This window comes from Lactuca sativa, chromosome 7, assembly GCF_002870075.4.
Source record: "Lactuca sativa cultivar Salinas chromosome 7, Lsat_Salinas_v11, whole genome shotgun sequence".
Lineage (NCBI taxonomy): Eukaryota > Viridiplantae > Streptophyta > Magnoliopsida > Asterales > Asteraceae > Lactuca > Lactuca sativa.
In genome coordinates, this window is record NC_056629.2 from 206,189,926 (window position 1) to 206,262,014 (window position 72,089).

The window sequence follows — 72,089 nt, forward strand, 5'->3', positions numbered from 1 at the left end:
GGTATGACGTTTGCACCCGCAGACCTGGAGGTCTAGCTGTAGCTAGCAGCAAGGCGTAGGATAGTCAATCCATTATAGAATCTATACGCAAACTCAATGCTCCCCCTTCAAGAGACTCTGGCCGCAACTCAAGTCATGAGGTTTTAAGTGATGTTCCGATTTAAATCACACTATCGACGTATTCTCGTATATGTAAATGTAATGTACTGTTCTAGCTATAATGTAATGGACTGTTCTACCAAGTATAGCAACGTAATGAGCTGTAATGTTCTATGTGTGCTAGCTGTAATGTGTGTTCTCTCTATCTAGCAAGTATAGTAGTGTAAGCGTTCTAGTATAATTGTATATGTTCTCGTCCTAGTATAGATGTATAAGTAATGTACAGTAATGTTCTAGAAAGTATTGACTCATGAATGAACTGACTCATTGTATGATATCGCGTTCTAGTAATGGTTCTAGAAAGTATTGACTCATGAATGAACTGACTCATTGTATGATATCGCGTTCTAGTAATGGTTCTAGTATCTTCCTGAACTACCCATATGGTAGCTTACTAGTAATCTAAGTGGTACGTATGGACGTGGATGTATACCCTTGCTGCCCAAGGGCATAGGATGAATTGGAAGGACCTTTTATGACTTTATATGTACACATGATATATAAATAATATTTAAACGACCTTCGGACGAGTATCCGATATCCCACGAGACCACATCTCAAGCGCGAAAAGGAAATAGGGTGGATAGCCTTCCTAAGTCTTTTAAACATTTCTTATATAACTATACATATAGAGGCATGCAATTTATAATATCAAAGCATAAATAAGTTTAGCAACATTTGAAATATAAATATTAGTCTAAGGAAAGATCGACTTGATGTCAATCTATAAAACAATTTGAAGGCATAAGTCTGATAAAACGATATAAGTACAAGGAACATTTGTTTGAAAACACAGTATAAGTACAAGGACCATTTGTTTGAAAACACAGTTGTAAATAAGTTTGAAATATGATGACAGTGTATGAAGTACAGTGTAATAAGTAGTTTAAATCATATAAAATGTTTATAAAAACCATTTGAAGGAAAACTATTTGTTAAAACGGCTAGTGAGTAGCCAAATCTTTTGAATGCTGTATATTAATCACATGTGATTGATGTAATAGGTAATATAATCCTACTTACTATTCACATGTGATTGACATAATAAGTAGCATGATTCTACTTGTATCCCCCCCATAAAACATTTAAATAGTTTAAAAGATTAGTTAAGGGGTATGAACTCACCTGCAGTATGAGACTGGAAATGAACGGGCTGTTACCGTACGGAAGGATCGGACATGTGCTTGGTGTCAAGTGATGACTTAGACACACACAATGATCCTAATTACATATGAAGACATATGTATATAAATAATTAGAGATTTAATCACTAACTATACAAGTATAAACATTTACGCGCGAGGTCAACACTTTTGGTCAAGTGCTAGGAGGCTAATGGGTTGCAACAAAGGAGTGCAATGCCCCTAATGGAAGTTTAAGGTCAAAAGACCATATTCATTAGAGTTTACGGCCCAGGGGAGTAAGCTCCTGGCCGTAAACTCTCAAACAAGCCATGAAATGGAGTTGAGAATTACTACAACTTTAGAGGGGAATTGCTTCAAGGCTAGAAAAGAGTTTAAGGTACCATATTGACTCCTAAGGGGAGTTTACGGCCCAAAGACCCTTTTCCCTTGGAGTTTATGGCCGTAAACTCCCTTGGGAGGGTTCTTATTGTCCTTTCAAGTCTCTAATATTTCTAGGAACAAGTCTAGGCTTCAATACTTGGATTAAGGAAGGTTTAAGGCACTAAATGGGACCATTTGATGGAGTTTACGGCCATAGAACTCTTTGGGACGTAAACTCCCTCACACATGAGGTCCTAAGAATTTTAACTAGTCCATATCACATCTAGGTACTTGCCCTAAACGTTTCTTGGCCTAAGGAAGTGTCAAGGGTGCCCTTTGACCCCATTAAAAGAGTTTACGGCCCAAGAAATACTCTTGGCCGTAAACTCTCCAACACTTAAGCTTTTCATGTGTTATCTAGGTCCTAAACACATTAAGGTACATGCCAAAAATGAATACTAAGCCTTAGGAAGAGTTTGAAGGCATTTTGGAACCTAAAACTTGGAGTTTACGGCCCAAGGAGTTTCTTGGCCGTAAACTCCCTTATAGAAATGATTTCTAAGGGTTTTGATGGCATAAATCATGAGTTTAAAGCTTCTAGGTTTTTGTTCTAAGGCTAGGGATCACAAGGCACTCATTTGTGCCCTTTACTTGGAGTTTACGGCCCAAGAGGTGGTTCCTTGGCCGTAAACTCCTCAAACTACTTGCTTTTGATTTGTTTCTAGCCTCTAATGATCATACACTAAGTCCTTAGTTAGATGCCTAACACGGAAATGGGACTATGTGGCCTTTAGGCTTCATTTTGGAGTTTACTCCCCAAGAACGTTCTTGGGCGGTAAACTCCCAGATCTTGTGTTTTGGACATATAAACAATGTTATAAAGCATATAACAAGTATTAAAACACATTTAGGGAAGTAGACTCACAATCTGGGATGAAAACCCGAAGATCCGTGAGAGAGTATTTGGCTTTTCTCTAATTGGAAATCAAATAATGAACCAATTTGGTTCAGAATTCTATTTATAGTCCAGAGATTTTCGGCAGAAAATATTTCTATTCTCGGAATGGATTCTAATGGCCTAGAGTAATGGAATTTCAATGTTGCACAAAATCCTAGTGCACCCACTCTCCTAATAACTCCTTAGGTGTAAAACCCTAAAACTGCCAAACTTATTCCAAAAGTTTGAATTTTCACTGAAACTGTTCTACTTCCATTGGATTGATGTGGTTTGATTTGAATGGAAAATTTCGTGTTGTCACATGGTATCAAGTCCACCCGTTGTATTGGGCAGCTTGGTTATGAAGTCCATAGTAATCCGCTCCCATTTCCACTCTGGTATCTCCGGTTGTTGAAGTAAGCCCGATGGTTTGTGGTATTCGATCTTAACCTTTGCATAAGTAAGGCATTTACTCACGAAGGTAGTAATCTCTGCTTTCATGTTAGGCCACCAATAAAGCTTTTTAAGATCCATATACATCTTATCTGAACCCGGGTGGACAGAATATCTAGTGTTGTGCACCTCGGTCATGACCAAGTCTCTGAAGCCACCGTGTTTCAGTGTCCAGATTTGGTCCATGAGGAATAAGGCTCTGCCACCCTTGACTACCAGATTCTTCTCCATCCCTCGCAGGGATTCACCTGCCACATTTTCCGGTTTCAAGGCCTTGAGTTGAGCCTCTTTGATTTGTGCGGACAGGTGTGAATGGATAGTCATAGTCATTGATTTGATTCTCCGACCAGAATATTCCTTCCGACTTAGGGCGTCTGCTACTACATTGGCTTTACCTGGATGATAATGAATTTCGCATTCGTAGTCATTGAGTAGCTCGACCCATCATCGTTATCTCATATTGAGTTCCTTCTGGTTGAAGATGTGTTGCAGGCTTTTGTGATCTGTAAATATCATACTTTTTGTACCATAAAGGTAGTGCCTGCAAATCTTCAGAGCAAACACAACTGCTCCTAGCTCAAGATCGTGTGTGGTGTAGTTCACCTCATGTGTCTTCAGCTATCTTGAAGCGTAGGCAATGACCTTACCTCGTTGCATAAGAACACATCCGAGCCCTTGATTTGACGTATCGTAGTAGACTACGAAGTCTTCTATTCCTTCAGGAAGGGATAGTATCGGTGCGGTGCACAAGGCTCGTTTCAACATTTGGAATGCTTTCTCTTGTTTCTCTTCCCAGTCAAACGCCACGCCCTTCTAGGTCAACGTTGTAGGAGGTTTCACAATTCGGGAGAAGTTCTGTATGAATCTACGGTAGTAGCCAGCAAGGCCTAGAAATTGACAAATTTCGGTAGGCGTCTTCGGTGTTGACCAATTCTCAATGGCCTTAATTTTGGAAGGGTTCACGTGGATTCCTTCTTGACTAACCACGTGTCCTAAGAATTAGACCCTTCGGATCCAAAATTCGCATTTAGAGAACTTCACATAGAGCTTCTCTGTTCGTAGGGTTCCTAGGACTTGCCACAGATGATCACTATGTTCCTCCTCACTTTGAGAGTAGATAAGTATGTCATCGATGAAGACCATGACAAACTGATCCAAGTAAGGACGGCACACTCTATTCATTAGATCCATGAATACCGCGGGCGCATTTGTTAATCCGAACAGCATCACTACAAACTCGTAGTGTCCGTAACGAGTTCGGAAGGCTGTCTTCGGAACATCCTCCTCCAATACTCGCAACTGGTGATACCCGGATCTCAAATCGATCTTCGAAAAGAAATTCGCCCCTTGCAGTTGGTCGAACAAATCGTCTATGCTAGGTAGAGGGTAACGATTTTTAACCGTTAACTTGTTGAGCTCTCTGTAGTCGACGCACATATGGAAAGATCTATCTTTCTTCTTTAAGAACAAGACCGATGCTCCCCATGGTGAGAAGCTTGGTCTAATAAAGCCCTTGCTGAGCAGTTCGCTAAGTTGACGAGATAGTTCCTGCATCTCAAATGGTGTTAGACGATAGGGCGACTTGGTTACTGGGGTAGCTCTTGGAACTAAGTCGATTCGGAACTCGACTTGTCGTTGCAGGGGTAACCTAGTAGTTCTTTTGGAAAGATGTCGGGAAAGTCGCGTACTACGGGGATGTTTTTCAGATCTTTAGTTTTTTGGCTCGTATCGACAACGTGCGCAAGGAATGCACGATATTCCTTATATAGGTACTTTTTAGCTTGAATACTTGAGATGATGTTAAGGCTTGTATCGGGTTTGTCGTCGTAGATAATAAGAGTTTCGTTTGACGGAAGATTAAGGCGAACAACCTTCTCATAGCACATGATGTCGGCATGATGCAGACTCAACCAATCCATATCGATAATGACGTTGAAACTTTTAATTGATACCGGCTTGAGGTCGATTGTAAATGAATGATTAATTAGAGTTAAAGTACACCCTATGTATATACTGATAGTGATCTCAGTTTTTCCGTTAGCCATTTCTACAGTGAATTGTTCCTTAAGTGCTCGTGATTTTTGCTTAATTAATTGAGCAAATATTCGGTTCACGAAACTCCTCTCCGCTCCACTATCAAATAGAATGCATGCATAAGAGTTACCGAGGAGAAACGTACCAGTGACCACTGTGGGGTCGGCAACTGCTTCCTCGTGGCCTATGGCCAAAACTATGCCTACTCCACCCGTATTCCCTGCCTTTGAGCAGTTCCTCTTGTAGTGGCCCACCTCGCCACAACCGTAGCAAGCCTGGTCCTCAACAGCGCCGGGGACTTGGTTAGTTGGCTTTGTCGGGGATCTACAAAAGCGGACAGTGTGTCCCTTTTTGTTGCAGTTGGAGCACTGCAAATCCCGGTAGGGTCCATTGTGGTGGAAGTTGCATTTGTTGCAATTTGGCAAGCTTCCAGAGTATGGCTTTATCGGAGCAGCAGCTACAGGTGCTATCGTGGCATGAACCGCCACAACCTTCTGCTTTTTGGCAGATTTCTGCTTCTGTTTGTCATCCCAAAACTTCTGCTTGTTCTCAGCGGATTTGGAAGGTTCGGAGATGGCTAGGGGTGTTGTTGACGATGGGGTACGGACCCCATGGTCAATGAGCCGTTGTGCCAATCGCTTGGCACTATCGAAGGTAGAGGGATTTGAAGATAAGACATTTCCCTGAAATGGAGGCACCAGCCGCCATATGTACCTCTCTATTTTCTTTCCCTCCGTGGGAACCATGTTGGGACAGAGGGCCACCAGTTCACTGAATCTGGCAGTATAGGAAACTATGTCGGAGCCCTTCATGGATAGGCCCCATAGTTCTTGTTCTAACTTTTGGATCTCGCCCCTCGGGCAGTATTCCTCAATCATGAGGTCTTTCAGAGTTTCCCAGTCCATATCATTTGCCATTATCAGGGTTAGTGACTTGACATGGCTATTCCACCATGTCAGGGCTTTTTCTTCGAAGGTGCAAGCAGCGAACTTGACCTTGCTCCCTGCTGGGCAGCAGCATATCTCGAAGACCGACTCCGTCTTTTCGAACCACTGCGAGAAGGCAATGACTCCATTGGTCCCTTTAAAGGACTTTGTCTTGCAATTGGTAAAGTCCTTGTAGGAGCACTCTCTCGAGCGCACTAGGAGTTCACCTTGAGTAGAATTAACAGGTGTTCCACCTCTGCTGGCACCGGTAGAATGATATTGAGCCATGGATGTTGCCACAACCACAACAAGTGCATCATTTAGAGCTGTCGTATCGATTTGTGGAGGAGTTGGTGGTATTGGAGTTGGAATAATCGAAGGATTACGTCTCGCCGACGTGCGAGGAGGCATCTTTCAACTATAAGTTTATAAATATGAACATGATAGTAAGAATCAATTATAAGCATAGTGAGAGTGATCCATGGGCTAAATCGTCATAATCCAACAGTTGAATGAGTATATGTTTTGAAATAGCGACACAATAGGAGAGTAGAGAGACATAAGAGTACAACTTTTCCAATAGGTTAGATATCTATCAATATTACTGGTATTACTGATGTAACAAGTTCAGAAAAAATGACCTAAAAGTAGGTCTTACATCAAACCAAGATGGGAAAATTTTGACAGAAGTACGGCCTAATCAATACTTGACAGATCCAAAGTCTTTACAAAATAGGAAAATTAAACTAGAGTTTCTACATAACTAAGTTATATCCAAAAGAGAGAGTTGAGTAGGATCTATCTACGACGAGAAGCACTAGAATGAGCCCTTGACTCTGACAGGCGCTATACCATGTCTCTCATGCGCCTTTAAGTCATTTCCTGATGAGCTCGAAGTTCTCTGACTTTAGCTTGGGATGCAGCTAGATGTTGCTATAGAGCTTCATTGGTTCTCCTAGATCTTTCCATATCTATTTCGAGATGGAGAATGCATACTTTTTAACGCCCAAATTGGCATCAATTTCCATGACTCGGTCGATGGTTGCACGATCTTGCTCGACGTTCTGAGCAATCCTACGGACTATGATGGGCAGGGCTCGGTCAGCTGAACCACCCTCACTTAGGTTGTAAAAGTTTCGGTCCCCATTGTAGGGTAAGGGCTGACCCTACTCATCACTCCATCGGTTCAAGTTTGTCACCCACAAGGATGTGGGACCTTGAAATGCGGGTCGTGGGTTGAGATTTGGGGCTTGACCCTCTTGGGGTAGGTTGTTGACTTCAGGCTCGGAGTCGGAACCCTCAGAAAAGCCTTCTGCGAGGTGATCATTCAAAGGGATTGGTTGGTCATCTTCCAACTCATAATCAAGCCATCCAACATTGCCTTGATTTAGGAATTATGGGTCGCCAAGAGGATGGAATCCAGCCATGATATCTATGCAAGAAAAGGGATATAAGAATCTTATATAAATGGACGCACTACTTAAGATAACTATAATATGATCTTTATCAGCTACTTCGATACTTGCATAACGCATACCAGTTATGTGTGTTTAAAACAGGATAGACTTTCGAATAACAGACCCTAACTCTAAACCCACAACCAAACAAGGAACATGGAGTAAATCAAATATCACAGACTCTAAGTCTATGACATCCTAGTTACACATAACCTTAGCGTATCCACTTAGCAGTTATTGACCTACCAATAAAGACCTTTTTAGTTCTCAGACAAGTAATTATAGTAACACAAAATACTCCTATAGTATTTTAAGTTTATGTTCTGTTCTAATGTTTTCATTGTAGTAGTGTTGGTAAGTTTTTAGACTTGTTGTCATATCACAACCATTCATGGGCATATGCTAATCACTTCTCGGACCAGCATAGTTGATCAGGCTATGCCACTCCCAGAACTGACCATACATCCCCAAGCCTACTTGTGATATTCAACAATCGTAATACTTTTGTTCTGTCCTAGTGACACTGATTTTAGTATGAATGCAGGTATGTGTACTTAGTTAAATATTTTATTATTTAAAAGTACAAACTCTTGGTCAAAGTATTTTAATCCAATTGTGTTTATAGTTAGTATATATTTTATGGGTTGATATACTCAATTCACTATAAACAATGCTCTGATACCAATCTGTCACACCCCAAAACCGGAACGGCGGAAACGTTCGGGGGCGGAGGACGTCATGTACAGTATCACAACACAGAATAATAGTAAACAAGTAAACAACATCATCCATTGCATTAATAATATATTTTAATACAAGTGTGTTCTGTACAGTTTATAAGACACCAAAAATAATGAATCAAAATAAAAGATGAGGCTTGAAAGTTCTCCATCTTCTCAAAAGCTGGCCTCAGTACCTGTCTACTGACGATCTGAGAATACAAGTTATTTTGAAAGAGTTTATCAGCTTTAAAGCTGGTGAGTTCATAAGTATTTTAGTGTCATTGTTTGTATGAACATGTTTGTAAGTGTTTGAATGTATGAGTTCGTATACGTTTGTAGTAATTGTGCGTATCTCCCAGAAAATCCTATATTTTCTACTAAAAGTAGCCTTCTACCAAGGCATCGAATGTACTATATGTTTGTTCATTGTAAAAGTGAGTATTCCTCCCAAATGTGACTATCATTAATAAAATATAGTTTGTACATTACTGTTTATGTGAAGATCACAAAGTAAATGTAATGGGGAAAAATAATGAAGTAATGTAGTATTTTTTTAATAGTAACTACTGTTGTACTAACTACCTTAAACCAGTTGTTAATTAAGGTATAATGTGATATAATTGTAACCATAACTGATTAACCTAGTAAAACATGACGCTCGAAGACGTCGAGATGGTATGACATTCATCTCCCGAAGACCTGCGGGTCCCACTGTAGCTAGCAGCAAGGTGTAGGACGATCATTCCAGTATAGATCTATACACAAATTCACGCTCTCCCTTCAGAAGACTCTGGTTACAAGACGATCCATGACAAAGAGGTCATGCCCCAAAGTAGTGCCTCACATTTATGTTATAGTGTGTATGTATTGTATGTGCTAGTGTAGTGAATGTCCTCTCTGATTCTCCTCATAGTATGTTCTTTTGCATAGTATATAGTGTGTATGAATTGTATGTACTAGTGTATGTTCTCTCCATATAGTGTATAGTATGTATCGAATCATGTATGAACTGACTCTTTGTATGTTTCATTGTACTAGAAATTAGTAAGTAGTATATCCCTAAACTATACCTATTATAGTTTACTAGAACTGTTGTTTGAATGACTTAGAAAGCTTATACACCTTTGCTACCCAAAGGTGTTGGACTGAAGTAAAAGATTTATATCCACACATATATACATAAAATATAACTAAGGATCAAATGACATTCGGACAAACAACCAAGTACTCTAAGTCCACAACCAAACAAGGAACAAGAATTAAAGCGAGTTATCTGTCCTAAGTCCTTCAAACCTTACTTATATAACTATATATGTACTGAACATGGTTTTGACAATATATAAGTTAAAAGAATTGAAAGTAATGGTTTGGTAATTAAGAGCAAGTTTTATAATAAGTTTAACATGTAAAAGGGTTTGATAATCATTTTGAAGTAGTTTTGTTGACAAAACAGTTAGAAGTTTAGCAAATCCGTTTGTTTGATAGTTATAAATCACATGTGATTGATATTATAACTATAGTGATTCATCTAGTATTTCCCCCCATATAAGCATTTAAAAACATTTAAAAGGTTGATTAAGGGGTATGAACTAACCTGTAGTGAGTGATGCGATTGTAAGATCTGTTTAGGAAGTTGCGTGTCAATTGCGGAATTAAGAACAAACGAATCCTATCAACCATATAATGACATATGTATGTATACAATTAGTGTTGGTAACAACTAATTATTGAATTGGGACCACCTTAGGGACTAGTAAACACTTATATTGAAGTGTTACAACCATATATGATTGTATATAAGGGGTATATGCCTATACAAGGGAGTGTATGGTCAAAATACACCATTTGTGTGTGTGCGGCCGCACACTCCCCATGAAGTGTGTCAAAATGTATTATAAGGCCTTAGGACTCATCTAGGAAGGTTTCTTTCTTCATGCTCTAGCCTTATATGGAGTTTATTGCCATTTTAGGACCTAAAAATGGTTTGTATGGTTGCACATGGTTTGTGCGGCCGTACACATGGTGTGTGCGGCCGTACACTCCTGGAGATTATGAGAAATGGCATTTTTCCTACATATCTTCAAGTGTTATTGGCATATAACAAGCTATGATAAGGGTAGGCATGATTTACATGCTTTGAAGTATGGTTAAACTCCAAAAATTTTAGTATGTGTTCTTGGTGTTTTTGAAGATCTAACACCAAAAATGTGTTTTTCATGGATCAAAGTAGGGAAGAAGGCTAGATAAGTTCAAGTATCAACTAATCAAAGGAAGGATTACTTACTTTTATGAAGATCAAGATGAAGATTTGGATGTTACTTGAGAGAGAAACGTGTTCCATCTTTGAAGGAGTGGGAAAAGTGTTCAAAAATGACTAAGGGTAGCATTTATAGGTGTGAGTGTGTGGCTGGAATGGGTGTGTAGCCACATACACCTGTGTGTGGCCGTACACTCAAGTGTGCGGCCGCACACTCCATGTGTTGGAGTGTTTGGCCTGAGTGTGCTTGATATGCATCGTGTTATTCCATTTCTAGGCTCCTACCTTGATTATACTTATTTTAGAACACTCAAATAGACCCTAAACAGTGTTACAAGATAGTAAAACGAGTCTAAATTTAATTGAATTGATCTATTGTTCGAGATAGATATTTCGGGTTGTCACAGGTAACCAGGCAGGATCCGGTATTTTTAGATAGCCGACAGAGTAGTTGGGACCAGGGTGGTCTCGGTTCATCCGGAAAGCATATAAGAGATAGTGGGTTTTTCAGATAGAGGTAGCGATAAGGGAATTATTGTATGGAGCAGTTAGTTGACCGAGTGGTACCGACAGGATTGTCGATTGGGTAAGGGCGATGTTGTTGGATTAGATGTCTAAGCCCATAACTATTATTGGTATGTACTTGACCCGAGAGTAGCATGGTCCGTCTGGGTTGCATATCATCAGGACAATTTGTTAGGATGGACTTTTGAGAGAAGTTTATTTATGTTTTATTAATATATTATAAGTTATAATATATTAATATGAAATCATATGTTTTAATTAGTATCGATCAAGAATTAATTTAGTGATCAAAAGAGACTAATTAAATATATGGGGACTAATTATGATAATTAGTTATATTTATATGTGTTGGGCTTATGACCCATGTTGGACCAAGTTTATGTATGGATACATAAAGAGTTGGGCCACATGAACCATGGATCATAAAACCCATGGGTATGGATTATGGGTTATACCCATGACCCTTGGAATCCTACATATAAATAGGCTACTCCATAGCCAAAATCACCACTTCTTTTCATAGAGAAATATGGAGGTGTTTTGGTGCATGGAATTCTCTCTCAAGAGCCACCTTTGTCCTAGGTGTGTTGTGATTCCATTTGAGGCATTTCATACTATTGGTGCTAAGCTCTTAAGGCCAAATACATCAAGACTTCAAGCTACATAAAAGGTATGTTTCCCTAACTAGTATATTATATGGTTTATGTCAAATGCATGCTAGTTATAGGTTTAATGCCTTGGAAACCATTTGCATGTATAATTAGTGAAAACATAGATCCAAGGTATTTAGGGTTGTATGTGCACCACAAGATGTTGTATTATACCAAAACCCAACAGTGGTATACAAGCCATGGGTTGTTTTCTACTATATTTGATGCAAATGTATTTTTTTTTCAAGTTGATGGAAAAAAAAAGAAAAAAAAAACATGAAGTTTGTCAAATTTTATGATAATTACTTGATTTTATGAAAAACTAATTATTTGTAAAATTTGAGTCACTTTACTACAAGAGTTGAACTAGGTCAATTTATTAAAAGATAGAATGATATGATTATTTTATTTGTTTTAAAATTTTTATCTAAGTGGTTTTAAGGGGTTACAAATTTTGTCATAAAATTTTGGAACTCAAAAGTTTTTTTTAAAGTTATGATCTTAAGAGTTTTGAAACTTCCATAAGTTATGGATGTGAAATGTCTCATTTATTAACTCTTTAGGTTATGAAGTCCAAGAGTCTTCAAAGGATAATTGTCAAAGTTTCAAGATTTGTATTAGTTTATATGATTATCTAATTTCTTGAAAATTGTTGATGTGAATTATCTTTACTTATGAGTTTAATCTAGATCATAGAAAAATTATTTGATTATTGTGTTAATTGGAATATTTTATCTTAATGGTTCTTATGAACTCCATAACTTGTCCTCAAGTTATGGAAAGTGAAGAGTTTTTCTTTTTAAAGTGTCATTAAGTCTCATAGGTTATGAAAATAGAAGAGTCTCTATTTTTAATGTCATCATTAAATGATTTAATGTCTTCCATTACTTGTCCTCAAGTTATGGACCTTGAATTTTTTTTTCATTAAACCTTAATTAAACTCATAAGTTATGAAAAAGCCAAGAGTTTTGAAAGGTTTCAAAATTGTCCTCAAGTTTTGGAATTTGTAAAGTTACCCCCCATGTATACTTTAATTCCAAACTAGACCTTAGAATTTTAAAAGTTAAAATTCAACCCTTATACTTTATAATATAATAAGATAATAATATTTATATATATATATATATATATATATATATATATATATATATATATATATATATATGTATAAGAGTAAAGTCAGTCTTACCGTTAGTAGGCCTCATTCACAAAGCCGGTCTATAAGGAGGGTATAAGGTTACTGCCTATAAAATGGCAGTTTAATGGGTGTCCACTCTCACCCACCGCTTCCTTGACCGGTGGAGGGTCGTTAGCCGAACGGGTAGGACAAGGACTATAATTCTCCCTTCATTAAAAGTATTAATGATAAATACTAAGTAAGTAAACCTTTTATAAATACCCAATCTTAGTTACTTAGGAAAATGTGAATAAGGTGCTAATCCATGAAATTACACTTTGCACTTTGTTTAAGTCGGTTAGTGGAGCGTGTGTGGTTAACCGGTACACTAACTCGTGTTTAACAAGGTAGGCAAAGGATAACTTAGTGTTTATCATAGTATCGATGGAGCATGTGTGGTTAACCGGCACATCGATTGAGGGGTAAACACTTAAGGGTGCCAAGTAATTTGCATGGTTACTTCACACCTTGTTTTGTGATCCTCGGCATCCTAGTCACAAAACCTGAAGGGCACACTCGAGATTGAAACATGCCATTGAAAAGTTCAATGAATCTCAAAAGATCTAGGAGTTTCAAATCCAATTAAAACCTAATAAATTATTTCGTTTTTCATGGTGGAAATTGGTGAATCGTCATTCACCTACCTTCAAATATTCTATAGCTTGGATTACGGCATCCCTCTTCCAAGTTATAAAATAGTTTGTTGGGTCCTAGCCTTAATATTTCATATTGGGTGTTATATTAAGGACTTTAAATCAACTATCTTAAATATCTCCCAAAAGATGTCTAGTTCAGACATCTATGATCTTCCCAAATATCTTGGAACTTCACTTCCTCCACCTCCTCCAATTATTCTCCCTAACCCACAAGTTCAAGGTCACTCAAGTCCTATTGGCAAGGCAAGCTCTAGGTGTGATCACATCTTGGAGATGAAGTCACATACTGACAAGCCGAGAGAGTTGGGTGTCAAAGTCTTAAGAAAGTTAGTGGTTCAATCACTTTCTAAGTCACATAGTGAGTTCCTTGGGACTCCTATGAAACAGACTATGACAAGACCCTTAATGATCTTATCTATTTGCTTTGTGCTGCTAAATCAGACATGATTTAGTGTACTAGTAAAGCAAATTTGATTAGGAGATCAACTTCCCAAAACTTTATGGACAGGGACAATAGTGACATAGGAAATCCAGAAAAGCATTCTCTTCCCAATGGAATGGGATCGGCCGTAGTCAACTTGGTTGACCAAATGGTAAAGAGAAAGGCTAAGTCTGAGATAGTCCCATGTACTATTACCTAAGGGTCCATATGGTCCTATTGCCAAAAGGAAAGAGCATTGGTTGCGAAGCTGTCAATTTTACCTGAAAGATCATAAGGCTAGTAAAGTCAATAAGTTTGACTCTATTTCAGGTAAGGTCCACTATCTAACTCGGTTAAGTTTCTATTCTGAGATTCTTATTACAAGATGTGACTGGTTCACATGTTGATGTTTAAGAATCAAAGGAAAAGTGAAGGAAACTTAAAGAAAGAGTATGTTGAATCTGATCGCGAAGATGGATTTCTATCGCTTGATTGAAGATTGGATTCTTGAGCTACTCTTAGGAGTTATGGCAGATTGCTAGGAAACAAGTAATAACATAGTTTTCATTTAAGGTTACATTGTAAGGAAAAAGTTTTTTCCGCATTTTTAAATAAATAAAAGTTTGTTTTACTTTATTTTTATCTCCTTACAATGGCATTCTTGAAAACTTGATGTTTGTATGTTTATAGCAATATTGGAAATATGAATTTGATTCATTCATTTGTGGTAATGTCTAAATTTACCAAATAAGGAAAGATTCTCATCACCCAAGTTTCAATTGGACCAAAACTTGGAATCATGCAAGTTGTATAGTATGATGAATGAGAACTTTCAAGCATTGGAAAAATTAAGACTAACTACTGTTGGGTTTTGAGCAATCTAACACTTCCTAAGTGTGCATGCAACCCTAATAAACCTTGGATCTATGTTTGTCTAAATACATGCAAAATAATAATTTTCCAAGGTTTATAACCTATCTAACATGGCATGGGGAACATTTCAACATAAAAAGTTAGAAGAGATTACATACCTTTTCGATGAGTTTGGTTCTTGAGGAGTTTGAGGGCCAAGCACCAATAGTGTGAATGCCTCAAATGGAATCACAAAACACCACAAACTCTTGGAAAACATTGAGAGAGTATACACACTTGTATATTTTCGGCCACACACAAGCACACACACGCACACTAGTTCACTAGTTGCCATTTCATGCACCATAAGCATGCTTATATAGTGTACATGGTTAGGGTGAAACCCTAATAATCCATGACCTTTCCTTTTCCAAGGATCCATGGGTTAAAAGCTCCATGGATTATCCATGGACTTCCATCAAAGCCTAGCCCATTAACAAATGAGTGTTAGCCCACACCATATAAAATCAATAGTCCATAATCTAATTAGTCTTCCTTTTAATCTCTAAATTAATTCATAATTAATTTAAGACTAATACTAATTAAATAACATAACTTCATATTAATATATTATAACTTATAATATATTAATAAACATATGTGTATAACTCTCATAAAATTATCCATAAATAGTTTGGATGAGATGCAACCCAAATGGACCATGCCGGTCGGGTCAAGTATATACCAAATAAGTTATGGACTTAGACACCTTATCCAACAGACTCCCACTTGGATAAGTCTAATAACTATATTTGCCTATATAACTTCAGGAACCAACCAGCAATCGTAGCTCTCGAAAACTTCGTTGAACTATGAATCGCCATTTTAAGACAAGTGATCATATAATCCTCTGTTCTCATGATATCAGCCGAGCAAACACATGGAACTATGTCTTGCTTATTGTCTGGCAGTTGTTTATCGATTTCCGATTTGTTTGACTAAGAACTTCACTGAACACATCAGTTTAGTTCTGACTGGGCCCGGTACATGGTTCAACACAAAATCATCGAGGGGCCCAGATATCGCTTCTATTTCTAGAAGGAACAGATAAACTTCGACTCATATGCTTGTTCTACTACTTGTTGAATTGTACACAAAGGCACGTTTTACAACATCAAGTTACTGATGTGGTTTCATGCAATCAATGCACAACCAACTCATAGGTAACAACTCATATCTCTAGGTTTGAAGACTTATATGATATTATCGTCTCACGATCACTCGAGAAAAATTCCATGAAGTGATACAAGTGAGCGTGGGTTTATACCAATACTCATAACTTATGAGTACTCATGAATGTTGCAGCAACCTTTGCCATGTCTAAACACCTTTAGCCATCTACAAACCTAATTCATGACAATCTTGATTCATACCTACTTCCGACGTATGACCGATTGTGGAGGTTTGAATAAATTAATTATTCTGGAAGTCAAAACATGCAAAACTGAAACAATAGTAAATAATTAACAATGATAGTAACACTTTACTCATAAATAAATCACAAGTTTTATTCATCATCAAACGTCGATTACATTTTACAAGTTTCAGGAAATCTATCTAATCTGTAAAACTAATATCGTCCCTCAGCCCAATGCGCCTCGTATGCTGAAAATGCTTATCCCTCGTCAGTCCCTTCGTAAGGGGATCTGTAGGATTCTCATCCGACGATATCCTCCTTGCCACGAGGACTCCTTCTTCAATCTTGTGTCTTATGAAGTGATATTTTCTGTCAATGTGTCGGGATCTGCCATGATCTCTTGGTTCCTTGGCTAAGCAACCGCATATTGTTGTCACAGAAAATCTCCATAGGTTCTTTAATAGCTGGTACAACTCCAAGGTCTCCGATGAAGTTCTTTAGCCATATCGCCTCCTTTGCTGCTTCACTCGCTGCTATATACTCTGATTCACAAGTCGAATCAGCCACCGTCTCCTGCTTGGAACTCTTCCAAGAAATTGCCCCTCCATTTAAGGTAAAGATCCAGCCCGACTGAGAGTGGAAGTTATCCCTATCAGTCTGAAAACCAGCATCACTATACCCTAATACTCTCAAGTCATCACTCCAACCAAGCGTAAGGATCCAATCCTTAGTCCTCCACAGATACTTGAGAATGTTCTTTACCGCGGTCCAATGAGCCTTGCCACGGTTCCCCTGATTCCTGCTGACCATGCTTAAAGCAAATGCTACATCAGGGCGGGTACAAGTCATAGCATACATGATCGAGCCAACAGCGGAAGCATACGGTAGTTGGCTCATCTTAGCTATCTCTGCCTCTGTACTCGGACTCTGAGTCTTACTTAGTTTGGCATTGCTTTGGATCGGTAAATCTCCTCTCTTGGAATTCTGCATGTTGAACCTATTCAACACCTTATCCAAGTAAGTACTCTGACTAAGTCCAATTAGTCTCTTACTCCTTTCTCTTAATATCCTTATCCCTAGGATATAGGTAGCCTCCCCTAGGTCCTTCATAACAAAGCACTTCCCAAGCCAGGACTTAACCTCCTGCAAGGTTGGGATGTCATTTCCTATAAGTAGTATGTCATCCACATACAGTACCAAGAAGCTAACTATACTCCCACTAGCTCTGACATACACGCAAGACTCATCTTCACTTCTCGAGAAGCCAAACTCTTTTACCTTCTCATCAAAACAAAGATTCCAACTACGAGATGTTTGTTTTAATCCATAAATGGATTTCTCAAGCTTGCATACTCTATTAGGGTACTCTGCACTGACAAAACCCTCTGGCTGATTCATGTACACATCCTCAGCCAACTTTCCATTAAGGAAAGCGGTTTTGACATCCATTTGCCATATTTCATAATCATGAAATGCTATAATGGCTAGCATAACCCTAATAGACTTAATCTTTGCTACCGGCGAGAAGTTTCATCATAATCAATACCCTGAGTCTGAGTAAAACCCTTCGCAACCAGTCGAGCCTTATAAGTATGCACTTTTCCTTCCATGTCGGTCTTCTTCTTGAAGATCCATTTGCACCCGACTGTTTTACGGCCTGGTACACTGTCAACCAAGTTCCAAACTTGATTTTCATACATGGACTGTATCTCGCTGTCAATAGCCTCCTTCCATTTAGCAGACTCCGGGCCTGCCATGGCTTCCTTAACACTGCTAGGTTCATCCAAATTTACCAGTGTACTATCGCTGATAAACGTATCACCTACCGTAGTAAAATGAAAGCCATAATAAAACGAAGGTGTGTTCCAACCCGTGTGGAACGCCTCGGAGGTATAGACATGTCAGCTTGCTCAACAGGAGTTTCCTCCTCAGGTTGATTGCTAGTGTCTGAGGTTCCTTCAACAATTGCTTCTTGAATTTCTTCAAGATTAATTTGCCTCCCACTGTCTCCTTGGCTTATAAATTCTCTCTCACGAAAGACCCCTCTTCTTGCTATAAAGACCACATTCTCATTGGGTCTATAGAAGAGGTAACCGAAGGATTTCTATGGGTAGCCGATGAAAATACACCTTTCACTTCGGGGTTCGAGCTTATCATGAGTCTCACGCCTCACGAAAGCCTCGTAACCCCAAATCTTGATGTGGTTCAAATTGGGAATCTTCCCAGTCCACATCTCATGAGGTGTTTTGGTAACCTTCTTTGTAGGGACTAGATTAAGGATATGGGCGGCAGTCTCTAAGGCATACCCCTAAAAAGAGATTGGTAGCGAAACTCGACTCATCATAGAGCGAACCATGTCCAACAAGGTTCAATTACGCCTCTCAGCTACACCATTCAGCTGTGGTGTCCTGGGAGGAGTCAATTGTGAGACAATCCCACACTCCTTAAGATAGTCAAGGAACTCGGTACTAAGATACTCACCACCTCGATCGGATCGAAGCATATTAATGTTCTTGCCCAATTGATTTTCTACTTCCTGTTTGAATTCCTTAAACCTTTCAAAGGTTTCTGACTTATGTTTGATTAAGTAGACATACCCATATCTACTAAAATCATCAATAAAAGTCACATAATACTGATTAGCATCCCTTGTGGCGGTTTTGAATGGCCCACATACATCAGTATGTATTAGGTCCAACAAACCCTCACCCCTTTCACAAGTTCCAGTGAAGGGTGATTTTGTCATCTTTCCAAGTAGACAAGATTCACAACTATCATCCGATTTAAGGTCGAATGACTCCAAGACTCCACTCTTTTGGAGTTGGCCTATGCGTTTCTTGTTTACATGTCCAAGACGACAATGCCACAATGATGCTTTATCTTGGCTAGTAGAAGAATCAATATACAACACATTATTTCCTAAGTTGTCTACAATCGACACAGTTTCATACACACCATCACAAGGTAACGCTTTAAAATAAAACACATTTGTAAAGAAAGCATTAATACCACCACATTCATTATCAAACGAAAAGGTAAAACCTTGTTTGTACAAAGCATGAAAAGAAATAATATTTCTCGCCATTTCAGACGAGTACACACATTTATTCAAATCTAATTTTAACCCATTATTAAGCAACAAAGTATAAACTCCAATCTTGGAAACAGGCGAAGCCTTCCTATTCCCCATGATCAAGTTTATCTTCCCGTGCTCCACATACTCACTTCTTCTTAGGCCCTGCATATCAGAACATATGTGAATACCACATCCTGTATCAAGCACCCAAGAGTTAGAATATGATGAGTAATTAGACAATATTGTGTAAATACCTGCATGGGTGGGTTTCACTTTCCCATCCTTTAGATCCTGCAAGTACTTAGGGCAGTTTCACTTCCAGTGTGCCTTTTCATGGCAATAAAAGCATTCAGCATCCTTGGGAATGGCAGAAGGAGTGATAGAACCGCTCTTGGTCTTCGATGAGGAGCCTTCAAGAGACTTTCCCTTGGTACCCTTCGAAGGGTGCTTCCTCTTTTTCCCTTTGCCTTGCCCGATAGCCAAAATAGGGGTAGACGTTGGAGTAGGAGTAGTAGAGGTAACAACCGCCTTGCCCTTAAGACCGGTTTCCGCGGTCTTCAAGAGTCGTTGAAGCTTGATGAGGGTAACTTCCTCCTTGTTCATATGATATGTCATACGAAAATGGTCATAACAAGAAGGTAAGGAGTGCAAAATGATGTCAATTGCCAACTCCTCAGGGATGTTCACATTCAGCTTCAGCAAACGGTCCACATACCTTTGCATCTTTTGCATGTGAGCCGTGACGAAATCACCGTCCTTCATGCGGGTAGTTATTATGGAGGAGATTATTTCATACCGCTCCTGACGAGCACTCTGATGGTACCTTTCCATCAGGTCTTGGTGCATCTCAAAAGGGTAGAAATCTTCATATGACTTTTGGAGCTCGGCTGTCATCATGGCCATCATGATACATGCCACCTTAGTAGCATCTCTCTCATGTGTCCTGAATTCAGCGATCTCCTCAGGAGTAGCAGTAGACTCATCAAGCTCTTTTAACTCCTTATCGAGGACATATTCCTTGTCCTCATAACAAGTAACCATCCTGATGTTCCTAATCCAATCCATGAAGTTGGAACCATCAAAGATGACCCTCCCACAAAGATTCATGAGAGAGAAAGAACCAGTTGGGTTAGAGCCTGAAGCATTAGTGTTGGAAGACATCTGAAGGAAGAAAGCAAGTTTGGATTAGATATATAGAATCCTTAATAAGACACCCAAATGTAATATTAAGGCTAGGACCCAATCACAATATATTATACATAGAAGAGGGATGCCGTAATCTAAGTAATAATATATTTGAAAGGTAGGTGAATGACGATTCACCAATTTCCACCATGAAAAACAAAATGAATTATTAGGTTTTAATTGGATTTGAAATTCCTAGATTCTTTTGAGATTCATTGAACTTTTCAATGGCATGTTTCAATCTCGATTGTGCCCTTCAAGTTTTGTGACTGGCATGCCGAGGATCACAAAACAAGGTGTGAATAACCATGGTAATTCACTTGGTACCCTTAATATTATCACCTAATCAATGTGCCGGTAAACCACACACGCTCCATTGATGCATGACAAACATTAAGTCACACTTCGTGATCCTTACTAGTCTAAGTTAGTGTGTCGGTTAACCACACACGCTCCACCAACGACTTGGTAAGGTACAAAGTGTGAATTCCACGGACTAGCACCATGTTCACATTTTTCCTAAAATAACTAAGATTGGGAATTAAAAAGGTTTAGTTACTTTATAATAATCATTATAGTTTTAATGAGGATTTAAAGTCATTGTCCTACCCGTTCGGCTAACGACCCTCCACCAGTCAAGCGAGCGGCGGGTGAGAGTGGACACCCATTAAGTCACCATTTTATAGGCAACAACCTTATACCCACCTTATAGACTGGCTTCGTGAATGAGGCCTACTAATGGTAGAACGACTTATTCTTATACATATATATAATAATTAACCATTAATGTTATAAATAGTATAAGGGTTGAATTTTAACTATTAAAACTCTAAGGGTTGGAATTAAAGTTTATTAAAGTGTGTGAAACTTTACAAATTCCAAAACTTGAGGACAAGTTTTATAACTATGCAAAACTTTTCATTTCATAACTTATGAATCAAAGGTTCATAAAAATGAAGACTCTTCACTTTCATGTAACTTATGTGTTTAAATGTGTGTGTTAAAGAAAGTGACCTTTGGATATCCATAACTTGAGGACAAATTATGGACTCCATTAAAACACATAAATGATCAAGAATTAATTCTAAACAATTTAGCAAATAATTCCTATCATCTTCTAACTTCATAAGAACATGAACATGATCATCAAAATTTCAAGAGTTACATGAACACATAAAAATCATGGAATTTTGATATATGTTATTGTAAATGGATTAGAACAACCATTACACCAACTAAAACATGTTTTAAAACACCAAAACAGTTTAGGGTAATGTTTCTAGTCCATTTCCAGCAGCAAAAGTCGAAAATCTGCACTCTGTCGCTCCTACTCGTCGAGTGCATGAACCTACTCGGCGAGTAGGTTGAAGATACACATAGACTCGGCGAGTCCCCCCATGGACTCGGCGAGTTCATCAGTGAGACAGCAAGTTTTTCGACTTTTTCAACTATTTTGCATCAAGTATCAAACAAGCAAGCCTAGGCTCTGATACCACTGTTGGGTTTTGAGCAATCTAACACTTCCTAAGTGTGCATGCAACTCTAATAAACCTTGGATCTATGTTTGTCTAAATACATGCAAAATAATAATTTTCCAAGGTTTATAACCTATCTAACATGGCATGGGGAACATTTCAACATAAAAAGTTAGAAGAGATTACATACCTTTTCGATGAGTTTGGTTCTTGAGGAGTTTGAGGGCCAAGCACCAATAGTGTGAATGCCTCAAATGGAATCACAAAACACCACAAACTTTTGGAAAACTTTGAGAGAGTATACACACTTGTATATTTTCGGCCACACACAAGCACACACACACACACTAGTTCACTAGTTGCCATTTCATGCACCATAAGCATGCTTATATAGTGTACATGGTTAGGGTGAAACCCTAATAACCCATGACCTTTCCCTTTCCAAAGATCAATGGGTTAAAAGCTCCATGGATCATCTATGGACTTCCATCAAAGCCTAGCCCATTAACAAATGAGTGTTGGCCCACACCATATAAAATCAATAGCCCATAATCTAATTAGTCTTCCTTTTAATCTCTAAATTAATTCATAATTAATTTAAGACTAATACTAATTAAATAACATAACTTCATATTAATATATTATAACTTATAATATATTAATAAACATATGTGTATAACTCTCATTAAATTATCCATAAATAGTTTGGATGAGATGCAACCCAAATGGACCATGTCGGTCGGGTCAAGTATATACCAAATAAGTTATGGACTTAGACACCTTATCCAACAACTACTTGTTCACATGGATGTGTGAGTCAAGAGAAGGACTAAGGGATCAAGTACACTTTCTTGTGCACTTGTCAAAGTCCACCACAAAATATTGATAAGACTATTCGTCATGATTTACTAAGGTTTAGTAAGTATGATTATAATTACAAGCTTAATTATAATTCTGAAACATGTGAAAGTTTTCAATGTATGACAAAACGAATAAGAAGAATCAAATTAGGAAAAAGGATAAAATTTTCTCAAATCTGAAAGGATGGGAGAGTACTTTAGTATCATGTTTTAAGGTCATCTTAATGATTTTGAGACCTTATCACAATTCATCCTCTAAGTACATTCTGATAGTTAAGAAGAGGAGTTATGAATTGTTGAAGTGGTTAAATCAAGAAGATGATTCATACTTCATTCCAAAACAATTCATAGAGTTATACTCTAAGATTGTAACTTGAGTGACATGTCTTAAAGAAGGTTTAAAACACTTGTCAAATGTAAGAGTAAAAGTTTTCTACTCTTGTACATTTGAAATTGGTAAGTTGTGATGTTTTGGATAAAACAAAGACCAACTAAGGCTAATTGTGTTAAGTGTCTGTCTTGATTAGAATCCACACTATCTCTTGAATATTTGGCAAGAAAGTCGTATAGGTCAAGGAGACAGTGGGAGCCTAAAAGATCCTGAAAAAGGTTTCAAGAAGTAATCAAGAATAAAAGCTGTATTTCATCGCTAGCACACAAGTAGAGGTTTATAACGTATCGTGCTGACATTTATGTGCTCATTCCAGTTAAGTTGGCTATACATTTGAGTTCTACATGTTCTCAATTGTTTGCATAATTACTTGGAAGCAATGGCCGTCCCTTGAGCTGCCAGGTGGCAACAAGTTAAGATTGCACAAGTTCAATCCATATGAGTTTGGATTTGTCATTATCCTTGTCTTGTGACTATGGTTTTGACACATACACCATTAAATCTAAGTGTCATACGGTTTCTCTTCGATTCATGAAAATGATGGTAAGGAAACTCTTTCACTAAGTAGATTTTGAGTAGATAGCAATTGTGGGAATGACAAAAGGTCTAAACATTATGATTACGACATCCCTCTTCATAATTGTTTAGACACACATATGAGCTATCTAAGAGAGGTGTATGATATTGATAAAGTCTTATCAAGGCAATCTAGTATCAGAAATCTGAACTTTGGTAAGAAAGTCAATAAAGTATTGATTTCTAGAAGTTCAGTTGATTTATGGGTACATGTCAAAGCTAGTGGGAGCATAAGTGTTATGCTAATAATCATCATGTTAGTGGGAGCATGATAATTATGATAAGTATTGCAAGTTATCAATTTTAATTATAGAAAACAAAAGTTTCAATTCGTGAGGTTGCAGGGGTTGAAAAAGTTGTTTTCTATAATTAAGGGAGATGAAATTATACTTCATCTCAAATCTAAAAGCTTAGATTGAGGTCTTAATCGTATTTAGTCAAGAATATATATGAATTTCATGTTGGGATGGCTCAACATAAGGAAATTCTATATGTGGGTTCATTATTTGCGTTCTAAAATTCGATTATGATTACGACATCCCTTTTCATAATCTGAGTTATGAGAACTTGGCAAATAGAAATGGAAATATTATAGCAGAAGACTGTTTTAGTCTTTATGTGAGACATCATGAATCGTGTCCCAGATGCTTCGGATATAGGATCGATTACATGTGCTATATTCACTCTTTCTAAGTTTTTCCAAATGCCTGGGGTATGAAGAAGGGAAAAAGGTCTAGAAATTGATATGACTAAAATGATTAAGCAATTGTTGAGGACAATATAAGGTTTACCAAATATTGGTTGCTCAAGGATAGTTGTAAGTATAGTGATAATTCTGGAAGGACCATATTGACATAATCTGTAAGGCGGCAACTCTTGTTCAGAAGTGATAGCCAAAGTGTAATATGGAAATGTTTCAAAGTTAGAAATCATTCAATCTGTGAAAGATTAGGAAACTTAATGCAAGAAGGATGTTTCCAAGGAGCTGATATCCTTTGGAATACTCTGTAATGATTGTTGTCAAGTCTTTTTGACTTTGTGCATAATCATTACAAGAGGATCAATGCATATAAGCTTAGAATCTAACAGATTTCAGTAAATGGCATGAATTTGGAATTCTTGCATTTGCAATAAGGATTTGGGACTGCGAAAGAGGATCATTGGAGTTATGTTCAATTGATCTAATTCACAAAGTGAAGATCATAGACAAACACAGTATGCATACTTGGTGTATGGCATGACTAGTGTTTAGAAAACATAGTGTACATGCTTGGAGCATGGGACAACTATTGTTTTAAATTCAAGAATAAACTTGATAGCTGAAACAGTATACAAAGAATAATGTGTAATCATATGGTGATAAATAAAAGGTGTATTATTTATGTTCATAGGTTTTGATACCATATTGGATTCAATTATTCTTGTGTTTCATTTTGCATGTTTTGACTTCCAGAATAAACTAGGTTATTCTTCCGGAATGACTAAGTTATTCAAACCATCCACATTCGGTCATATGTTGGAAGTAGATATGAATTAAGACTGTCATGGGTTGGCTTGTAGAGGTCTAAGGTGTTGGACAAAGGGCTACAACACTCATGAGTTCTCATAAGTTCTGAGTATTGGATTCAACCCGCGCTCATTGGAATCACTTCATGGATTTTATCACAAGTGATCATGAGATGATAATATCTTATATTCTTCAAACCTAGAGATATGAGTTGTTACTATGAGTTGGTTGTACATTGATTGCACGAAAACGCACTCGGTAACTCGGTGTTATAAAACGTGCCTTTGTATATGATTCAACAAGTAGTAGAACAAGCCATATGAGTCGAAGTTTATCCATTCCTTTTACCTTCGGGATAAAAGCGATATCTGTGGGCCCCTCGATGATTTGATGATGACAAATGGAAGTGCTCGGTCGGGCTAGGACTGATTTGATTTGTTCAATTAGTCAGTCGTCATAAATCGGAAATCGGGAAACAACAAATGGACAGAGAGAATGATTATAATCCATGTCTCAGTCCATATGATATCTAGAATGGAGGAATATATGATCCCTTATCTAATGGACGCATCATTGATTTGTTCAAAGTTCGACAGCGGCTTTAAGAGCTACGATTGCTAGTCGGTTTATGAAGTCGTACTTGCAATATTAGTTTTAGACTTATCCAAGTGGGAGACTGTTGGATTAGATGTCTAAGCCCACAACTATTATTGGTATGTACTTAACCCGAGAGTAGCATGGTCCATTTGGGTTGCATATCATCAGGACAATTTGTTAGGGTGGACTTTTGAGAGAAGGTTATTTATGGTTTATTAATATATTATAAGTTATAATATATTAATATGAAATCATATGTTTTAATTAGTATCGATCAAGGATTAATTTGGAATTAATTTAGTGATCAAAAGAGACTAATTAAATCTATGGGGACTAATTATGATAATTAGTTATATTTATATGTGTTGGGCTTATGACCCATGTTGGACCAAGTTTATGTATGGATACATAAAGAGTTGGGCCACATGAACCATGGATCATAAAACCCATGGGTATGGATTATGGGTTATACCCATGACCCTTGGAATCCTACATATAAATAGGTTACTCCATAGCCAAAATCACCATTTCTTTTCATAGAGAAATATGGAGGTGTTTTGGTGCATGGAATTCTCTCTCAAGAGCCACCTTTGTCCTAGGTGTGTTGTGATTCCATTTGAGGCATTTCATACTATTGGTGCTAAGCTCTTAAGGCCAAATACGTCAAGACTTCAAGCCACATAAAAGGTATGTTTCCCTAACTAGTATATTATATGGTTTATGTCAAATGCATGCTAGTTATAGGTTTAATGCCTTGGAAACCATTTGCATGTATAATTAGTGAAAACATAGATCCAAGGTATTTAGGGTTGTATGTGCACCATAGGATGTTGTATTATACCAAAACCCAACAGATGTACACAAGGTTTGTATTGATTTGGTGGTTCTCATAAAGATACCTTCGAGGCATTGCATTTTGCTCAGGAAGACTGGACGGAAGGCCAACGAAAGCGGTCCTTTGAGGATTGGACCGAGCAGGCAAGGTATGCGGCGATTAGGAATGTCATGAGAGGTTGCGGTGTAGTGGGCCATAGCGGACTTCGAGGATGAAGTCTAGTTTAAGTGGGGGGGGGGGAGTTGTAACATCCCGAATTCAGAAGAACTAGAAAGGGAAGGAAAACCTCAAAAAATCAGAAGGCGACTCATCGAGTAGGTGGGGGTAACTCGACGAGTAGGAGCGCGTTCCGAGTCACGGGTTAAGTGACCAACTCGACGAGTCGGAGAACCGACTCGACGAGTTGGCCAGGGTTTAGGAAACCCTAAATTAGGGACTTGGCACCCTATTTAAACATCTTATTCTCCTCCTCTTGGTTCCATTCCCATCCCCCATTTTCCAGAACTTAACCCACGAAACTCTAGATCATTTGGTGAGTATGTGAGCCATTCTTGAGCATTTTGGTGTTCTTGGAGGCTAGAAGAAGGCGAAGGAGATTGAAGGTTCAAGGTGGAACTTGTAGATCCAGCAACACCATCTCATTCCCATGGTTTTCTGGTAATCAAGTCTTCATCTTGACTTATCGCTTCTTAGATCTATTTATGTACAATTTATGAGAGTTTTGGTCCATGGAGCTTGTTCTATGCGATAAGGATGTCCCAAGCAAAGATCCTTTCAGATCTAGGGTCCCTAAGAGTGGTTAGGGCATAAAGGTGCAAGCTTTATGACATTAGAACTCCCCATGCAAGGTTTAAGAGGTTGTTATGGCCTTTTGAACAAAAAGGGCCACACATGATTGTAAAGGCAGAGGCTTTACGTATTATTTCGACCCTAGAAGGTTAGATCTGGGTCCTGGATGCTTTGTGCCCGACTGAAATCATCTGAATAAATTTGGACTTAGGAGGACTCGATGAGTTGCTCTTAGGACTCGGCGTGTCAAGCCGTTTTCTTGCCCAAAACCCTTTGATAGCGAGTCGTGTTGAGTTAGTAGAGGACTCAGCCAGTTGGGTTCATTATGGACTTGAAGATCATCATATTCGATGAGTTCAAGGATGAACTTGGTGAGTCCATGGAAATCTCCTAACCCATGAATATGGACTCGTCGAGTTGTTCATAGAACTCGGCGCATCATAGATTGGACACATTCATATGATGAAGATGAACTCAACGAGTTCAAGGATGAACTCGGCGAGTCGGTTGAAGATGGTCCTGATGTTATCATTGAAGGTGAACTCGTCATGTTCTTGCTAGACTCGGTGAGTAGAGACGGGGGGTTGTATCTTTTTGAAAGAATAGAGACTCGGTGAGTTAGTGGACCAACTCGGCGACTCAAGTCAACTGGATGTTGAGTTTGACCAAGTTTGACCTAGTTTGACTTTTGAGGGTATTGTAATTTAAGTGTTATTTTGGCTATTGATAGTTCGTGGAGCCGAAGGATCAACAGTTCCGGTGTTGCCGGTTAGCAGCCAAAAGTGTTCAGCTAGTTTTCAGCAGTGCGAAGTGAGTGTCCTCACAGGTTGTATGGGTTTACGGCCACAAGTCCAGCCCATTTAGTTTTTGTATAGTAGGAAGACCCGGGGTTAGCCATAGGCATTCTGTATGAAAGAATAGGAGGTGGCTCCTGGCACACTGAATGATATTATGTATAGTAGGAAGACCCGAGGGTTATCCCTAGGCATTATGTATGAAAGACCAGAAGGTGGATCATGGTACACTATATGCTATTATGAATGAAAGACCAGGAGTTGGCTCCTGGCACAATATATGCTGATTAGCCAAGTAGAGTAGTATCTATGCTAGTTGTCTTTGTGATGATTGCATGGAAGACCAGGGGTGGCCCTTGGCATTTGTCTATAAGACCCAGGGAGTGGCCCCAACCCCCAGGCTTGGCAAGAAAGACCACGTGCGGCCTGTGGCATAACATCAAGACTATGTTTGGCACATAACACCTTACTTGATTATGGATATGTTTGTTATGTATGGCTCACAATATTTATGTCATGTACGACCCAGTTGATATGTATTGTATGTGGTATTTGGGGAACTCACTATGCTTCATGCTTACGGTTTATAGTTTTGGTTTCAGGTATCTTCAGTGTCAAGAAAAAGGAGCCCGGGATGATCGCATAACATTCACCCATGTTATTCCGCATTATGTGATATTTGGGATTTTACTATGATATTGGTTTTAAATGAAATATTTCCAATGTATAGAACAACTTTATTAAAGGTTTTCTAATATTAAAAATGAAATTTTTGGCCTTGAATTTTGGGATGTTACACATTCATGTGAATCCATACTCAAACTAAGGATATGTGAAAGTTTTCAAATTATTTTCAAATTAGATTCAAATTATTTTCAAAAGTAACCAAGGAAGGATGAGATGCGTACGATCAGTCGGAGCAAGAAAGTATACCCCAAGTTACCACATTGTTACTTGTTTATGATGATTATGGTAGAATTGTATGCAAGTGATAGGATAGGGATCTTTAGGAATTGCATGATAGAAATGCTTGATATATGATGTCTGATAGCCTAGGGTACTTCTTGGATGAAATTGACATCCTTACTGAGGTTTCTTAGTGTGTGCATCATAGTTGTACATAACAAAGATTCTATAGCCTGAGAATGTTTGATTTATCTTTATTTCCTATTCTTTTCTGATTAAGGGCTTAGGTTAGAGTCAAGTATTCTACTGTCTATGGGATCCAACATTATGTATGATTAGCATGCATGAGTAGCTGTCGGGTTGGTGGAAGTTTAATGAGTAGGTGCAGTTATTAGCAAGTCAGCGGGAGGAATGCTTAGCCAATGTTGATAGAGTGAGGACAGGATGAGGGTGTATCCTAGATGCTTGGGCCTAGAGGTTGGGAATTTCGTATGAGGATCTGCATGATTTTAGTGTGTCTTAGTGCCAGTCGACTCTACTGCTCGAATGTTGCTTGCTTTGTGCTATGTGGGACTCATAATGATGTGATTCAACTATCAAATGAATACATTGAATTACATGCTATGAAGGTTAAATAATCTTAGAGTGAACGATTTGGTCCTATTACATAGCTCTCGTTTAAGTCTAACCGTTGTAGGGTTGAGTCCTTTAGTCAAAATGTTATTTAAGCTTTGTTGCATGTAATTGTATTCATGATGTGGTTAGCTGACATTAGTAAGGGTTTTTCAGCAGCTGATGGTCGGGGAGGTGGGGAATCCTAAGAGAGCCTCGGAAGTATTTTAGTGCGGTTGCTACACTGTTGAGCAAGTATTGGGAGTATTATTATGAGAGGTGACTTAGAGGACCTGGGATGATTCTTGAGGAAAGTATGGATAGGTGTGGACAGTAATATTGGGCATTTACTACTAGAAGCACAGGATCCATACTCGAATCGAGAGAAAATTGGGGATTCTAAGGAGCTGGTCAGGGAATATAGCATGGTTTGATACCACTATTTGTGGTAGTGGTTCCATATCTGTCAATCTTTTGGTTATACTTGTTTAGGTATGAGGATGGGTCTAGCAATTTTTTGGGCCTCAGGGGCAATGTTAGTTGGGCTTGATTGGTATAGACCTAGGAATTTTTTTTTTGTTTTTAAGGTCTCTAGGGCCTTGCTGAGGCCGTACATATGAGTCGTGGGACTCAAAAAGGAAACGATTGTATGATCGACTTGGGGATTTCAACTGGAAGCTGATTGGTTGACAGATGGATTGTGTCTTTACAGTTTTTCGAGAAGGAGTGAGCAGACTTTTGACTTTCAAAGTTGAGATGTAAACCCAACATGACGGCTAGTTGCTTTCGGTGTTTGGCGGCAGTTTGTCAGCGAGTGAATGTGCAGGAGGATTGATGTGGTATGGATTCTTAGTGACATGATCAAGGGTCTGTTTTCCATGGCTATAGGCAGGTCAGGTACTAGAATAACGGCTGGCATTGCAGGCAAGCAGTGTATGTTTTGGAAAGTAAGTCGGTGTTTTGCGTATGCATTTTCATTAAATCCTTAATGTTAAAGGTATTTATGATTGGAAAATTCTCTAAGGTCTGCATATGAAATTCAAAATCTCTCAGGGTTTTCTTTGTCCTTATCTAGAAGATCATATTGCGTGTGCTATATATTCCAAGAGTGAAGGATGGTTTCTACCTGGTTGAGCTAGTTTGGGATATGGTTTGATTACAACACCAATGAGTGGTAGTTCAAACCCTAAGTATGGGAGAACTTGGTATTTTGCTTGGAGGATCATCGATCTGTTTGAGTTTGTGGTGTTGGAAGAATGGTTCATAGGGATCTACGGTGCAGGTATGCAGGACATTAGATCTGCGTGGAATCTAATTTTTTTTGTGACATGTTGTATTAGCAGGGTTGGTATTTGGAATATCCGACTAGAGTCTTATAAGCACTTCTAGATAACTTAAAGGTTTTATCGAGATAGTTACGTATTGATAGGGTCTGTTAAGTCTCAATCAAGGTATTTGACCATGTTTCGATTGTTCATAAGGATGTCTTCTGTTAATGATTGAGGTTCGTCATTTTGTTAGAACTCTGATACGTTTCCCCTTTTAGGTAAGGTTATGGGTTCCCTAAGGGTGTGTATTGTGCTAAGTTTGTTAGATATTTTCGTGATGGGTGTATGTGGGCTGACAAGATAGCAATGGAGCACTTGGTTCGAATTATATGCATGGTTCTTATTTGGGTTATATCCTTTGAATTGGGACAAGAGTATGAGCATCTATCCCATTCTCAAGTCGTGTGCGACCATGTTTTTCGTCGGATTTTGCATTGGTAGCAGCTTGTACTGTGAAAGGAATTATATGTGGTAAATGAGGCAGTGGAATGAGTTTGATTATCTTTAGGCCCCGTGGTGCTAGTCATGAGTTTCCAAGCGAATGATGGAATGTCGACAAGATCGGCGTAATATCGGGAGCATTCCAGACGTGGGCTGAGGGTCGGGAAGGGCATTCCAGACTCATGTTGTGGGATCGGAGGCAATCTAAACCTATGTTCATGACCTTGTAGGGGTATTCCAAACATAGGTTGTGGGCCCATTGATCATGATTGTTTATTTCTTCTGCATGTGGTACTTTCGGTGTTGGTTAATTGTTGGAAGTCAGGAGACTCACGAACTAGCTAGTTTGGATAAAGTGAACAGTTAAGGGTTGTTGGGAATATCAGTCGTTCATCAGAAAGTCTCTGCGGAGTGTTTTCATTATAAATCTCGTTTGTTTGCGAGCTGTTATTAGGGGTTTGGTTACCAAGGTTGAGTATCGGTTATGGAGTCTCGAGTCATGAAGTTCATTGTGAATGTCTCGAGTGATTTTCCAGTTGGGGGTACACCTGAGCTTATAATGGTTGGATACAATGTGAAAATTCTTGGATTGATCATCCTTGCTGATAGGAGCGGTGGTTGGTAATGGCATGTCAGGGAGTGAAGGGTTTATTTAAAGTTTTTGGTACATCTTATGAATTTGGAATTAGTTGACATTTGTGATCGATATGTTTTGAGTACTTCATTATGCATGTTTGGTTGTGTTCTTAGTCAAATACAAGGGGTGGGCTCATTGAATGGAGGAATATCAGTCCTAGAATATGGGTTCTGAAGTCTAGATCTAATGGGTTCTTGGTCTCGAGAAGCATGATAGAGTTGATTCGGTGATCGTAGCTTTAAGAGTCCCCGACTCTATGGTTCTCACTAGAAGTTCGGTCTTATAGCTAGGAATTTGTAAAAGGTGTTGGTGTTGTACATACTTCTCTGCAATGGTTATAAAGATGAGAATCGCGTTAGGAGTCGCCTTGTTTTTGAATGACGGTTTCAACAAAAGTAAATAGTCAGGGGTTCTATTTTCCAGTTGGTTCTCGTCGTAATGGTGTACTTATGACTATGTGTTGGATTATCATGGCGACAACTGGCCAAGGAGGTTGCGAGCCGATCAACTCTGTGGGTTTTTGGCTAGGGATTCCATCATGAAGCAGAAGCGAGAGATGATTTTGAGGAAAAAATCAAATTTAAGTGTGAGAGAATTATTACATCATGTTGTTGGATAAGGTGTCTAAGTCCATAACTATATTTGGTAAGTACTTGACCCGAGAGTGGCATGGTCCATTTGGGTTGCACTTCACCGGGACAATTTGAAGGATGGACTTTTGAGAAGAGGATATAAATGATTTATTAATATATTATAAGTTCTAATATATGAATATGAAAGCATGCTATTTAAATATTATTGATTAAGAATTAATTTGGAATTAATTTTATGATCAAAAGAGACTAATTAAATATATAGGGATTGATTGTGTAAATCATTCTTTCTTATAAAGTGGGCTAATGATCCATGATTCCTTATGTTTGGCTAAACCCATGTGGTGACCCATGGATACTCCATGGAGGTTAAAACCCATGGAGCATGAGGAATGTGGAAAGTCATGCACATTAGGGTTTGCATGGTGTAACCCTAATGTAGCCACACTATATAAGAAGCCCTTTGGTTCATGAAATCGGCACCTAGAGTTCTTGTAATAGTGCTAGCCGATTTTGAGTGCATATTATCTCCTCTCAAGTTCTTCCAATTGTTGGTGGTGATTTGTGGTTCCATTTGAGGCATTCACATTATTGGTGCTAGGCTCTTAAAGCTTCAAGGTTTCGACTACACTAAAAGGTATGTCATCTAACTAGAATTTTGTAGTATAGTTACTCCATTGTATGCTAGTTAGGATGATGATTTGGAATTTTGAAATTTTGCATGTATATTAGAGAAAACATAGATCCAAAGCATCTAGGGTTGCATGTACACCATAGGAGTGTTAGAATGCTCAAAACCCTTCACCTGTTTCCAGCTATTTCTGAGCCATGGAACGGAAGTCGATTGTGTGAGGTTTTGGGCCTTAAGGAGGTAAATTTTAGTCCTTGTGGAAGGAGTTAACGATAGTTAATAGAATTTACGCTTGAACTGTGTTCTGGGCCGAAGGGTAGAAAGGGAAAAGTCATAGGTCGGCTTCTTGCGTGAAATATGGATTTTTTTCAAGAAGTTTTTAGTCCAAGATATTTAGATAATATTGTAGATCTCTTCAACACCTTTTTTGTGGATGTAAAGAATGTCGAAAACGGATTTGGAACGAAGAACTTATGGTCGTTTGAAGTTAGGGTGGTTTTGGGTTGAGCCACGTATGTTGGGTATACTAGGTCATCCTTAGTACGCTAGGCACAAATTAAACACGATAGACATACACGATCAGTTCCCAAAGCCTTGAACCCAATTTAAGCTCCTTAACTCCCCTAAACCCATTCCATTCTCATCTTCCACCTCTCCAACACCCACTCTTGAAAAACTAACCCAATATTAAGCCTTGTGAGCAAAAAATAATGTGTTTTTAAATGCTTTGGAGTGTTCTTGATGCACCTTGGAGAAGAAGGAGCTCATTGAATAAGTGTTGGTTGCATTAGAGCTTCTAGATCCAGACTTTGTTCACCTTGATCTTTCTTATGGAGGTATAAAGTTTGAATCTTGATGATGAAATTTTTAGATCTAGCTAGTTTTAGATGTTATGAGCTTTTGGTCACTTTAAGTGCATAAAGTTTAGATCTTAAAAGTTTGTGACCTTGTTATTGATAAATTTGGAAACTTTATCCATCTAAACATCATTTTGATTTAGATCTGAAGGCTAGAGACTTGGACTTAATGGATTAAGTTGAAAAGATGCACTTTTTGGGTCCCTTTGAGACTTAGAGTGTAGATCTTTCTTGTTGGGACCAATCTAATGGATAAAGTTCTTAACATTATCCATTATGGATCTATTATGAACCACAAAAATATGATCTTGAGTGTTGTATGTAACCCATTCATGTGTTAAATCGTCTTATAGGGTTAAGGACGTAGGGTTTGGTAAATTAAGCACTTAATAGCCATGCAAAGTCATAAAGTTGGAAACTTTATGACTTAGGATATCATTTTGGGCTATCCAACTGAATATTTGGTAATGCACTTCTCATTCAAAGATGCAAATCTAAACATTTTGGATCAACATGCATTATGGTTAATTTGAACGACAAATTAGTGTAAACTAATCCTAACAGATACTTTGCCACTTGATGGTGTCATTGTGATCATTCTTGACAAATAAGATTTGCATTTATCATAAGACTTAGGGTCAAATGGATTCCAAAATCCGATCTAACTGGATACATGATAATGCAACTCCTATTCAATAAGATGATTCCATAATTGCATACTAAACCCTATGTTCTTAACCCAATAAGACGATCTAACACATGCATGGGTTACATACAACACTCAAGAATAACAATCAACGATATATTATACTACACCTTCTTTATTTTCTATTTTATGTTGCCTATGCCTCTAATATTTCACAAGAGATTATTAATCATGGCTAACAATGAAAGAAGTTTAAGAAGAATGAGCCAACGCTCTAGTAATCCTTCTGGATCTCTTAAATTTCGATTCTTGTACTTTTACAAATGTATCTGGCTGCTCTCCTTGTAGGATTTAAAAGCTTTCTATTTATGGGCACAGTCAGTGTTCTTGAATATTGAAGCATAAGACTTTATAGAAGAATTCTAGAAAAAAAATCCTGCAAATCAAAGAAGTGTTTGCTTCTTTCATAGGTTCAGAGTCCTATTAGTATCCCTTAGTCTGAGCAGCTTGTTCATTTTGAACGTTAGCATCATATCTTTGGATTTAAGTCAAACAAGGGATATATTAGACTCCATATTGTTTATGAGTTCATGATCAGGCTGAGAGAAAATAGGCATAATAGTATAGCCTGAATACTAGAATTATCAACATTGGAACTTTTAGCAGCCAAAGATGAGTTAATGGAATCTACTATTACCTGATGAGAAGAATCCACCCTCAATTGAGAATCATGAGAAGCAATATTGGTTGAAGGATTGGCAGAAATATGTATGTGCTGAGAAGTCTTTTTACTATTTATTAAAATAAAAAGATTATGCTCCGTCTGATTGTCCACAGTCTTTTTTGGAAGATTATATGTATTTTCAAAAGATGATTGGATGGTCTTGCCCGTTGGCCTATAGAATTCACATGGGGGGGAGCTTTTCCTCATTGACCTTGTGAAGATTTTTTCCTATAGCAATTAGAGTTAGGAGCTAACGGCTGCTAGTTGGGCTTCTCTTTGTTGGCTGCATCAAGTACAACTTGTACTTGACTTTTTCGAACGAAGTTTGAAGTTTTACTTTGAATAACCTTGTTTGGAACAAGACGTGCAATATCGTTCCGTGGGGTCTTTCTAATAGACGATTTTATGCTACCTTCCTTCGTTTTCCCATGCCTAACCAGAACCTATTAGGTTAGGCTTATTCTTCAGAAGATCCACCTCAACGGGTCGAGATGGGGGTCAGACTATCCGATTAATAGCACTTTTCCTACTACGTTATCAATAGTAGTAGTCTTGAAAAAAAACATCGGAAGATTCGGAAACGGGATCCACATATTAAAAAATCTGAAGAGATAATATTAGATGTACATTGCATCTTTCAACCAAAGCTTAATGGTTTTTTCTGGAAATGTTGGAATAGATCTTAGAGTAAAAAATTTGTAAAATTGAGTAATGCAAACAATCCTTTTATGGAGCTGATGCTCTATTTTTTTTTTTTGAACAAATATATAATTATTAGTTGGAAATAACAAAAATCAACTTTTATTATATATAGATATGTAAAAATAATTTCAAAAACAACTTATTATATTTTTATATTTCTTATAAAAAAATAACTTATTTTTATTAAGTTACAAAATTGTTCTATATTATCGCATAATTGATTTCTGGATTTTAAGAATCATATTTTAAGAAATTATGTATTGTATCAATTATGTAACTTATTGATTATTATGGAAATTGTTGGTTTCACGTTGATTGAAACTTGGGTGACGTTATAAAAGTAGCCGTTATGCTGGCCTAATATCGTCAGAAATGTAAAATATAGTTTTTAGACAACGAATGAAAAATAAATCTAGTAACTTTATAACTTCATGTTTATGAACCACCATCACACTTTTTGAACCAAGTGTATAAATCTAAACTTAATGATCAATAAGTAACTTTATAACATAAAGTTTAGGGCACGAAATCACTCGGTATTAGAACTGTATGATCCGCTAAGACTTATGTCTAGAAATCTAAGTTTTTAGATGTACACACACATGCTATTGGAATCATGAAGTCTGCATGAGGTTGTATTCATCAACTAAGAATAAAAACCTAGTAAATTAATCTGCCTATAACTGTTAATCCTGCGCGACCGGGGAAGTTATGTATGAATAATATACGGGTTGAAAACCCCACCTGTGGTTGCTAGCTACAATTTGGTCTGATGAGACAAATGGTGATAATTGTCCCTTTTTGTTTTGTTGTTCCCGATGACGATGAAGCATCCTAAATATTTGTTGCGGTGCTCTTCTCGTATCACCGGATTAGAGTTTGAACGTCATATATCTTGGTTATCACCTTATTTAGCATCAATTACACTCTAAGACTTACAAACTTGTACATTATACAAGTAGTTGTGTGAAGTTTAAGAAACATAAACACTTAAACATAGAGTGCCTAAACTCGTGTAGGTATAGAACCTATAACAAAAGTAAACCATTATAACTAGCACGTACTCTCGTATAGAATTGAATAAGAATTCACACGTAATTAGAATATACATATAGAATTGAAATAGTATTTATATATTGTTTGGATGTCATGCAAGTTGTAATAAAATTGTATGTAGTATGGATATTTGCTCAAAACGATAAGTGTCTTTACCCAAAATTACTTCATATAATACTTAATTAACATCATGACATGACTAGTCAAGGTTTATTAACCAAAATTTAATAAGTTAATTATATGAACCCTACATTTTTGCAACAAAATACAACGTTTACGTGGAAGGGGTTTACCCCACTGTTTTGGTGTTGGTTCCCAAATTAAGTAAGTTAACACTTAATAATTAGCACGACACCGCCTTATAAATTTTACAAACTCAAGATATACAAGATATTCATATAAAGTATAAAATGGCTTGTACGAAATTACAAAAGTAAAGTTGTTATTTTATATTTTCACAAAGGGTGACAGGGGTATTTTTATATAATTAGTTATTCAAATTGTATTATAAAAATACATTTTTGTCATGCAACATCCTGTTACGGATCGTCCGTGATTAGGGTTGTGGGCTGCAACTCGGGCATGAGCAAGCCTCAGGGCTGTGACGAGTTGCTTGAAGCGTAGGGCTTCTCGTCACCTTTGTGTGGATATGAGGTTCATTGGAAACGGAGTTATATCGAGGAAACTATGGAAGTTTGAAGTTTTGGCAGGATAAGTCCCTTATTTGAGAAAGGTGACATCTGAGTACGTTGGGCGTACGTGTGTGTACGCTTAGCGTACTCATGTGCGTGACTTTTAAGCGGAGCCATCTAGTACGCGGGGCATACCAGAGGGTACACTAGGCTACTAGGCATAGAGTGAAAACCCTAAATGAGGGGGTGTCCCATTATAAAGAATAAGATGGCCTCATTCCTGACCACCATCCTCAAACAATCAACCCTCTCAAACCCTAAATACTCGTCCATTGAGCTTGTGTGTCCATTTGTGAGCTATTGAGTGATCTTACGTTTGTTTGGAGTGAAGAAGGACTCTTGAAGAAGAAGGAGTGGGATACCAGGCTTTGGATCTAAGCTTATCTGAGTTGGAAGCTTCATGTTGAGGTATAAACCGACAGCGCGACAACCAGACTAGGAGGAGGTCAACCAACTATGAGCCGTCCTACCAAGGATGATCTCGATAAAATGGAAAATGATGCTTTTGCTTTTTATGAAATTTCTTGTGGTGTCGCTCCTGACAACTTTGATATTATCATAAACTGCAAGTCAGCAAAAGAGACCTGGGATGTACTCAAAAACCTGTACGAAGGCTCAGAACAAGCACAAGATAAGAAGCTCACTACCGCACTCAACGACTTCAACAACTTCAAAGCTCATGCTGGTGAAAGGTTGGAAGATTCCTTCAAGAGATTCAACCTAATAGTCATAAAGTTATCAAATGCTGGTACCATCCGCAGCAACCATGAAACCAATCTCCAGTTCCTTAATGGCTTAGGACGACACTAGACTACGGCCAAAATGATAGTCCAAGGTGACAGGAAGATTCACTCTTTATAACTCTACAAACTCTATGGAGAACTTCAAGCACAAGAATCCACTATACTCAAAGACTATGCTGACTTCGGAGGATCACTTGCTCTCATAGCACAAGCTCCACCGCAGTCACCTTACTCTTCATCGTATGATACCCCACCACAGTCATACGAAGTGGATTCAGAGTATGATGATGAAGAAGAATTTCAGAAAGCTATTGCTCTAGTTAGCCAACAGTTCAACCGCATACCACCTTCCTCTTTCCGCAAGAATCAACAATTCAACAAACCTCCATTCAACTGTAACTTCGGTCCTTAGAACAACCACTCTCGGTATCCTAAAGGCTCTCAGAACAATCAAACCAAGGAGGTACCACAGTCTCCTCAGAACAATGACTCCGGTACTCAATCAGAAGACAAGACTGATGTTGTGATTTGTCACAAATGTAATATAGAAAATCACTTCGCAAAAGACTGTAAGGCCAATATAGTCAAGGACAGAGCATTCTATCTTAGAATGGCTCAAGAGTTGGAAGAAAAAGAAAAAGAAAGGGCATATGTGGCTCAAGTTAAAAGAGACCATCAAGTTTGGTCATCAGGAGATGAAGAAGAGACCATCAGCAGTGTTAAGGGAAAAGGGAAAATCTGCATGCTGGCCACTGTGGATGATGATGGGTCAGTAATGTTGAACAAAAACTACTGCTACATGGTGACAGATGGGACTCTAAGCATCGTTGAACAGGTAAAACTCATGATCCAAACTTTAAATTATAACATGCATGACTGTCAACCCTACATAGATGATCTTAATGACACTTGTGCTTCCGTCCTTACAGACTATAACAAAGCCCTAGATGAGAAGAACATTACGTCCCAAGAGATGTTCCATGTGAGAGAAGACTGGATAACAAGAGAATTAAGATGGCAATGTTAGAGAGGGATCCAGAGTTAGAAAAAGATGCTAGAATGTTAAGTGAAACCCAATTAGAAATAGCTTTGAACCAGAGAGATTTAGCCTAGAGAGAAATTGTAAGATTAAATCTCTTAATTGAAAAATTGTTTAATGAAAGTGAGGCTATTGAAAATTTGGTAAATAATGGAACCGTGGACAATACATATAATTGGGGTTGGTCAAATGGGTATCCTACCGCAATGGATTCCTCACCCTGGTTCAACAAAGACAGAGTGTATGTCCCTCCTGATAGAGAATTTCATTTCCCTGTCAATGACAAGACTTTTCCCGAAGATATGAAAACTCACTTTGGTAGATTGCACAATTTGAGCAATAATTGTGTCATTGAGGAAATTGTGCCCGAGGATTCTAGTCACACATGTGATCAAACTCGCATCAGTGGCACCACTGATTCAAATTCTCAAACTTCATCCGAAGTTGATGAAGAAATTGTTGTTGAAAACCCCGAAGTCTCAATGGACTTTCCATCTTTTTCCTCAGACCATAGTGTTCCACACTATAGTCAATTTTCCCAGAAGTTTCCCACCGCAGTCTCATCAAAAACCTACTCTGCGGTAGTCAAATCATCTTCACCGCAGTTGAATAACAATGACTGCAACTCTTCAGTTCAAGGAACTACAACTCTTCAACCGATTTTTCATGAATTACCTATAGAAAATTTTGAAGTAGGTCAATGCTCTTAAACTCCAGAATCCTCAAGTTTTGATGATTCTAGTCCGCGTTTTCAAAATTATTCAAAAAATCTCAGGAAACCGCAGTTGAATAACAATGACTGCGGTTCACCAAAATCTTTGGCAAAAAGAGCTTTCAAAGAAGAAATTAGATCTCGAAACAAAAGCAGACAAATTTTTTCAAAAAATAAGAAACATGTGAGAATTCCAAAATCCAGGAGTCCAAAAAAATTTGTTTTCACAAATTACATTTCAAAAAATTCTTCTTTCATGAAAACAAACAAAAAGGGAAGTTCAGTTTCAAAAGCCACTCCTACTACTTCTGACAGAACCCAAAAAGGTGTCAAATTTGTAAGAAACTACGTTTTTCAGGTCTATTCCCAAAATGACCCTAAATGGCAAGGAATGTTACCCACTCCAACACTTTTAAAATCACATCAAAACAAGTGGAAAGGAATTTTGCCAAATCCACCTAGAGAAATTCAAAGATTTCCACGTGCGAAACCTCGTTCAAAACAAACTTTTCAGAAATCAAATGTCAAATCTTTCAAAAGTTACCCACCTTGGACCAATTTCAAGTCCAATTCACTCCATAGACCGCTGAGAAAGCACAATGTCAGATTCAATGACAAACCCTCTTTTTGCAAATGTCAGTCTAGCTGTCAAAAGTTTTTATCTCATGTCAAGTCAAATCAAAGTCAGAAATCTTGTACTTTTCAGAAACCTCGTAATAATCCAAATCTGAACAAACACCCAAGACTAGGTCTAAAAGATGACAAAGGACCTGTCCATGCAACCTCAGACCATGCATCATTTAAGAATACATCAATCGTCCCTGGCTCCAAACTTGTTTGGATGCCTAAACTAACCGTGTAATTCTCAGGCTTTGTGCAAGGAGGAACAAGAAGAAGAATGGTTAATTGACAGTGCCTGATCCTTGCACATGACCGGAAGGTTAGAGTACCTTCAGGATTTTAGGCCTATATGCAATGGTGGAAATGTCACATTTGGCAACAATGCAAATGGTGTCATCCGAGGTTACGGTGTTCTCACCACGGGGAACTTTTCCATTCTGAAGGTTGCTTATGTAGAAGGTCTTAAACACAATCTCATCAGTGTTGGCCAACTATGTAAAGCAGGACATCGTGTTGAATTTGACAATCAATTATGTTACATAATGACGAGTGATCGCAACACTTGCTTAATAAAATCTCGCTCTGAAGGCACGATGTACCCTCTTGATGTTTCTCTCATCATTGGTAAACCGCAACTGTGTTTTTTGTCCAAAGCTGTATCCGAAGTCTACTGGCTATGGCATCGCAAGCTAGCTCATCTCAACTTTCGCTACATCAACAACCTCATCACAGGAGAACTAGTCCGTGGTCTTCCCATTCTCAAATTCATCAACGATACTCTTTGTCCAGCGTGTGAGTGCGGTAAACAATCAAAAGCAAGCCATCCTCTGATAATGGATTCTTTTATCTCTGAACCACTGGAGCTATTACACATCGATCTTTGTGGTCCCTCAACCGTAGCTAGTCTTCACCACAAAAAATATATACTGGTTATTGTTGATGACTATACACGCTTCACATGGGTCTTCTTTCTCAGACTCAAATCAGAGACACCGCATATCTTCATTAACTTCATCAAAGAAATCGAACTTCAAATCAAGCTTCCAGTCAGACGCATCCGCCGTGACAATGGAACTGAGTTCACTAATCATCTTTTGAACAGTTTTCTAGTTTCCAAAGGCATCTCTCATAATCCTATTCAGCACTCCAAGACAAAACATATTGAGTTACGGTATCATTTCATCAAAGATCATATTCTGAAAGGTAATATTGAACTCATCTTTGTTCCTACTCATGAAGAGATTGCTGATGTTTTCACAAAAGCTCTTGACTCTACAAAATTCAATGCATTCTTACAAATGTTGGGAATGATGAATCCGGGCCCGCAATTCTTTATGAAGTGTTAGCTACCGCAGAACATCATTGGTCTCCATTGCGGTTCTAACTGAGAATTACATATGATAGATGGGTTTGGTACCACAATCTAGGTACCGCAACCATATGTCATATGTATCTCTCATGGATTTTAATGTTCTTTTATTTCTAACTTTTGTACAAGTGTTTTCTCACAGATTCTCTTTGAAATCTTTCTTTGCTCATCCGCAATGGAGTTTCTCAACCGCAATGATGAATTCATCCGCAATCGTCTTAAATAAATTCCAACAGATTCATTAACTCTCGAATCCTTGCGTGCTATTTAATGATCCTTCATTAAATAAAATACAAACATTCCCTTTAGAAACTGTCACTTTACCTTTCTGGATAAACCTCGTATCAGACCTATTTTAGGGATGATGACAAAAAGAGCAATTCCCAAATCAATCCATTCTCAACTTGTCTTTTCCTCTCCTAACCACGTCCCATCAGTTAAAACATTCTCTCTCATCAACCCATGTTTACCTGACGTATTACCATGCGTCTAATCCGCCATTAAATGCAAACCCCTTTTAAGATCTCTCAAAATCTCTCCAAAAACCGTTTCATCTTCATGTGGCTGAGATTCAATCCCAAAATCATTGATTCCCCCCAAAAACCCCATTCAACATCTTACCCCCTTCTATCTTTTACCTAGGGTTCAAATTCTTTTACCCCCTTTATAAACCCACCTTCTTCTCTAAAATCGTTTACGCTCTCTGTGTATTTGATTATTCTCTCTCAAACTCTCCAAAACTCCCAAAATCTCTCAAGAACTCCAATCTCACATCTCTCAATGGCGAAATTAGGTGCATCCAAGAAGCAATCCAAGGTTTCAGGCTCCATGAATCAAACTGGTTCCACATCACCAACAATCGCCTCAAGCAACTTCCAAGCAGTGTTTGAAGATCATCAATCGTATAATGCGCCAACAAAACTGATGATCAAGCATCTCAAGAACCATATCTTATTTGGCTCATTCGATGCATTCACTGACGTTGTTCCCGTTTCTACACTCTTCAAGTGTGCTCTTTCTGCATACAGACCACTGGAAAACCCACAAGATGTGCATCTTAACCTCATCAATGATTCTTTGGTCATCTTGACCAAAGAGAAGTTCTTGACTGCCATAAACCTTCTTATTCATCCTTCCATCAAGATCTTGACACCATCCTTATCTGACATCACCACCGCACTCTACCAAATGGGTTATCAAAAACCGATCCGAGGGATTGGTGAGTTCAAGAAGAACCAACTGCCTACGGTTTGGCAGTTCGTATGCCACTTTGTCATCCGATGTCTGTCTGGCAGAATCGGAGGCATCGACAACATGGGTTTAAAGCTTCTAGAATTGGTATGGAGCATCTTCACAGGCCACGATGTCAATTACGGCCAGATTCTTTGGGATGACTTCCTTCAATAGATTCGCAAAGAGCACCCCAGAGAGAACCCAACCGAGCTCACCTTTGCTCGATTTTGGTCTCTGTGTATTTCTGATCTACATGCAGATGCTGGTCTCGACATGGGCAGTGACATCAACTTTTTTGTCACCAAGGATCTCAAAAGGTAAAATCCCTCTTATGATCAAACTCTATTTGGACCTATCCGCAGGCTCCCTATTCACATTCTTACCTTGCTTGGTCTCGAGACTGCTGATGTCTCAGATCATATAGAGGCTACGGAGGGTATTATCCCATACCCTTCTACCCCGCCTCTTCCTTCTACTACCATTCTTCCTGAGGGTACCGCAGCCCCCTCTGCCACTACACTTTCTAACATTTCTCAACGGAGAAAATATGTGGCTTCTAAAAAGAAAGCTACCACACCCAAGAAGAAAGCCCCAAAACAAACCGCACCTTCTAAGAAACGAAAAACCAAAACCACCACTGTATCGAGCAGTGATTCTGATGAAGATAGACAACCTATAGCTATCCTCAAGAAAAGAAAAACAATTGAAACCACTGGCCAAATGCGTGACCGAACTGATACAGCAGCCTCTCAACAGGCTCCGGTAGTCCTTGGGATGGCCGCACATCCATTCAATACCTCTATCGAATACCAATCAACCTCATCATGTGAGATTGTTTCATCATCTTCTTCATCCGAACGTGGAGACAAACCCCCAGTTTTATCTCAAGTAGATAAAATTGGTCATCGCCATATGGTCTCTAGGGCTTCCAGACTGCATATTTTTTTTCTTCTGAGGAGGTAGACTCCATCCTTTTGCAAGTATCCCAAACACTTCAACCACCACTCCATCCGTAGGGCATTTCTTTTGCCCATGCCAGAACTGGGCCGAGGCCAGACTTGACCACGGGTCAAGGAGACCGAGGAAGCCCAGGAAATCCTACTCTACTTACATCTTTATCAGGTGGTTTAGGCACGGTGAGCACTAATGTGCAAGGACCCATGAACCCAAGGGACACCTTGGTGCGAACACAAGGAATTGACGGCGAAGATTCTAGTGACTCTTGGAGTCGGTATCAGCCAACTACTGATGCTAAAATCAAGAAATATGCTGCTTTCAAAAGACAATTCCAAGCCCGCAAGGAGCAACAGGTAAAACAACAACAGCAGAAGGAATAAGAAATCCTATCTGTGGCCAAGTACTGGGCAAATGCCATCAGCAATGCCCATACTGCTACCAGAATCCAAAAGGTTCAAACTTGGATGGATCAAATGGCGGAAACTGTATTGAAAACTCAAGCCTCAACCGCAGCCGCAGGTACATCTAAGGTTCCTCCTACTTCAACTCCTGTTCCACGTACCGCAGTCAACCCATCTCAAGATGAAGAGCCAGCTATTGAACTCAAATCAGCCGCAACCTTCGGTTTTGATGATGAAGACATCCAAGAGGTCAACAAACCAAATCCTTCCGATGACGACCTAATGATGTTCGAAGAAGAAGAAGAGTACAGCGGTTCTCAGCATTTAACTTCTAAACCCAAGGAAAAGAAAAAGAAAAAGGAGAAAGATGATGTCACCAGAAAAGAATTCCTCAAACTCCAAGCCAAAGTCGATCAAATTTTGGCTGCGGTTAAGCCTACCCAACCTCTACCTGAAGATACTCCAAGACCATAGTCTCTGATTGAACGCATTGAACGAATTGAGACAAGAGAGCGTATGGCTGCTGAGCACATCTCTCTCAAAGTCGAAATGGGGATTCGATCTCTTGATAACAACCGCAAGGCCGATCATCAAGAATTTATGGCCACAGCGGAACACCTCATTACTGAGGTGACCGCAATCAAACAAGGCTTACAAACAGCCATTGCGGATCAAGCTACACAATCTCAAAGGGTGATAGATGAGACTCATACTACCTATGAGTCCACTATCTCTGTTCTTCATGCAACAATCAACCGGATGCATAAATCCCTTACCTCCAATTTCCATGGCCCTGAGATACTTCAGCTTACCAAATACATACACAAGCTGCTCTTCAACTCTACCACTCCAAATAACTCACAACTGGCCGAAACGATGAAAATTCACTTTGCAGAGGTCTGTGCCAAAGTGGATGGCCTCAAAAAATGGCTTGAGGAAGCACCTACGATGCATACCTCAAGAGGGGGAAGTGATGAAGAAGGCCATCACTCTGATACATCCATTCGTCAGAGCCCTCTAATCACCACAAAGAAAATTCCCACACCGCAGCCTTCACCTCAACCATCTCAAAATATTCCATCACCCCACTCATCACCCAAACACGCCCTCAACAGACCTGAGACTCCTCCTCATTTCAAAAACCTTGAGGAACATATGTTATCAGAAAGCTCCACAGACTCTCCTGCCACCGCTCAAAGGAAACATGATTGGAAAGCGGCCATGCTAGCTGAAATCATATGGAGAGAATGCGGATTTGACACTATGATCGATGAATCGCTGATCAACTCATAGGTCAATCCTCTCCGCAGGCTGCTAGATGAAGACTACACTCCCCATCTCATGTATGCTGAACCACCATCCGAAGGTTATTGGGATATTCCAATTTCTCCCAATGCCAAGTATTTTGCTGTCTTAGAATCCTTTGACCGCAATCTTCCTGATCACAAGCGTCTGCCGATGGAATTTGAAAGACTCACTCGCTTCTATGCGAAGCATGGCTCTTCAATAGAAAACATATGGTCTAACGATAGACCATCCGCAGTGAAAAACTACAAGATGCGGAAGTTCATGAAAGCTGACTTTGCTCAATTCACTCTTACCAGAAGAGAGCATGACTACATCCGCACCTAGGCAGACTTTCCCTGCATGAATCCTGAAGAAATATTTCTCATTGCCAGAGTTTTTCAAAACAAGACAGAGAAGCACCCAAAGATGCAGATAGCTCTTGACAAAGCTAAATCCTTTCTAAAGGACACTGTTTGTGACTTTGCCAAAATCGATGCAGATATCCACCCCACCATCCTCAAGAAATTTGACCTTCCACCACTTGAACCTATGCCAATGCCAACCGAAGGCTACAAAGAAAGATCATTAGGTGCAACAAACTATGCTAAACTTGGGATAATTTTCAAACGGAAGACGGACAATGTCAAATACTTCATTCCAATAAAAGCTATGCACCGTCTGCGCAAGAAGTAACTTGACATCTGCAAGACCGAAGTAGAAAGATCAAGACACACTACTTCTGAAGTCAAGTTTGAAATTTCCAGAAGAATCACTTGGCTGGAAAATGTTAGGAAATTTTGGTGGATTTTGATCAAGTTCCTCAAACTTGATAACTGAACCGGAGTTAAAGAGGTCACTTAGGGGGAAATTGTTGAATCATAAAAAGTGATCCTCTTGAACTCAACTACCGCAACCTTCACTTTACTACCGCAACGGTTCAGCTCCCGCAGCCAATCCAGCACCCAGAGTCAATTCTACAACTGTAACCACAACCGTTCTCTATCAGCAACCATCTCAGCATCCGGAGTCATCAAGTCTTCAGCATCCACAGTCTTAGTTATTTCTTTTACTTATCCTATGTAATGTACTCTATTATCCAGCATGCCTTGCACGACTGCTTATAGATTAGTTTATTTCTGAATCTCTATAAATAGAGACTCATTCTCTTGTATCGAATACTTCTTACTACTTCTCACTTCTTACTCCTTACTAATAACTTATGAACTTATTTTGAATATATTTCTCTAAGTTATCTTCTTCATTTCTCTATCTTTCTACTCTTCTTACTCTCAAACTGCTACTGGAACATAACCTCTCTTCGGAGCAAGTCTTCTAGACTTAATCACTAAACTTGATCTCGCTTACTAACTCAGAGTGAATGCATTCCTTGTTATGAATCAGTTTAAGTGTATTCTTGATATAACAACTGTTGTCATTTATATTTCTTTACTTTCCGTAACTAACTATATAACTATCTAACTATATTATTGTTGAGCTTTTAGATCCTTTGAGATTAACTCTATTCCGCAATATACTTGTTCTAACGTTTGTTCAAGTGTGTCTCCAAGTTTTTCTCTCAACAATTGTTCTTCGTGTTTTTGATAAAAACGAGTTTTTGATCGAGTTTTAGAGCAAAAAGAGGTGAAAAACGTTGTTTTTCACGTAATCTGCGAATGGTTTACGGCCGGTTGAAGGGTTCACGGCAGAAGGAGGGTTCTCAGCAGTAATCAGTTTGCGGCTAAGGTTTCTCGGCGGCAGCCGTAATCAGTTTGCGGCTAGGGTTTCTCGGCGACGACCATAATCACAAATTAGGGTTTCTTAGACGTTTACGATTCAACAGTTTACGGCCCAGCACATGTTCGGCCCACTTGCTCGTTTAGCAGCCTCGGTCTCGGTCACCTGCGTGTGCGAGTCTTCGATCAGAGGGTCCAAAGTTCGCAACATCTTATTAAAAAAAGGTGAAACGATTTTGGGGGTTGCCAGGGATCGAACCCGGGTGCCTCGCCTCATCTACGAAGCGCTTTACCAGTTGATCTAACTTGCTAGATGTTACATTCCTTCCCTTTTTAAGTCAAATGTCATATCTTCGATTCCTTAGTTTCGCACTTTTAACACTTTCAACCCAAAAATCAATTTTATTTTATTCTTAAATTCCATTTTCTTCCAAAATTTTAGTTTTAAATTTTTGACTTTTAATTTTGATTTTTTAACTTAAAACTTTGACTTTGACTTTCAAGTTTGACCTTTGACTTTAAACTTTGACTTTCTCATTTAACTTTCAATTTTTCTAATTTAGCTATTAGGTTTGACTTTGAAGTTTGACTTTTAAGTTTGACTTTTTAAATTTAACATTTAAGGTTGACTTTTGAGTTTTTAGTCAAATGGAATTTTTGATAAAAAAATGAGTTCCTCAAACATTTCGGTCAATGAAGTTTCTTGCTGTCAATCTTGTATTTAAACTATCAAAATGTTACATGAATATGCTGATTTCATGCATAGAGAGATAGAAGAACTAAAATATGAGGGGTATCAACTTAGAAAAGGCCTGAAACCATTAAAAGAACAACTAGAGGCCAAGGCTAAGGACTTTTCGAAAATTACAGGCAGAGTACAGTGACAAGTGTGTCCATTATAGATATCTTAAGAAAGATTTTGATGTTGTGAGTGTTGAGCTTGACACATTGAAAAACAAATTTGAAAATGCAGATTTTAATTTCAGAAAATATGATGTGTCAAGTGAGGTACTTGCATCCATGATTGAAAAACAATAAAAATTTAAAGATAATCAAAATAAGGGTCTAGGGTACCACAGTGTTCCACCTCCCTTTAATGACAACTATAACCCACCCCTTGAAACCAATGAGGAAGAAATTCCTACTCAGTCTGGCTCACTCCTTGAACCAGCTTCAATTAAGACTGAACAATCTGGGCCAACTGAGAATGTTGAGGTGAATGTTTCTGATGCTTCTACTTCGTGTGCAAGTAAAGTAGTAGAGGATGAGGACAAGGAGGACAAAAATAACTCTAGTTCTGCAAATTTTGTTGACTGTCAAACCAATGACTCCTTGAACTATGAATTTTTTGCTTCTAACTCAGTTACTTCTAAACCTGCTATTAGAAAATACAAGCCACCAAAACAAGCGAAACCGATGACTTGCTGTAAGTGTGCTTGTGGGAACAATCAGAGACATGGCAAGGGCACGCCAGTAGGGGCAGAAAGAAACAACTTCCCAGTGAAGAAAAAGACATGTTTTCACTGTGGAACACCTGGACACATTGCCAAAAATTGTCCAAATCGCGCATACATTCCTTACTATGCACAAGGGTGGCAGAAAGCACCAAGAGGGAGAATTTCCAAAAGAAACCCCTCAAGGTCACATTTAGACAATGGCAAATGGAACACGTAAAAGGCCTAGGATTCATATTCCAACAACAAGAAGGGTATGTCGCCCAAGAAATCCAATCAAAGAGATGCTCCAGCGAAATTAAGATCAGTCAAATCAATGTAATCTCAATAATCGGCTTCCAGCTCAAAAGCAAGTACTGAGGCACCTATCCGCTCGAATAAGAAATGGGTTAAACCCAACTATAGATGGGTACCAAAGGTTCAATCTCCTAAATCTCCAAATTCTTCTAATATTTCTACATCTTCTATTTGTGATAAGAAGGATATGACGTGGGAGAGAGTTCCTTACGTAGATGACAAAGGTCAACCCAGTTTCAAAATGGACTGGATTCCAAAGACTAACTGATCCCGCTCTGTATCGGAGCAGCTATGGAGGCATATAATCAGACTTCGGTTTGTTGATAGTGGTTGTTTCGGGCACATGATAGGGGACATCTCTCAACTTTGCAACACTCAGAACTTTAAGTGAGAGTATGTGTCCTTTGCGGGAAAGGAATAAAGGAAGGGGTCATTTATTGGGTTTGTGCTTAAAGATGTTAAGAATTTTCGGATCTGTTCTGAGACTAAGCGTGTTCTCAGACTTTCTGGATGCAAATCAGTCGGTGACTTACAGTTTGAGTTTTCTTCTCTATACTCCTGATTTATCTTACACTGATTCATTTTGAAGACAGTTATTTTCTTTCTTATAGTTTTTCTTTAGTATGTATTGTTTGGGAAGTGATATCAATAAAGTGATAACAGGCAGTGTAAACATGTGTAAGGGACTGAATTTTAATTGTCTAGATTTTGTGTTCAATGTGTTGGTAGGCACGAAGGATTTGACAGTGTAGATTTAGATTGGATTGTTTGGACTGACCATACGACGCTTTGGTAGATTGAGAAGTTAGATAAACACGAGAACCCATGGGATAAACTAAATTAATACACATCTAGAACATTGGTTCAACTTTTCCTTGATGTACGGATTTATGTCCTTAATTATGGTTCTGATAGGGCGACTGTGGGGTTTTGATAAAGTAGATCTGTAGGAAATTATTTTCTTGCTATCTATCTATCAGTCATATGTTGTTTCCTCTGCGTGATAGGAAGAGATCCGTCCTGGATTACAACATATGCAACTCTACCTCTCAATCCATCTATCTCAATTAGTCATATGTTGTCCCCTATGTGTGATTGAAAGAGATCCGACCAGGGACACAACATGTAACATCCCAAAATTTGAGGCCAAAAATTTCATTTTTAAATTAACCAAGTCATAAAATATGTTACCAAAACATCGTCAATATTACATCAGGTTTAAAGCACAATGTCATGTCTCAAAATCATAACATCATAAGTGATGGAAATCAGAGTACAATCCCAGAAGCTCATTGCAAAAATCATGTGTGAATGTGTGATGCACGTCTACTCCACCGGCTCCTTCCCCTTAGACGAAGAGGTACCTGAAACCAACACTAAAAATGTAAGAAAAAGGTTAGTGAGTTCCCCCATCATACCACATATTATATAATATCATCAATATCTTTAAACCGGTCGCTGTCATCGGTATCTTTCAACCGGTCACTGTCATCGGTATCTTTCAACCGTTAACTGTCATCGGTATCTTTCAACCGGTAACTACCATCGGTATCTTCCAACCGGTAACTGGGGACTATTTCACCCCTGTCATTCTCATACAATAACAAAATATAATCATACAGTCAGGCATAACTGGGTACTGACCTACCCCCTCGATCCTAAAGACTGATTTCAGGGAAAGACTATTCCCTACCACTACCATTAACACACATAACATATCACACAGGTATATCTCATAACCAAAGCACGTAACCAAACCAAGATAACTATCACAAAGACAATTATCTACCAAATACCCTTGTTGGTGGGCCGGCATTATGGTCTTAGACCCACCCCTACTGGAAGGTAGCTCACCTCGAACGAGTAGCTGCTGATAATCTGCGTGGGAAATCTGTGTATGCTGCTGCTCCGGAAATCCTCCGGCTATAATTCCTACAAAACACTTAATTAGATTCTGATATCTATTCTTACGGTAAAATGACCGTTTTACCCCTGACCAAGTCCAAGTCAAAGTCAAAGTGCAAGTCAACCTCCAGTGACCTGACTCGTCGAGTTGGGCCGCCAAATCATCGAGTCCCTATCCCTTTAACTGTCCTCGTCCACGTCTCTACTCGTCGAGTTTAGCAATGACTTGACGAGTTCTCCTTCTATATAAATTATCGAAGGATCCTTCATCCGACTCGCCGAGTTATATGAACAACTCGTCGAGTTTATCCACATCCTATGAACTAGTCCTGTCCTAGACTCACCGAGTTGTAAGAAAAAATCATCGAGTTCATCTTCAAATGTTGGGAGATTGCATTGGACTTGCCGAGTCGGCTCATGCACTCGTTGAGTCCTATGAACTCCAGGACTATGGCTTATCCCAATACGTTTGGGTTACTCCCCTGGACCATCTAAAACCTTTTTAACACTCAACTGGGTCTCTTTGAACCATAACAGAAAAGGGGAGTCTATCCTCAGACTCGCCGAGTCCTAAGAACGACTCGCCGAGTCAATACTGTCCAAGTCTATTTCTTTAATTTCTGGTGTACAGCTCTTGTCCAAATGATAGATCAAGGTCCCTAAACTCGATCTAGCATGTAAAGTTACTAACTTTACGTGCATGCATGGGACTTTGAGCCAAAAAGGCTCTAAAAGAGACTCTTAAGTTGCATGGGAGCTTCTATGGGGGCAAAAGCAACCCTTTTTCTGCCTTGTAACTCCTTCATGGACCTTGATCCGAAGCCTCAACCACCAACCATGCTTGCAATCATGGTTGGTTACCAAGAATGGTTTCTAAAGGAACTAAATCTCCATAAAAAGGGATCTAGCAAATGAACAAGCAAGTTATCGACTTTATCCATTCTGGGAATTACAAATGATGCACAACCTTGAACTCCCTTGGTCTTCTCTTGATCCCTCTAGGCCCTTCTTTCTTCCTTGTGATCAAAATCACCAAAAATCACCACAAATGCCTTTAAATCTTCACACACACAGTTAGGGTTTGCTATGGGGGGTTTCTGGAAGCAATAGGGACGAAGGGTGGCTGAATGAGATACTTAAATAGGGTGCAAACCCTTAGATTAGGGTTTTCTCTAGTAAGAGTCTACTCGTCGAGTCTGGAAGCCGACTCGACAAGTTTTTCGTTTAAACCCCGTATCATATCCGTTTCTACTCGACGAGTTGGGCCTTTAACTCGCCGAGTCCTAGGCCAATAATGCAAACTTGTCCAAGAACCAGGTGCTACACAACAAATGCATCTCTCTTTAAGTATACCTTCCTCCTTAATAATTGTTTACTCACATAAAGAAAGGAGTCATAAGGAAGTTCTTGATAATCAGGGTATATCGGGAAGCGGGGAACACGTTCTAGTGCACCTAAAAATTGAACCATTTAGAGGTTTTCTATAGATCTTGCTGCTTAATTTAAGTGAAAACAATACCTGTAGACAAAAATACCACTGCTGAATCGCCCACCAAACATTTCCGTAACTGGGAGACGTGAAAAATGCTATGAATCTGACTGAGTACGGCTGGCAGGTCCAGCCTATACGCCACTTTCCCCACCTAGTCCATAACCCTGAAGGGTCCGATATACATGGGGCCCAGCTTGCCCCGCTTCCTGAATCGAATGACGCCCTTCCAAGGCGACACCTTCAGGAGAACCATGTCCCCGACCTGGAACTCCAGGTCCGTCCGACGCATGTCGGCATAACTTTTCTACCGACTCTGGGCAGTCTGAAGCTTGCTCTAGACCTGTTGGATCCTCTCCGTAGACTTAAGTACAACTTCGGTACTCCCCATGACCCTCTGCCCAACCTCTCCCTAGCATATCGAGGTCCTGCACTTCCTCCCATACAACATCTCGAAAGAAGGACGGTCAACGCTCGCATGATAACTATTGTTATAGGAGAACTCTGCCAATGGAAGGTAAGTATCCCAACTACCTCCGAAGTCTAGAATACACGCCCGCAGCATGTCCTCCAATGTCTGGATGGTCCGCTCACTCTGACCATCTGTCTGCGGGTGAAAGGCAGTGCTAAAATGCAGACGAGTACCCAGCTCATCATGAAACTTCTTCCGAAACCTGGAAGTGAACTGTACATCCCTGTCTGAAATCACCAAAACTGGCACCCCATGCCTCGCCACCACCTCCCTGATGTAGATATCGCCAACCTTTCGGCCGAAATACTCTCCTGAATCGGAATAAAATGGGCGCTCTTGTTCAATCGATCGATGATGACCCAGATCGAATCTACGCCTCGCGCGGTCCTGGGAAGCTTCGTGATAAAATCCATCATAATATCTTCCCATTTCCACATCGGGATATCCAACGGCTGGACCTTGCATGAGGTATCTGGTGCTCAGCCTTGACCTTTCTGCACGTCAGGCACCTCTCCAAAAAACCAAGCCACGTCCCTCTTCATACAGGGCCACCAATAGTCAAGACGAAGATCCCTATACATCTTCGTTGTGTAACGACCAAAAATTTCAACCAATTTAAAATTTTCAAAAACAACCCGATTCCATTAAAGTTATTACAAAAAGGTTTTCAATACAATTTATTTAAAGTATTCCCAGAATCTCATCACAACATAAACATAAGGAGCGGTAAGATCACGCCTTCGCCTTGCCGCGATCTCCTGAAGAACCTGAAAAACATTAAACCATAACTATAAGCCCGAAAGCTTAGTGAGGTATCCCCAAAATACCAACCACATAAACCATACACGCATATCATGCCATAACATATCCGATCACAGAACAGCCATGCACTTCGGGTCTACTATGTGACTGGTCCGCCGCACCGGCCAACAGTCCACCTGGTCCACCCTCCGAGTTTAGCCATACACATCGAGTTTGCAGTGTGATTGGTCCGCCCGTATCGGGCCTTCAATCCACCAGGTCCACTCTCCGAATCTAGCCACATACATCGAGTCTGCAGTGTGATTGGTCCACCCGCACCGGGCCTTCAATTCACCTGGTCCACTCTCTGAGTCTACAGTATGACTGGTTCGCCCGCACCGGGCCTTCAGTCGGCTTGGTCCACTCTCCGAGCCTCGGCACGTCTGGTCCACTCTCTTGGAGCCTACAGCCTATCCGGACCGCTCGCTGGGCCTTCAGGACAACCGGTCCTCCCTGGGTATCTTGTCCTACAGCACAAAGCAGGACCCGCCTCAACCCAACTCCCGTCCAAACAACCATGTGCACATAAACATACAATCATATAAGCATTCATAGTCAACAAACCGATCAAACAGATCACATAGTATATCATCATCCTAACCAGGATACCGACCTAACCGGTCACTAGCATAGCATCACCCTACATCTCAGGATACCGATCTCAACCAAGTCTCTAACATATACCATCCTAGCTACCAGGATGCAACATATCAAAGCAATAACATACAACAAATACCCAGATCTCAATCTGATAAAGGGTCGGCCTTGGTGCCTTAGACCCTGTTGATATAGTGAGGATAACTCACCTCGAAACTGCCGACTGAACAGATAAGATCCCACTGCTCCAAACTCCGACACGAACTCCTCCACTGAATAACACCAAAGCACTGAACTCAGTAATTACCAAAATACCCCTGGAAGACAACTGGTTAACCCTTGGTCAAAGTCAAAGTCAACCCCTGACTGACTCTACTTGTCGAGTCAACTCGATGACTCGCCGAGTCCCCATGCTCAGAAATTCCCCAATCCGTGACTCAACTCGCCGAGTCACCCCGAGACTCGCCGAGTTCAACAAATCTGAGTCCACTCACACACAACTCACCGAGTCATCCCTTGACTCACCGATTCACGGCTCAACCAGAAAAGATTGGGACTCTTCGACAAGACTCGCCGAGTCCAAGAACAGACTCGTCGAGTCTAAGGCTATCTTCAACTTACTCGCCGAGTTGTTCATCCAATTCGTCGAGTTCCAGCCTATCTTCAAGCAAATCGCCGAGTCCACCCATGTGACTCGCCGAGTACCACCGGGTCTGAATCCATACAGAGGCTTTCCAAGCCATGCAGATGATTCAAACCATAGATCTACCCTTCCTAAGGCCATCCATCACGTAAAGTGGCAAACTTTACGTGAATCCAAGGAGATCTAGGCATTTTCACTCTAGGGTTTGGGCTTGGGACAAGATAGCTCCATCAATCACTCACAAACAGGGACTTTTATGCATTCTAGCCCTTCTCCATTCCAGATCTGAGGTAGCAACCTCAGATCTAACCTCTAAACTCCAATACACCAAAAGATATGATCTCTAACACCCCCAAAAATGATGAATCTAGACAATAGCAGCTCAAACAATGAAATAATACCTCAAAAGGAAGCTCCAAGAGAAGATTAATCAGGATCCTTGCAAAGCCCTTTGATACAAGTCTCTTCTCCTTCAAGATTTCTTCAACAATCACTTCTCCAAGCTCCAAATGCACTCTAATCCCTTACAATCACGTCTTAGAGCTTTCTGGACTTCTACAGAGGGTAAAGAGGCTGGGGAGAGGGTATAATGTCCTATAAATAGGGTTTTCTCCTCTCAACGCCTACCCGCCGAGTCCATCCACTGACTCGCTGAGTCGGCTACTTAACACGCGACCAAGTCGCGACCCTACTCGCCGAGTCCACCTATGGACTCGCCGAGTTCTCCTTTCATACTCACACTATGAACCCTGAACTTGCACTCCTGAACTCGGAATGTTACAATTCTACCCCACTTAAATTAGGCTTCGTCCTCGAAGCCTGCGGCAACTCAACTCCAGAAATACTCCTGCCACGCACCACCTGGCATCAACCTAGCCAGGTTCCTCAAAACACAACCTTAGACACTAGAAACTCACTTTCTCCTTTCTTACGGTATCCTGACCACCGTCTCAAGCCGGCCACCGGCTTTACCCTCTGATACCCTCTCTTAACAACTGAGTACTGCTCATGATGCAACACTGCTCCAAATCACAACCATCACTCGACCCATATGAGCTAGAAAATAATCATGCACTACCGGATTCCCGATCTGAGTCCAACTCTAACCATTCTGTTGACAGAAAGATACATTCTTCAGATCAACTCCCATGAGTCCTCCTCTTGTAATCACATACACATGCTGAACTAGCTCTAGCACCCTCAGGTTGGGAAAACCCATTACACTGATGACATCTCCAAACATCCCCCAGGATGAACCTGTTGGATATAGTGTCTAAGTCCATAACTTTATTTGTTATGTACTTGACCCGACCCGGCATGGTCCATTTGGGTTGCATAGCATTGCAATACTTGGATAGACTAAATAGAGAATATGGCACTTATGATTATTAATATATTATAAGTTCTAATATATTAATAATAGTATTATTTAATTAGTATTTGATCAAGTATTAATCTAGTATTAATTTGGTGATCAAAGTGAGACTAATTAAATATATAAGGGTTGATTATGACAATCATCAATTCTTTTATGGTGGATTAATGATCCATGGTTTATGGGTTATGGATGTAACCATTTGGAGCTCCATGGATAGTCCATGGGAGTTACAAACCCATGGGTCATGAGAAATGAAGAGTCATGACAATTAAGAGTATTCATGTGAAAACGCTAATTGTGACACCACTATAAAAGGGACCCTTTGGCTAGTGAAATTGGACCTAGTAAGGTTAAAAGAGAGGGCATAACCGATTTTGAGTGCTAGAAGTATAATGTCAAGTTATTCCAAGTTTTGTGGTGTTGTGTGAAGCATTTGAGGCACAACATTTGGGGTGCTAGGCTCACAAAGTCTTGAAGGAATCCAAGCCACAACAAGGTATGTATTTCTACTAGTTTTTATGTTTAATATATCCCCCATGCCATGCTAGTTAGGAAATAACCTTGAAAAAGAAATTTGCATGTATATAGAGAAAACATAGATTCAAGGTTATTAGGGTTGCATGTACACTTAGGAAGTGTTAGAATGCTCAAAACCCATCAGTGGTATCAGAGCCTAGGATTGTTTTCTGTATACTTGATGCAAAACTGCTTGAAAATCGAAAAAATTGCTCACTGTCGACTGGACTCGCCGAGTTCATGGGGAGAACTCGCTGAGTCCATGTACACATTCATCCTACTCGTCGAGTAGGATCATCCAATCGACGAGTAGGTGCGTGCTGGGCAGTCTTTTCGTGTTTTGTTGCTGGAAATGGATTACAATCATTATCCCAATCTGTTTTGGACTTGTAAAATCTGTTTTTGAAAATGATAATGATTATGTTAATCCATTTTACATGACTTTTAACAATTTCAAAGTATTATATGTGTTCATATGATTTCTTGAAATTGCTTGACATGAATTTGCGTTCTTATGAGTTTTTAGAAGATCATAGGAATTATGTGTAACCACCATGTGTGTTTAATTCTTGATCTTAATTGTATTGATGGTGTCCATAACATGTCCTCAAGTTATGGATAACCAAAGATCACTTCTTTAATTTGTGTTTAAAGAACTAAAGAGGTTTCATAAAATGAAGAGTCTTCATTTTTATGAACCATTAAAACTCATAAGTTACAAAATTGAAGAGACTTGGAATAGTTTCAATTCTTTCCCTCAAGTTTTGGAATTTGAAAAGTCTTACACTCTAAAACTTTAATTCCAAATTAAACCTTAGATTTTTAAAAAGTTTAAAAATCAACACTTATACTATTATTATAGTTTTATTATATAGATATGTATAAGAATATGCCATTCTTACCGTTAGTAGGCCTCATTCACGAAGCCGGTCTATAAGGGCGGTATAAGGTTGTTGCCTATAAAATGGTGATTTAATGGGTGTCCACTCTCACCCACCGCTTCCTTGATCGGTGGAGGGTCGTTAGCCGAACGGGTAGGATATGACTTTAAATTCTTATTAAAATTATAATGAATTATAAAGTAACTATACATTATAAATTCCCAATCTTAGTTACTTTAGGAAAATGTGAAATTGGTGCTAGCCCATAAAATTACACTTTGTACCTTACCAAGTCGTTAGTGGAGCGTGTGTGGTTAACCGGCACACTAACATGGACTAGTAAGAGTGGCAAAGGGTAACTTGACTTTATTATAGATCGGTGGAGCGTGTGTGGTTAACCGGCACATCGATTAGGTAATATTGTTAAGGGTACCAAGTCAATTTGTATGGTTATTCACACCTTGTTTGTGATCCTCGACATCCCAGTCACAAACTTGAGAGGGCACATTCGAGATTCAAACATGCCATTGAAAAGTTCAATGTATCTCAAAAGATCTAGGAGTTTCAAAACCAATAAAACCTAATAATAAAATATTTCTTCGTATGGTGGAAATTGGTAAATCGTCATTTACCTACCTTCAAATATTTTATAGTGTGGATTACGACATCCCTCTTCCACCTATAAATAGTTTGTTGGATCCTAGCCTAAATATTTCATTTGGGTGACTTATTAAGGACTCTTAATCTAATGAAACTTATCTTCCTTTTATTCCAGATGTCTTCACATAACGCTGCTAGCTCAAACCCTACTGGATCCTTTTCCCTAATGAACTTGTGTGATAAGGTCATCTTTGATGGATCCAACTTTAATGAATGGATCAGAAACATCAGGATGATTACCCGCTATGAGGACAAAGAATATGTCCTTGATAGGGAGCTTAAGGTTGCTAATGAAGCCACTGCTACTCCAGAAGAGCTTGCGGAGTTCATTGTGCATGAGAAGGATGCTACCACGGTGTCCTACATCATGATGGCCATAATGACTCCGGAACTCCAAAAATCTTATGAAGATTTCTACCCCTATGAGATGCACCTAGATTTGATGGAAAGGTACCATCAGAGCGCGCGTCAAGAGAGGTATGAAATCATTTCCTCCATGATAACCGCAAGGATGAAGGATGGTGAAACCATCACCGGTCACTTGCAGAAGATGCAGAGGTTCGTTGACCGGTTGCTAAAGCTCAATGTTGACTTCCCTGAGGAATTGGCGATTGACATCATTCTCCATTCCTTACCTCCAAGTTATGATCAGTTTTGTATGACTTAGCATATGAACAAAGAGGAAGTCACACTTAGCAAAGTTCAAGGACTCTTAAGGACAGCTGAAAATGGCCTTAAGGGTAAAGCGGTTGCTACTTCTACTCCTTTAACAGCCCCTGTTCTTGCAATTGGGAAAGGGAAGGCTAAGAAGAGGAAAAACCCTTCAAAGGGTACCAAGGGTAAGACTCTTGATGGTTCCTCTTCAAGTGGGACAAAAGAGGTCCCATTACTCCTTCTTCAAACCCAAAGGAAGCACAGTGCTTCTATTGCCAAGATAAGGGACACTTCAAGCGAAGTTGCGCCAAATATCTACAAGATGTAAAGGATGGGAAGGTTAAGCCCACCCATGCAGGTATTTACACAATATTGTCTAACAACTCATCTAATGCTAATTCTTGGGTGCTTGATACAGGGTGTGGTATTCACATTTGCACTGATTTGCAGGCACTAAGAAGAAGTGAGCAAGTGGAGCACGGGAAGATAAACTTAGTCATGGGCAACAGGAAAGTATCACCTGTTACCAAGATAGGAGTTTATTCTTTATTGCTTAATAATGGGTTAATGTTAGATTTGAATAAGTGTTGTTACTCGCGCGAAATGGCGAGATATATTATTTCTTTTCATGGCTTGTACAAACAAGGTTTTACATTTTCATTTGATAATAAAAATGGTGCTATTAATGTTTATTACAATGATGTATTTTACTTTAAAGCAATACCTTGTGATGGTGTATATGAAGTCGTGAATGTTGTAGACAATCTAGGAAATAATGTGTTGTATATTGATTCTTCTGATAGCTTGGATAAAGCATCCTTGTGGCATTGTCATCTTGGACGTGTTAGCAAGAAGCGCATAGGCCAACTCCAAAAGGCTGGAGTCTTGGAATCATTTGACCTCAAGTCAGATGATAGTTGCGAGTCTTGTTTACTTGGAAAAATGACAAAGTCGCCCTTCACAGGTACTTGTGATAGGGGTGAAGGTTCGTTGGACCTTGTACACACGGATGTGTGTAGGCCCTTCAGAGTTGCTACAAGGGATGCTAATTGTTATTATGTGACTTTTACTGATGATTACAGTAGATATGGATATATTTACTTAATCAAGCATAAGTCAGAAACCTTTGAAAAGTTCAAAGAGTTTAAGCAGGAAGTTAAGAATCAATTGGGCAGGAACATCAAGATGCTCCGATCCGATCGAGGAGGAGAGTATCTTAGCACTGAGTTCCTTGACTATCTTAAGGAATGTGGGATTGTCTCACAATTGACACCTCGCAGAACACCACAGCTGAATGGTGTGGCTGAGAGGCGCAATCGAACCTTTTTGGATATGGTTCGTTCCATGATGAGTCGAGCTTCGTTACCAATCTCTTTCTGGGGGTATACCTTAGAGACTGCCGCCCATATCCTTAATCTAGTCCCTACTAAAAAGGTTGCCAAAACACCTCACGAGATGTGGACTGGGAAAGTTCCCAATTTGGACCACATCAAGATTTGGGGTTGTGAAGCTTTTGTGAGGCGTGAGACTCATGACAAGCTTGAGCCCCAAAGTGAGAGGTGTATTTTCATCGGCTACCCACAGAGATCCTTTGGTTACCTCTTCTACAGACCCAGAGACAATGTGGTCTTTGTAGCAAGAAGAGGAGTTTTTCGTGAGAGAGAATTCATAAGCCAAGGGGACAGTGGGAGGCAAATTGACCTTGAAGAGCTTCAAGAGTCAAGTGGTGAAGGAACCTCAAATACTATCAGCCAACCTGAGGAGGAAACTCCTGTTGAGCCGATAGATGAGTCTGTACCTCCAAGACGTTCCACTAGGGTGAGGAACACACCTGAATTTTATTATGGTTATCACATCACCACTGAAGGTGATACATTTATCAGTGATAGTACACTAATAGATTTGGATGAACCTAATAATTATAAGGAAGCCATGGCAAGCCCTGAGTCTGCGAAATGGAAGGAGGCTATGGACAGCGAGATTCAGTCCATGTATGACAATCAAATTTGGAACTTGGTTGACAATGTATCAGGTTGTCAGACAGTTGGGTGCAAATGGATCTTCAAGAAGAAGACCGACATGGATGGGAAAGTACACACTTATAAAGCGCGAATGGTTGCGAAGGGCTTTGACTATGATGAGACCTTCTCACCAGTAGCTAAGATTAAGTCTATTAGAGTGTTGTTAGCCATAGCTGCATTTCATGACTAGGAAATATGGCAAATGGATGTCAAAACCACTTTCCTTAATGGGAAGTTGGCTGAGGATGTTTACATGGCTCAGCCAGAGAGTTTTGTCGATCCAAAATATCCTAATAGAGTGTGTAAGCTTGAAAAATCCATTTATGGATTGAAACAAGAATCTCCCAGGTGGAATCTTTGCTTTGATGAGAAAGTCAAAGAGTTTGGCTTTTCTAGGAGTGAGGATGAGTCTTGTGTGTATGTCAGGGCTAGTGGGAGCATAGTTAGCTTCGTGGTGTTGTATGTGGATGACATACTTCTCATAGGAAACGACATCCCAACTTTGCAGGTGGTTAAGGCCTGGCTTGGGAAGTGTTTTGCTATGAAGGACCTTGGGGAAGCTACCTATATCCTAGGGATAAGGATATTGAGAGATAGGAGTAAGAGACTAATTGGACTTAGTCAAAGTACTTATGTGGATAAGGTACTGAAGAGGTTCAGTATGCAAGATTCCAAGAAAGGAGAATTACAAATCCAGAGTAATGCAAAGCTAAGTAAGACTCAGAGTCCAAGTACAGAGGCTGAGATAGCTGAAATGAGTCAGATACCATATGCTTCCGCTGTGGGCTCGATCATGTATGCTATGACTTGTACTCGCCCTAATGTGGCCTTTGCTTTGAGCATGGTTAGTAGATATCAAGGGAACCCTGGTAAGGCACACTGGACAGCGGTAAAGAACATTCTCAAGTATTTGTAGAGGACTAAGGACTGGGTCCTTACCCTCGGAGGTAGTGATGACTTGAGAGTGTAAGGATATAGTGATGCTAGCTTTCAAACTGATAGGGATAATTTTCGCTCTCATTCAGGCTGGGTCTTTATCCTAAATGGAGGAGCAATTACTTGGAAAAGTTCCAAGCAGGAGACAGTAGCTGATTCGGCTTGTGAATCAGAGTACATAGCAGCAAGCGAGGCAGCAAAAGAGGCGATATGGCTGAAGAACTTCATCGGAGACCTTGGAGTTGTACCAGCTATAAAGGAGCCAATGGAAATTTTCTGTGACAGTGAAAGTGTGGTTGCTTTGGCGAAAGAACCAAGAGATCATAGGAGATCTAGGCACATTGACAGAAAATACCATTTCATCAGACATAGAATAGAAGAAGGACTCCTCGTGGCAAAGAGGGTATCATCAGATGAGAACCCGACAGATCCCCTTACGAAGGGACTGAGCAGGGTTAAGCATTTACAGCATGCAAGGCACATTGGGCTGAAGGATGATATTAGTTTCAATAATTAGATTCCTGAAACTTGTAAAATGTAATTGACATTTGATGATAAATAAAAGTTGTTATTTATTTATGAGTAAGGTGTTACTATCTTGTGTTGATTGTTTACTATGTTTCAATTTTGCATGTTTTTACTTCCAGAATAATTATGTTATGGTATAAATCATATTATTCAAACCATCCACAGTCGGTCAAACTTTGGAAGTAAGTATTGATTCAAGACTGTCATGAATTTGGCTTGTATGATTTGTCTGAAGTGCTTTAGACAATGCAATGGTTGCTACAGCATTCATGAGTACTCATAAGGGCTGAGTATTGGATTCAACCCACGCTCACTTGCATCACTTCATGGAATTTATCTCGAGTGATCGTGAGACGGTAATATCATATAAATCTTCAAACCTAGAGATATGAGTTGTTGACTGTGAGTTGGTTATTCATTGATTGTACGAAAACGCATTGGTAACTCGATGTTATAAAACATGCCTTTGTGAGTAATTCAACAAGTAATTAGTACAACCATATCAGTCGAATTTTATCTGTTCCTTCTAGAAATAGAAGCGATATCTGGGCCCCTCGATGATTTGGTTTTGACCTATGTATCGGGCCTGTTCAGAACCTAATTGATGTGTTCAATTTAGTTCTATGTCGAAACAAATCGGAGATCGAGAAACAAATGCTGGACAATAAGTAAGACCATGTTCCATGTGTTTGTCCGGCTGATATCATGAGAACAGAGGATTATATGATCACTTATCTTAAATGGCGTATTATCATCATCTCAGTTCCAAGAGACTTTGAAAGAGCTACGATTGCTAGTCGGATTTTGAAGTCATATTTTCAAATATAGTTATTAGACTTATCCAAGTGGGAGACTATTGGATATAGTGTCTAAGTCCATAACTTTGTTTGGTATGTACTTGACCCGACCCGGCATGGTCCATTTGGGTTGCATGGCATTGCAATACTTGGATAGACTAAATGAGAGAATACGACATCCTCCTCTCTGACCCTCATCTGATGGTATCCTGAACGCAGATCAATCTTGGAGAACCAAGATGCTCCCCGTAGCTTGTCAAAGAGGTCATCAATCCTCGGAAGTGGGTAACGGTTTTTCACCATTACCTTGTTCAACCCCCGATTGTATATACAAATCCGATGCGACCCGTCCTTCTTCTTCACAAACATAATCGGGGCTCCCTAGGGTGAATTGCTTTGTCTAACGAATCCCTTGTTTACCAGCTCTTGCAGTTGTGTAGGCAACTCGTGCATCTCAGGAGGATCCAACCGATACGGTGCCTTGGCTATCGGAGCCGCACCAGGGACTAGGCCGATCCTGAACTCTACCTGCCTCTTCGGAGGTATCCCAGGAAACTCCTTAGGGAATATATCTGCAAACTCTCGTACCACGGGCACATTGCCCACTGTCGACTTACCTGTTTCCCGGGTATCCATAACATAGGCGATGAATCCCGCGCAACCCAGCTGAAGGTAGCTCCTAGCTCTTTCTGCTGAACATAAAGTCGGTCCTTGCTGTGGCCTCTCGCCCTGAGTTACCAGCTCTCCCCCACTTGGGGTCCTGATCCACACCAACTGCTGCGCGCAGTCAATCACTGCCCCATTGGGGCTTAGCCAATCCATATTGATAATAACCTTGCTCCCCCGCAAGGGTAAGGGAACCAAGTCTACCAGGTAACGTTCCTCGAACAGCCTCAAAACACAATCCCGGTAAACCTTTGATGCTCGCACTGACCGGTCGTCCGCAATCTCGAACTTTAAAGGGAAATCTAACATGCCGAATGATTCAAGAAACTTCTTGCTAAGCACAATAGAGACAAATGATCGGGTAGCACCCTAATCAAACAACACCTGAGTTGGGATACCGTTCACATGGAACGATCCCGTCACCACATGGGGTGCAGCGCGTGCCTCCTCGGCTATCAGCTGAAATGCTCGGCTCTGTACCACTGGAGCCTCCGACTTGATCTTCCAACCATCCATTACACGTGCAGTCATCAGAGTTGGTGCTACTGCTGGCGCCGCTGTATCTGTCGTCAATGTGAGGCAATTGGGCTTCTTATGGCCCCTCTAATTACAATGGAAACAAATCAGGTCTGATGTCTGAACCGTAGGAGTAGGGGCAGTACAATCTCTTCCAAAATGCCCAATCTTGCCGCACTTATAGCAGCCTCAACCCGTCCCAGTGCGGCAAACTCCCTCATGTGACTGGCCGCACTTTCCACAGCGGTCCCGGCCCTGCTGGCCCTTCGACCTTGAGTCGAATCCCTTGGGTTTCTTCCCTGAAACCCCCGTAACCTGCATAGTCTCTGCCTTCCTCTTCCTGAGGTGCTCCAGATCGATCTCCCTTTCCCGCGCCCTAGAAATCATGGAGTCCAGGGTCGGACATGCGGAGAAGTTGACGTGCTCCCTGATATCGACTCTCAACATGTCGTGATAACGGGTCCTCCTCATATCCTCATCTCTTGCGTACTGGGGCACCAATAAATCCCTCTCTCGGAACTTGGCGTTGATCTCCACCACAGTCTCCGTAGTCTGTCTCATATCCAAAAACTCCCTGGACAGCTGCTGAAGCTCCACAGCTGGTGCAAACTCGACCCTGAATCGGGTCACGAAATCTGACCACACTATAGCCTCGATGGCTGGGGCTCCCAATGTATGACCAATCAACTCCCACCAATCTCTGGCTCGATCCCTCAAACAACCTGGAGCAAAACGGACCTTCGACCCTTCCGGGCAGAAGCTCGTCAACTGCGCAGACTCGATGTTTGCGATCTATCTCCTAGCAGCAATGGGGTCATTCACCCCATAGAAGTCCGGGACACAACTCCCTCTAAAGTCCTTAAAGGATAGTGTGTGCGTACCCATCTGGCTAGACGCCAGATCACTCCTGAATACCCGAAGGCCATCCTCCATCAGCTCCACGATCCCCTCCTTAATCAACCCAAAAATGACCGGGGTCACGTCAAGGATGCCTCTCATAATCTCAGACGTGACAAACTCGCATAAACCATCATCCACATGCTCGGATCCTGCACCCGAACCTGATCCTGATCCTCCTGCTCCATGACGTGTGACCACCATTCTCGAAAATAAACACATAAACGTCAGGATCATACATGCTCTCGAGAGGTCTCACACTCTCTCCAAGTTCCTTGTTCCATCTCGGCCCTCCTTGACTCAAGTAAGGATCCTCTGCTTCCAGTAGTACGGGCCCATACTACCTTCCACATCTATCCGTACTTTCCTTAAGGATTGCTTCGACTTCACCAAATCCCTTTACCGATACCCTTTTTCCACTAATCTCATCCTAGGCTTTCCTAGGGCACTCTCCGACCTACTCTCCGCCATCAGTTGCACTAGCAATCCCTACTTCCCTTCCCTAACTAGCTTGCGAATATTGTTACATATCCGCTCACTAGTTAGTTAAAGTTAGCAAGGACCCCTTAAGCACATAGCAAGCAGCATTCATGCATCGAGTAACCACATCAGGCATAACCTAATCAGGCCATCCTACTACTGACTAAACAGTCCTAGCATACATCTCATACAATAGGCATATAAGGCATCCTTCCTAGATCCTTAGCCCTAATCTAGCATGCAGTTCTCAGAATCATAAATTATATAACTTAGCATATCAGGTATGGGTATCTTAGGGAAAACTTATTTGAGCTTGGCCGTTAGCACGCATCACACACCTTGTTCCTTCTCGAAATTCCCTAATTTAGATTTTAGGAAACCATTTTCTTTGTAAAAATCTTTTAATCCCTCGGTTTGAGTCCAGAAACCCCTGAGGGTGTGTCCGAATCCCTCAAACCAGGGCTTTGATACCAACTTGTAACATCCCAAAATTTGAGGCCAAAATTTTCATTTTTAAATTAAGCAAGTCATAAAATATGTTACCAAAACATTGTCAATATTACATCAGGCTTAAACCACAATTTCGTGTCTCAAAATCATAACATCATAAGTGATGGAAATCAGAGTACAATCCCAGAAGCTCATTGCAGTAATCATGTGTGAATGTGTGATGCACGGGTACTCCGCCGGCTCCTTCCCCTTAGACAAAGAGGTACCTGAAACCAACACTAAAAATGTAAGCAAAAGGTTAGTGAGTTCCACCATCATACTGATGGGTTTTGGTCATAAGACATCCTATGTGCTCATACAAACCCTAATGCTTGGATCTAGGTTTCTTTATTGTACATGCAAGTTATCCAAGACTATAAACCCTAATTCTAGCATTCAAGTAATCATATTAACATGAGAATAGGTTTAAGATGTTACCTTGATTGTTATGTAGCAATAACAATCCCAAATCTCCTTGTATTGACTTTAGAAAGCTTAGAGTCACAATTGCCACTCCTCTAATTGTTCACAAACACCATAAGCAAGAGGATGAAGAGGAGAGAGGATGGAGGTTGCCCAAAATGTGTTCTAACCCTAGAAGAAAGCTTCCCCACGTTTTTGAGCCTTAAGGGTTCTATATATAGTGAGGCAATTAGGGTTATCTAACAAGGAAACCCTAATTTGGATGCTTAAGCCCTAAGCAACCCATGGACTCCTTTAATTAGGGCCTTGGACGATTTCCTTATGGGCTTCCCCATAGAATTCGTCCACTCCTTAATTTAAGACAATCCATGGCCCAAATTGCAATTATCTTATAATTACAATTCCAGTCCCTTAAGTTTAATTAATCTCTTTTAGTCACAAAACTAATTACTAATTAATTCTTGACTAATATTAACTAAACAATATGATTTTTCCTTTAATATATTATTCTCATAATATATTAATAAATCATATTTAATCCTTTCTCTCCATAATTCATCCTATCAAGTTGCTTTGGTGAAGGCAACCCAAAAGGACCATGCACCATCGGGTCAAGTACATATCGAAATAGTTATGGATAGACACTAATCCAACAGCTCCCACTTGGATAAGTCTAATAACTATTATGCATATGACTTCAGATCCTGATCTGTAATCGTAGCTTTCCAAAGCCGCTGTCAACTCTGATCATATCAGATACGTGTGTCCTTAGATAAGGGATCATATATTCCTCCATTCTAGATATCATATGAGATATGATTTCAAATCATTCTCTTTGTACTATATCTCGATTTCCGATTTATGACAACTGACTAATTGAACAAATCAAATTAGCCCTAGCCCGGCCGAGCATTTACGTTTGTCATCACAAAATCATCGAGGGTCCCAAAGATATCGCTTTTATCCTACTTTGGATAAAAGTAACGGATAAACTTTGATTCAATGCTCGCTTGCACTCACTCACCGAATCACACACAACAATATGTTTTATAACACCAAGTTACTAGTGCGTTTACATATTATCAATGTGCAACCGATTTGCAAGATACAACTCACACATCTCGGTTTCAAGAATATAAGATGTTATCGTCTCACCAATCACTCGTGATACAATTCATGGAGTGATCCAAGTGAGCGTGGGTTTAATCCAATGCTCAAATTCATATTCATAAGCACTCATGAACGTCGTAGCAAACATTTGCTTATGTCTAATACTCTTTTAGACATTCCACACACCAATTTATGACAGTCTTCATTCATACCTACTTCCAACATATGAGCGACTGTGGCCCGTTCGAATAATTCGATTATTCTTAATAAATTCAATTATTCTGGAAGTCAAAACATGCAAATGTGAAACACAAGAATAATACTAATCCCATATGGCCTCAAACCTTTGAGTATAAATAAAACTCCTTTTATTTATCACCATATCGATTACTCATTATTTGTCGTTTCGGGTAATCAACTTCTTACTTGAATTATTATACTTGTCCCATGCTCTTAGCATGCACACAATGTTTGCCTATGGTTCTTACTTTTGTGAAATAGATCAAATTGAATACATTTCCAATCATTCTCATGTCACAACTCCAAATCCTTTTTCATAAGTGTGAGAATATCAAATTCTTGTCACTTATAAAATATTCTAGATTCTAACATTCTATGCAATGATCCTTTCGTAATGTCACTGCACCAAAGTCACAAAGACTATTGCCAACGATATTACAAAGTCCTCTATCGGACATTGTTACAAGACAATTCCTTAGATATGATGTCTCTCACTCAAAGTACATTCCTTTGAACATCCTTTTGCATAGATTTTCAATATTCAACTCCCAATATGGACACGCTTCCATATTTTCCATATAACAACTCATTCTTAATAGAATCTTATCTATTCGTAATGATGTCGATATGGTCCATCCAATATGGAAACATTTCCATAATTTCCATATGACAACTCATTCTTAATAGAATCTTTTCTATTCATAATAATGTCGATATGGTCCATCCAATACCATGCTTCCAACTACTCACAAGCGACCAATCCTTGTCAAACTATGGATTGTCCTTTGATAGTTGTTTAATCATTTTAGTCAAAACCAATTCTAGTCCCTTTTCCCTCTAATTGCGCTCGACATTTGGAAAATTTTAGAATGGTCAAACATTAAAACATTTGCAATCGATCCTATAACCGAAGCATATGGGACACGACGCATAATGTTTTATTTGCTATGTTCTCAAAATTTGAATTGTGAAGAGGAATGTCGTAATCATAATCGAAATTTTAAGAACACACTATGTACCCTTGACTAAATTTATTAACATTTCTCAACCTAATCCTTTAGATTTGAAATGAAGCATAATATTCTCTCCCTTAATTATAGCAAAACAACTTTACAACCCTTACAACTTTGCAAGGTATAACTCTTGTTTTCTATAATTAATATTGTCAACTTGCAATACGTGCCTTAATAATGATACAATCATAACTTTTATGCTCCCACTATCATGATGATTATTATAAAGCATAACACTTATGCTACCACTAGCTTCGACATGTATTCATAAACATCTCGACTTCTAGAAAAACAATGCTTATTGAATTTCTTAAGTTCATGTTTCTAATACTTAGTGCTTTGATAATCTTTTATCAAGGCTTCTTGAACTTATACACCTTTGCCTTAGATAGTTCATATGTGTGTCAAAACAATTGCCAAACCTCACAATTCAAATCATGGAAAGGAATACCGTAACCATAATCAAATTCGAGAATGCAATTTTGCAATCACTATCTTCTTAAAATCTTTCTTAGTGAAAGCATTTCCTCACAATCATTTTCATGAAGGAGGAAATCTTATGACACTTAGATTTAAACGGTGTATGTGTTCCTATCCATGTGAATTTGTTAAAACCAAATTTTTACGACAAATTCAAACTCATATGGACCGAACTTTCTTTATCCTTATTTCTTGCCTTATGTTAGCACAGCTGCCCACTACGTCTTCCAAGTAGTTAAGCAGCTCACCCTTTCCTATCAATGTACTCTTCATTGATCAAGGTCCTTGCCTTTTATACATTCGAACGAGAACTCATAGAACTCATATGCATAATTAACTTAATTGGAATGGCATAGAAACAAAATAATGTCAACACGATAGGTTGTAAACCTCAACTCGTGTGCTAGTGGTGATCAATAAGGTCTCTTTGATTTGTTCTTCAAACCTTTCAAGACCAATAAGACTCCCACTGACTCCTTGACATATAAGATTCTCTTGTCAACAACCATTTCTTGACAAACAAATATTCAAGAGTTAGTGTAGCTTTTATCAAAACACTTCATAAATTGGTCCTAGTTGGTCTTTGTCTTATCCAAGACATCACAACTTTCCACATTTGATGAATGTTATAAACTTTCTAAATACTTGTCACTCATTTGTCACAATCTTAACTCTAAGACTTGTTTTGGAACGAAGTATGATTGACTTCTTGATTTAACCATTTCTTCAATTCTTGATTCCTCTTCTTAGACATACAATTTCACTAAGACTCACTAAGAGGATCAATTTAGATATGGTTCTTAATCATTAAGACCTATCATAAAGCATAAAATGCAATCTCTCTTCTTTTTAGAATAGAGAAACTTTTTTCTTTCTGCCTACTTGATTCTTCTTATTCGTTCTGCTATTGATCTAAACCTTTTTAATCAATTCCGAATTACACTTAATCTTATAAGTATAATCATATTTACTAAACTTTTAGTAAACCATGACGAATATCTTGTTACTCTTATGGAGGACTTTGACCAACACACAACTTTGTGTACTCGATCTCCTAGTTCTTCACTTGACACTTTGTCAATGAATTAGTCTAATTTCCAAATATGAAATTTCTCATTCATCGTGCAACCAAGTTGCATGATTCCAAGTTTCTGTCCAATTGAAACTTGGGCGATGAGAAACTCTCCCTATTTGGTAAATTCTCGACTTTCCAAAAATGACATAATAAGAACCAAATCCATTATTGCTAATATTCAAACATCAATTTTTCATATACGCCATTGCAAGGATAAATAAATAATATAAAATCAAAATTTATTTTATTGCGGAAAAATTTGTCCTTACAATGCAATTCATTGAAAAAACTATGCTAATACATTTTTCTTAGCAATCTAATTCTAACTCTAAGTAGTAGCTCAAGAATCTAATCTTCGAGAAAGGCAATCGAAATCCATTCCTTCACGGTTAGATTCTGCTCACTTCTTTCCTTAAGCTTCCTTTCTTTTCTTCGATCCTACAAAACATCAATTGTAATCATATCACATTATGTATTAAGAATCTAGAATAGAAGCTTAAAAGAGTTAGTTAATGGAT